Source organism: Pan troglodytes, chromosome 22 (genome assembly GCF_028858775.2).
Source record: "Pan troglodytes isolate AG18354 chromosome 22, NHGRI_mPanTro3-v2.0_pri, whole genome shotgun sequence".
Taxonomy (NCBI): Eukaryota; Metazoa; Chordata; class Mammalia; order Primates; family Hominidae; genus Pan; species Pan troglodytes.
In genome coordinates this window covers 13,542,514-13,614,602 of record NC_072420.2, presented here as the reverse complement: position 1 = coordinate 13,614,602, position 72,089 = coordinate 13,542,514, and positions in this window count along the sequence as shown.

Here is a 72,089-nt window from a genome sequence, read left to right as displayed (position 1 = left end):
TTTGGAAGCACTCTCTTTGTAAAGTCTGCAAGTGGATATTTGGACCTCTTTGAAGGCCTTCGTTGGAAACGGGATTTCTTCATAAAATGCTAGACAGAAGAATTCTCAGTAACTTCTTTGTGTGTGTGTATTCAACCCACAGAGCTGAACCTTCCTTTAGGCAGAGCAGATTTGCAACACTCGTTTTGTGGAATTTACATGTGGAGATTTCAAGCGAATTGAGGTCAATGACAGAAAAGGAAATATCTTCGTTTAAAAACTAGACAGAATCATTCTCAGAAACTACTTTGTGATGTGTGCATCCACCTGACAGAGTTTAACCTTTCTTTTCATAGAGCAGTTCGAAAACGCTCTGTTTGTAAAGTCTGCACCTGGATATTTGGACTTCTTTTAACCCTTCGTTGGAAACGGGATTTCTTTATATAATGCAAGACAGAAGAATTCTCAGTGACTTCTTTGTGTTGTGTGTATGCAGCTCACAGAGTTGAACCTTTCTTTAGACAGAGCAGGTTTGAAACTCTCTTTTTGTGGATTTTGCAATTGCAGATTTCAAGCGATTTGAGGCCAATGGTTGAAAAGGAAATATCTTCGTATAAAAACTAGACGGAATCATTCTCTGAAACAACTTAATGATTTGTGCGTTCAGCTCACAGAGTTTAACCTTCCTTTTCATAGAGGAGTTAGGAAACAGTCTGTTTGTGAAGTCTGGTAGCGGATATTTGGACCTCTTTGAGGCCTTCGTTGGAAACGGGATTCCTTCATATAATACTAGACAGAAGAATTCTCAGTAACTTCTTAGTGTTGTGTGTATTCAGCTCACAGAGAGGAACCTATCTTCAGAGAGAGCAGATTTGAAACTCTCTATTTGTGGAATTTGCAATTGGAGATTTCAAGCGATTTGAGGCCAATGGAAGAAAGGGAAATATCTCCGTTTAAAAACTAGACAGAATCATTCTCAGAAACTACTTTGTGATTTGTGCATCCGCCTGACAGAGTTTAACCTTTCTTTTCATAGAGCAGTTTGAAAACACTCTGTTTGTAAAGTCTGCAAGTGGATATTTGGACCTGTACGAGGCCTTCGTTGGAAACGGGATTTCTTCATATAATGCAAGACAGAGGAATTCTCAGTAACTTCTCTGTGTTGTGTGTATGCAGCTCACAGAATTGAACCTTTCTTTAGACAGAGCAGATTTGAAACTCTCTTTTTGTGGATTTTGCAATTGGAGATTTCAAGCGATTTGAGGCCAAAGGTTGAAAAGGAAATATCTTCTTTTAAAAACTAGACGGAATCATTCTCTGAAACAACTTAATGATTTGTGCATTCAGCTCACAGAGTTTAACCTTCCTTTTCATACAGCAGTTAGGAAACACTCTGTTTGTAAAATCTGGAAGCGGACATTTGGACCTCTTTGAGGCCTTCGTTGGAAACGGGATTCCTTCATATAATGCTAGACAGAAGAATTCTCAGTAACTTCTTAGTGTTGTGTGTATTCAACTCAAAGAGTGGAGCATTTCTTTAGAGAGAGCAGATTTGAAACTCTCTTTTTGTGGATTTTGCAATTGGAGATTTCAAGCGATTTGAGGCCAGTGTTTGAAGAGGAAATACCTTCGTATAAAAACTAGACGGAATCATTCTCTGAAACAACTTAATGATTTGTGCGTTCAGCTCACAGAGTTTAACCTTCCTTTTCATAGAGCGGTTAGGAAACACTCTGTTTGTAAAGTCTGGAAGCGGATATTTGGACCTGTACGAGGCCTTCGTTGGAAACGGGATTTCTTCATATAATGCAAGACAGAAGAATTCTCAGTAACTTCCTTGTGTGTGTGTATTCAACTCACAGAGTTGAACCTTTCTTTAGAGAGAGTAGATTTGAAACTCTCTTTTCGTGGAAATTACATGTGGAGATTTCAAGCGATTTGAGGCCAATGACGGAAAAGGAAATATCTTCGTTTAAAAACTAGACAGAATCATTTTCAGAAACTAGTTTGTGATGTGTGCCTTCAGCAGACAGAGTTTAACGTTTCTTTTCACAGAGCAGTTTGGAAGCACTCTCTTTGTAAAGTCTGCAAGTGGATATTTGGACCTCTTTGAAGGCCTTCGTTGGAAACGGGATTTCTTCATAAAATGCTAGACAGAAGAATTCTCAGTAACTTCTTTGTGTGTGTGTATTCAACCCACAGAGCTGAACCTTCCTTTAGGCAGAGCAGATTTGCAACACTCGTTTTGTGGAATTTACATGTGGAGATTTCAAGCGAATTGAGGTCAATGACAGAAAAGGAAATATCTTCGTTTAAAAACTAGACAGAATCATTCTCAGAAACTACTTTGTGATGTGTGCATCCACCTGACAGAGTTTAACCTTTCTTTTCATAGAGCAGTTCGAAAACACTCTGTTTGTAAAGTCTGCAACTGGATATTTGGACTTCTTTTAACCCTTCGTTGGAAACGGGATTTCTTTATATAATGCAAGACAGAAGAATTCTCAGTGACTTCTTTGTGTTGTGTGTATGCAGCTCACAGAGTTGAACCTTTCTTTAGACAGAGCAGGTTTGAAACTCTCTTTTTGTGGATTTTGCAATTGCAGATTTCAAGCGATTTGAGGCCAATGGTTGAAAAGGAAATATCTTCGTATAAAAACTAGACGGAATCATTCTCTGAAACAACTTAATGATTTGTGCGTTCAGCTCACAGAGTTTAACCTTCCTTTTCATAGAGCAGTTAGGAAACAGTCTGTTTGTGAAGTCTGGTAGCGGATATTTGGACCTCTTTGAGGCCTTCGTTGGAAACGGGATTCCTTCATATAATACTAGACAGAAGAATTCTCAGTAACTTCTTAGTGTTGTGTGTATTCAGCTCACAGAGTGGAACCTGTCTTCAGAGAGAGCAGATTTGAAACTCTCTATTTGTGGAATTTGCAATTGGAGATTTCAAGCGATTTGAGGCCAATGGAAGAAAGGGAAATATCTCCGTTTAAAAACTAGACAGAATCATTCTCAGAAACTACTTTGTGATTTGTGCATCCACCTGACAGAGTTTAACCTTTCTTTTCATAGAGCAGTTTGAAAACACTCTGTTTGTAAAGTCTGCAAGTGGATATTTGGACCTGTACGAGGCCTTCGTTGGAAACGGGATTTCTTCATATAATGCAAGACAGAGGAATTCTCAGTAACTTCTCTGTGTTGTGTGTATGCAGCTCACAGAATTGAACCTTTCTTTAGACAGAGCAGATTTGAAACTCTCTTTTTGTGGATTTTGCAATTGGAGATTTCAAGCGATTTGAGGCCAAAGGTTGAAAAGGAAATATCTTCTTTTAAAAACTAGACGGAATCATTCTCTGAAACAACTTAATGATTTGTGCATTCAGCTCACAGAGTTTAACCTTCCTTTTCATACAGCAGTTAGGAAACACTCTGTTTGCAAAATCTGGAAGCGGACATTTGGACCTCTTTGAGGCCTTCGTTGGAAACGGGATTCCTTCATATAATGCTAGACAGAAGAATTCTCAGTAACTTCTTAGTGTTGTGTGTATTCAACTCAAAGAGTGGAGCATTTCTTTAGAGAGAGCAGATTTGAAACTCTCTTTTTGTGGATTTTGCAATTGGAGATTTCAAGCGATTTGAGGCCAGTGTTTGAAGAGGAAATACCTTCGTATAAAAACTAGACGGAATCATTCTCTGAAACAACTTAATGATTTGTGCGTTCAGCTCACAGAGTTTAACCTTCCTTTTCATAGAGCGGTTAGGAAACACTCTGTTTGTAAAGTCTGGAAGCGGATATTTGGACCTCTACGAGGCCTTCGTTGGAAACGGGATTTCTTCATATAATGCAAGACCAAAGAATTCTCAGTAACTTCCTTGTGTGTGTGTATTCAACTCACAGAGTTGAACCTTTCTTTAGAGAGAGTAGATTTGAAACTCTCTTTTTGTGGAAATTACATGTGGAGATTTCAAGCGATTTGAGGCCAATGACGGAAAAGGAAATATCTTCGTTTAAAAACTAGACAGAATCATTTTCAGAAACTAGTTTGTGATGTGTGCCTTCAGCAGACAGAGTTTAACGTTTCTTTTCACAGAGCAGTTTGGAAGCACTCTCTTTGTAAAGTCTGCAAGTGGATATTTGGACCTCTTTGAAGGCCTTCGTTGGAAACGGGATTTCTTCATAAAATGCTAGACAGAAGAATTCTCAGTAACTTCTTTGTGTGTGTGTATTCAACCCACAGAGCTGAACCTTCCTTTAGGCAGAGCAGATTTGCAACACTCGTTTTGTGGAATTTACATGTGGAGATTTCAAGCGAATTGAGGTCAATGACAGAAAAGGAAATATCTTCGTTTAAAAACTAGACAGAATCATTCTCAGAAACTACTTTGTGATGTGTGCATCCACCTGACAGAGTTTAACCTTTCTTTTCATAGAGCAGTTCGAAAACGCTCTGTTTGTAAAGTCTGCACCTGGATATTTGGACTTCTTTTAACCCTTCGTTGGAAACGGGATTTCTTTATATAATGCAAGACAGAAGAATTCTCAGTGACTTCTTTGTGTTGTGTGTATGCAGCTCACAGAGTTGAACCTTTCTTTAGACAGAGCAGGTTTGAAACTCTCTTTTTGTGGATTTTGCAATTGCAGATTTCAAGCGATTTGAGGCCAATGGTTGAAAAGGAAATATCTTCGTATAAAAACTAGACGGAATCATTCTCTGAAACAACTTAATGATTTGTGCGTTCAGCTCACAGAGTTTAACCTTCCTTTTCATAGAGGAGTTAGGAAACAGTCTGTTTGTGAAGTCTGGTAGCGGATATTTGGACCTCTTTGAGGCCTTCGTTGGAAACGGGATTCCTTCATATAATACTAGACAGAAGAATTCTCAGTAACTTCTTAGTGTTGTGTGTATTCAGCTCACAGAGAGGAACCTATCTTCAGAGAGAGCAGATTTGAAACTCTCTATTTGTGGAATTTGCAATTGGAGATTTCAAGCGATTTGAGGCCAATGGAAGAAAGGGAAATATCTCCGTTTAAAAACTAGACAGAATCATTCTCAGAAACTACTTTGTGATTTGTGCATCCGCCTGACAGAGTTTAACCTTTCTTTTCATAGAGCAGTTTGAAAACACTCTGTTTGTAAAGTCTGCAAGTGGATATTTGGACCTGTACGAGGCCTTCGTTGGAAACGGGATTTCTTCATATAATGCAAGACAGAGGAATTCTCAGTAACTTCTCTGTGTTGTGTGTATGCAGCTCACAGAATTGAACCTTTCTTTAGACAGAGCAGATTTGAAACTCTCTTTTTGTGGATTTTGCAATTGGAGATTTCAAGCGATTTGAGGCCAAAGGTTGAAAAGGAAATATCTTCTTTTAAAAACTAGACGGAATCATTCTCTGAAACAACTTAATGATTTGTGCATTCAGCTCACAGAGTTTAACCTTCCTTTTCATACAGCAGTTAGGAAACACTCTGTTTGCAAAATCTGGAAGCGGACATTTGGACCTCTTTGAGGCCTTCGTTGGAAACGGGATTCCTTCATATAATGCTAGACAGAAGAATTCTCAGTAACTTCTTAGTGTTGTGTGTATTCAACTCAAAGAGTGGAGCATTTCTTTAGAGAGAGCAGATTTGAAACTCTCTTTTTGTGGATTTTGCAATTGGAGATTTCAAGCGATTTGAGGCCAGTGTTTGAAGAGGAAATACCTTCGTATAAAAACTAGACGGAATCATTCTCTGAAACAGCTTAATGATTTGTGCGTTCAGCTCACAGAGTTTAACCTTCCTTTTCATAGAGCGGTTAGGAAACACTCTGTTTGTAAAGTCTGGAAGCGGATATTTGGACCTCTACGAGGCCTTCGTTGGAAACGGGATTTCTTCATATAATGCAAGACCAAAGAATTCTCAGTAACTTCCTTGTGTGTGTGTATTCAACTCACAGAGTTGAACCTTTCTTTAGAGAGAGTAGATTTGAAACTCTCTTTTTGTGGAAATTACATGTGGAGATTTCAAGCGATTTGAGGCCAATGACGGAAAAGGAAATATCTTCGTTTAAAAACTAGACAGAATCATTTTCAGAAACTAGTTTGTGATGTGTGCCTTCAGCAGACAGAGTTTAACGTTTCTTTTCACAGAGCAGTTTGGAAGCACTCTCTTTGTAAAGTCTGCAAGTGGATATTTGGACCTCTTTGAAGGCCTTCGTTGGAAACGGGATTTCTTCATAAAATGCTAGACAGAAGAATTCTCAGTAACTTCTTTGTGTGTGTGTATTCAACCCACAGAGCTGAACCTTCCTTTAGGCAGAGCAGATTTGCAACACTCGTTTTGTGGAATTTACATGTGGAGATTTCAAGCGAATTGAGGTCAATGACAGAAAAGGAAATATCTTCGTTTAAAAACTAGACAGAATCATTCTCAGAAACTACTTTGTGATGTGTGCATCCACCTGACAGAGTTTAACCTTTCTTTTCATAGAGCAGTTCGAAAACGCTCTGTTTGTAAAGTCTGCACCTGGATATTTGGACTTCTTTTAACCCTTCGTTGGAAACGGGATTTCTTTATATAATGCAAGACAGAAGAATTCTCAGTGACTTCTTTGTGTTGTGTGTATGCAGCTCACAGAGTTGAACCTTTCTTTAGACAGAGCAGGTTTGAAACTCTCTTTTTGTGGATTTTGCAATTGCAGATTTCAAGCGATTTGAGGCCAATGGTTGAAAAGGAAATATCTTCGTATAAAAACTAGACGGAATCATTCTCTGAAACAACTTAATGATTTGTGCGTTCAGCTCACAGAGTTTAACCTTCCTTTTCATAGAGGAGTTAGGAAACAGTCTGTTTGTGAAGTCTGGTAGCGGATATTTGGACCTCTTTGAGGCCTTCGTTGGAAACGGGATTCCTTCATATAATACTAGACAGAAGAATTCTCAGTAACTTCTTAGTGTTGTGTGTATTCAGCTCACAGAGAGGAACCTATCTTCAGAGAGAGCAGATTTGAAACTCTCTATTTGTGGAATTTGCAATTGGAGATTTCAAGCGATTTGAGGCCAATGGAAGAAAGGGAAATATCTCCGTTTAAAAACTAGACAGAATCATTCTCAGAAACTACTTTGTGATTTGTGCATCCGCCTGACAGAGTTTAACCTTTCTTTTCATAGAGCAGTTTGAAAACACTCTGTTTGTAAAGTCTGCAAGTGGATATTTGGACCTGTACGAGGCCTTCGTTGGAAACGGGATTTCTTCATATAATGCAAGACAGAGGAATTCTCAGTAACTTCTCTGTGTTGTGTGTATGCAGCTCACAGAATTGAACCTTTCTTTAGACAGAGCAGATTTGAAACTCTCTTTTTGTGGATTTTGCAATTGGAGATTTCAAGCGATTTGAGGCCAAAGGTTGAAAAGGAAATATCTTCTTTTAAAAACTAGACGGAATCATTCTCTGAAACAACTTAATGATTTGTGCATTCAGCTCACAGAGTTTAACCTTCCTTTTCATACAGCAGTTAGGAAACACTCTGTTTGTAAAATCTGGAAGCGGACATTTGGACCTCTTTGAGGCCTTCGTTGGAAACGGGATTCCTTCATATAATGCTAGACAGAAGAATTCTCAGTAACTTCTTAGTGTTGTGTGTATTCAACTCAAAGAGTGGAGCATTTCTTTAGAGAGAGCAGATTTGAAACTCTCTTTTTGTGGATTTTGCAATTGGAGATTTCAAGCGATTTGAGGCCAGTGTTTGAAGAGGAAATACCTTCGTATAAAAACTAGACGGAATCATTCTCTGAAACAACTTAATGATTTGTGCGTTCAGCTCACAGAGTTTAACCTTCCTTTTCATAGAGCGGTTAGGAAACACTCTGTTTGTAAAGTCTGGAAGCGGATATTTGGACCTGTACGAGGCCTTCGTTGGAAACGGGATTTCTTCATATAATGCAAGACCAAAGAATTCTCAGTAACTTCCTTGTGTGTGTGTATTCAACTCACAGAGTTGAACCTTTCTTTAGAGAGAGTAGATTTGAAACTCTCTTTTTGTGGAAATTACATGTGGAGATTTCAAGCGATTTGAGGCCAATGACGGAAAAGGAAATATCTTCGTTTAAAAACTAGACAGAATCATTTTCAGAAACTAGTTTGTGATGTGTGCCTTCAGCAGACAGAGTTTAACGTTTCTTTTCACAGAGCAGTTTGGAAGCACTCTCTTTGTAAAGTCTGCAAGTGGATATTTGGACCTCTTTGAAGGCCTTCGTTGGAAACGGGATTTCTTCATAAAATGCTAGACAGAAGAATTCTCAGTAACTTCTTTGTGTGTGTGTATTCAACCCACAGAGCTGAACCTTCCTTTAGGCAGAGCAGATTTGCAACACTCGTTTTGTGGAATTTACATGTGGAGATTTCAAGCGAATTGAGGTCAATGACAGAAAAGGAAATATCTTCGTTTAAAAACTAGACAGAATCATTCTCAGAAACTACTTTGTGATGTGTGCATCCACCTGACAGAGTTTAACCTTTCTTTTCATAGAGCAGTTCGAAAACGCTCTGTTTGTAAAGTCTGCACCTGGATATTTGGACTTCTTTTAACCCTTCGTTGGAAACGGGATTTCTTTATATAATGCAAGACAGAAGAATTCTCAGTGACTTCTTTGTGTTGTGTGTATGCAGCTCACAGAGTTGAACCTTTCTTTAGACAGAGCAGGTTTGAAACTCTCTTTTTGTGGATTTTGCAATTGCAGATTTCAAGCGATTTGAGGCCAATGGTTGAAAAGGAAATATCTTCGTATAAAAACTAGACGGAATCATTCTCTGAAACAACTTAATGATTTGTGCGTTCAGCTCACAGAGTTTAACCTTCCTTTTCATAGAGGAGTTAGGAAACAGTCTGTTTGTGAAGTCTGGTAGCGGATATTTGGACCTCTTTGAGGCCTTCGTTGGAAACGGGATTCCTTCATATAATACTAGACAGAAGAATTCTCAGTAACTTCTTAGTGTTGTGTGTATTCAGCTCACAGAGAGGAACCTATCTTCAGAGAGAGCAGATTTGAAACTCTCTATTTGTGGAATTTGCAATTGGAGATTTCAAGCGATTTGAGGCCAATGGAAGAAAGGGAAATATCTCCGTTTAAAAACTAGACAGAATCATTCTCAGAAACTACTTTGTGATTTGTGCATCCGCCTGACAGAGTTTAACCTTTCTTTTCATAGAGCAGTTTGAAAACACTCTGTTTGTAAAGTCTGCAAGTGGATATTTGGACCTGTACGAGGCCTTCGTTGGAAACGGGATTTCTTCATATAATGCAAGACAGAGGAATTCTCAGTAACTTCTCTGTGTTGTGTGTATGCAGCTCACAGAATTGAACCTTTCTTTAGACAGAGCAGATTTGAAACTCTCTTTTTGTGGATTTTGCAATTGGAGATTTCAAGCGATTTGAGGCCAAAGGTTGAAAAGGAAATATCTTCTTTTAAAAACTAGACGGAATCATTCTCTGAAACAACTTAATGATTTGTGCATTCAGCTCACAGAGTTTAACCTTCCTTTTCATACAGCAGTTAGGAAACACTCTGTTTGCAAAATCTGGAAGCGGACATTTGGACCTCTTTGAGGCCTTCGTTGGAAACGGGATTCCTTCATATAATGCTAGACAGAAGAATTCTCAGTAACTTCTTAGTGTTGTGTGTATTCAACTCAAAGAGTGGAGCATTTCTTTAGAGAGAGCAGATTTGAAACTCTCTTTTTGTGGATTTTGCAATTGGAGATTTCAAGCGATTTGAGGCCAGTGTTTGAAGAGGAAATACCTTCGTATAAAAACTAGACGGAATCATTCTCTGAAACAGCTTAATGATTTGTGCGTTCAGCTCACAGAGTTTAACCTTCCTTTTCATAGAGCGGTTAGGAAACACTCTGTTTGTAAAGTCTGGAAGCGGATATTTGGACCTCTACGAGGCCTTCGTTGGAAACGGGATTTCTTCATATAATGCAAGACCAAAGAATTCTCAGTAACTTCCTTGTGTGTGTGTATTCAACTCACAGAGTTGAACCTTTCTTTAGAGAGAGTAGATTTGAAACTCTCTTTTTGTGGAAATTACATGTGGAGATTTCAAGCGATTTGAGGCCAATGACGGAAAAGGAAATATCTTCGTTTAAAAACTAGACAGAATCATTTTCAGAAACTAGTTTGTGATGTGTGCCTTCAGCAGACAGAGTTTAACGTTTCTTTTCACAGAGCAGTTTGGAAGCACTCTCTTTGTAAAGTCTGCAAGTGGATATTTGGACCTCTTTGAAGGCCTTCGTTGGAAACGGGATTTCTTCATAAAATGCTAGACAGAAGAATTCTCAGTAACTTCTTTGTGTGTGTGTATTCAACCCACAGAGCTGAACCTTCCTTTAGGCAGAGCAGATTTGCAACACTCGTTTTGTGGAATTTACATGTGGAGATTTCAAGCGAATTGAGGTCAATGACAGAAAAGGAAATATCTTCGTTTAAAAACTAGACAGAATCATTCTCAGAAACTACTTTGTGATGTGTGCATCCACCTGACAGAGTTTAACCTTTCTTTTCATAGAGCAGTTCGAAAACGCTCTGTTTGTAAAGTCTGCACCTGGATATTTGGACTTCTTTTAACCCTTCGTTGGAAACGGGATTTCTTTATATAATGCAAGACAGAAGAATTCTCAGTGACTTCTTTGTGTTGTGTGTATGCAGCTCACAGAGTTGAACCTTTCTTTAGACAGAGCAGGTTTGAAACTCTCTTTTTGTGGATTTTGCAATTGCAGATTTCAAGCGATTTGAGGCCAATGGTTGAAAAGGAAATATCTTCGTATAAAAACTAGACGGAATCATTCTCTGAAACAACTTAATGATTTGTGCGTTCAGCTCACAGAGTTTAACCTTCCTTTTCATAGAGGAGTTAGGAAACAGTCTGTTTGTGAAGTCTGGTAGCGGATATTTGGACCTCTTTGAGGCCTTCGTTGGAAACGGGATTCCTTCATATAATACTAGACAGAAGAATTCTCAGTAACTTCTTAGTGTTGTGTGTATTCAGCTCACAGAGAGGAACCTATCTTCAGAGAGAGCAGATTTGAAACTCTCTATTTGTGGAATTTGCAATTGGAGATTTCAAGCGATTTGAGGCCAATGGAAGAAAGGGAAATATCTCCGTTTAAAAACTAGACAGAATCATTCTCAGAAACTACTTTGTGATTTGTGCATCCGCCTGACAGAGTTTAACCTTTCTTTTCATAGAGCAGTTTGAAAACACTCTGTTTGTAAAGTCTGCAAGTGGATATTTGGACCTGTACGAGGCCTTCGTTGGAAACGGGATTTCTTCATATAATGCAAGACAGAGGAATTCTCAGTAACTTCTCTGTGTTGTGTGTATGCAGCTCACAGAATTGAACCTTTCTTTAGACAGAGCAGATTTGAAACTCTCTTTTTGTGGATTTTGCAATTGGAGATTTCAAGCGATTTGAGGCCAAAGGTTGAAAAGGAAATATCTTCTTTTAAAAACTAGACGGAATCATTCTCTGAAACAACTTAATGATTTGTGCATTCAGCTCACAGAGTTTAACCTTCCTTTTCATACAGCAGTTAGGAAACACTCTGTTTGTAAAATCTGGAAGCGGACATTTGGACCTCTTTGAGGCCTTCGTTGGAAACGGGATTCCTTCATATAATGCTAGACAGAAGAATTCTCAGTAACTTCTTAGTGTTGTGTGTATTCAACTCAAAGAGTGGAGCATTTCTTTAGAGAGAGCAGATTTGAAACTCTCTTTTTGTGGATTTTGCAATTGGAGATTTCAAGCGATTTGAGGCCAGTGTTTGAAGAGGAAATACCTTCGTATAAAAACTAGACGGAATCATTCTCTGAAACAACTTAATGATTTGTGCGTTCAGCTCACAGAGTTTAACCTTCCTTTTCATAGAGCGGTTAGGAAACACTCTGTTTGTAAAGTCTGGAAGCGGATATTTGGACCTCTACGAGGCCTTCGTTGGAAACGGGATTTCTTCATATAATGCAAGACAGAAGAATTCTCAGTAACTTCCTTGTGTGTGTGTATTCAACTCACAGAGTTGAACCTTTCTTTAGAGAGAGTAGATTTGAAACTCTCTTTTCGTGGAAATTACATGTGGAGATTTCAAGCGATTTGAGGCCAATGACGGAAAAGGAAATATCTTCGTTTAAAAACTAGACAGAATCATTTTCAGAAACTAGTTTGTGATGTGTGCCTTCAGCAGACAGAGTTTAACGTTTCTTTTCACAGAGCAGTTTGGAAGCACTCTCTTTGTAAAGTCTGCAAGTGGATATTTGGACCTCTTTGAAGGCCTTCGTTGGAAACGGGATTTCTTCATAAAATGCTAGACAGAAGAATTCTCAGTAACTTCTTTGTGTGTGTGTATTCAACCCACAGAGCTGAACCTTCCTTTAGGCAGAGCAGATTTGCAACACTCGTTTTGTGGAATTTACATGTGGAGATTTCAAGCGAATTGAGGTCAATGACAGAAAAGGAAATATCTTCGTTTAAAAACTAGACAGAATCATTCTCAGAAACTACTTTGTGATGTGTGCATCCACCTGACAGAGTTTAACCTTTCTTTTCATAGAGCAGTTCGAAAACACTCTGTTTGTAAAGTCTGCACCTGGATATTTGGACTTCTTTTAACCCTTCGTTGGAAACGGGATTTCTTTATATAATGCAAGACAGAAGAATTCTCAGTGACTTCTTTGTGTTGTGTGTATGCAGCTCACAGAGTTGAACCTTTCTTTAGACAGAGCAGGTTTGAAACTCTCTTTTTGTGGATTTTGCAATTGCAGATTTCAAGCGATTTGAGGCCAATGGTGGAAAAGGAAATATCTTCGTATAAAAACTAGACGGAATCATTCTCTGAAACAACTTAATGATTTGTGCGTTCAGCTCACAGAGTTTAACCTTCCTTTTCATAGAGCAGTTAGGAAACACTCTGTTTGTGAAGTCTGGTAGCGGATAGTTGGACCTCTTTGAGGCCTTCGTTGGAAACGGGATTCCTTCATATAATACTAGACAGAGGAATTCTCAGTAACTTCTTAGTGTTGTGTGTATTCAGCTCACGGAGTGGAACCTATCTTCAGAGAGAGCAGATTTGAAACTCTCTTTTTGTGGAATTTGCAATTGGAGATTTCAAGCGATTTGAGGCCAATGGAAGAAAGGGAAATATCTCCGTTTCAAAACTAGACAGAATCATTCTCAGAAACTACTTTGTGATTTGTGCATCCACCTGACAGAGTTTAACCTTTCTTTTCATAGAGCAGTTTGAAAACACTCGGTTTGTAAAGTCTGCTAGTGGATATTTGGACCTGTACGAGGCCTTCGTTGGAAACGGGATTTCTTCATATAATGCAAGACAGAGGAGTTCTCAGTAACTTCTTTGTGTTGTGTGTATGCAGCTCACAGAATTGAACCTTTCTTTAGACAGAGCAGATTTGAAACTCTCTTTTTGTGGATTTTGCAATTGGAGATTTCAAGCGATTTGAGGCCAAAGGTTGAAAAGGAAATATCTTCTTTTAAAAACCAGACGGAATCATTCTCTGAAACAACTTAATGATTTGTGCATTCAGCTCACAGAGTTTAACCTTCCTTTTCATACAGCAGTTAGGAAACACTCTGTTTGTAAAATCTGGAAGCGGACATTTGGACCTCTTTGAGGCCTTCGTTGGAAACGGGATTCCTTCATATAATGCTAGACAGAAGAATTCTCAGTAACTTCTTAGTGTTGTGTGTATTCAACTCAAAGAGTGGAGCATTTCTTTAGAGAGAGCAGATTTGAAACTCTCTTTTTGTGGATTTTGCAATTGGAGATTTCAAGCGATTTGAGGCCAGTGTTTGAAGAGGAAATACCTTCGTATAAAAACTAGACGGAATCATTCTCTGAAACAACTTAATGATTTGTGCGTTCAGCTCACAGAGTTTAACCTTCCTTTTCATAGAGCGGTTAGGAAACACTCTGTTTGTAAAGTCTGGAAGCGGATATTTGGACCTGTACGAGGCCTTCGTTGGAAACGGGATTTCTTCATATAATGCAAGACCGAAGAATTCTCAGTAACTTCCTTGTGTGTGTGTATTCAACTCACAGAGTTGAACCTTTCTTTAGAGAGAGTAGATTTGAAACTCTCTTTTTGTGGAAATTACATGTGGAGATTTCAAGCGATTTGAGGCCAATGACGGAAAAGGAAATATCTTCGTTTAAAAACTAGACAGAATCATTTTCAGAAACTAGTTTGTGATGTGTGCCTTCAGCAGACAGAGTTTAACGTTTCTTTTCACAGAGCAGTTTGGAAGCACTCTCTTTGTAAAGTCTGCAAGTGGATATTTGGACCTCTTTGAAGGCCTTCGTTGGAAACGGGATTTCTTCATAAAATGCTAGACAGAAGAATTCTCAGTAACTTCTTTGTGTGTGTGTATTCAACCCACAGAGCTGAACCTTCCTTTAGGCAGAGCAGATTTGCAACACTCGTTTTGTGGAATTTACATGTGGAGATTTCAAGCGAATTGAGGTCAATGACAGAAAAGGAAATATCTTCGTTTAAAAACTAGACAGAATCATTCTCAGAAACTACTTTGTGATGTGTGCATCCACCTGACAGAGTTTAACCTTTCTTTTCATAGAGCAGTTCGAAAACACTCTGTTTGTAAAGTCTGCAACTGGATATTTGGACTTCTTTTCACCCTTCGTTGGAAACGGGATTTCTTTATATAATGCAAGACAGAAGAATTCTCAGTGACTTCTTTGTGTTGTGTGTATGCAGCTCACAGAGTTGAACCTTTCTTTAGACAGAGCAGGTTTGAAACTCTCTTTTTGTGGATTTTGCAATTGCAGATTTCAAGCGATTTGAGGCCAATGGTGGAAAAGGAAATATCTTCGTATAAAAACTAGACGGAATCATTCTCTGAAACAACTTAATGATTTGTGCGTTCAGCTCACAGAGTTTAACCTTCCTTTTCATAGAGCAGTTAGGAAACACTCTGTTTGTGAAGTCTGGTAGCGGATACTTGGACCTCTTTGAGGCCTTCGTTGGAAACGGGATTCCTTCATATAATACTAGACAGAGGAATTCTCAGTAACTTCTTAGTGTTGTGTGTATTCAGCTCACGGAGTGGAACCTATCTTCAGAGAGAGCAGATTTGAAACTCTCTTTTTGTGGAATTTGCAATTGGAGATTTCAAGCGATTTGAGGCCAATGGAAGAAAGGGAAATATCTCCGTTTCAAAACTAGACAGAATCATTCTCAGAAACTACTTTGTGATTTGTGCATCCACCTGACAGAGTTTAACCTTTCTTTTCATAGAGCAGTTTGAAAACACTCGGTTTGTAAAGTCTGCTAGTGGATATTTGGACCTGTACGAGGCCTTCGTTGGAAACGGGATTTCTTCATATAATGCAAGACAGAGGAGTTCTCAGTAACTTCTTTGTGTTGTGTGTATGCAGCTCACAGAATTGAACCTTTCTTTAGACAGAGCAGATTTGAAACTCTCTTTTTGTGGATTTTGCAATTGGAGATTTCAAGCGATTTGAGGCCAAAGGTTGAAAAGGAAATATCTTCTTTTAAAAACCAGACGGAATCATTCTCTGAAACAACTTAATGATTTGTGCATTCAGCTCACAGAGTTTAACCTTCCTTTTCATACAGCAGTTAGGAAACACTCTGTTTGTAAAATCTGGAAGCGGACATTTGGACCTCTTTGAGGCCTTCGTTGGAAACGGGATTCCTTCATATAATGCTAGACAGAAGAATTCTCAGTAACTTCTTAGTGTTGTGTGTATTCAACTCAAAGAGTGGAGCATTTCTTTAGAGAGAGCAGATTTGAAACTCTCTTTTTGTGGATTTTGCAATTGGAGATTTCAAGCGATTTGAGGCCAGTGTTTGAAGAGGAAATACCTTCGTATAAAAACTAGACGGAATCATTCTCTGAAACAACTTAATGATTTGTGCGTTCAGCTCACAGAGTTTAACCTTCCTTTTCATAGAGCGGTTAGGAAACACTCTGTTTGTAAAGTCTGGAAGCGGATATTTGGACCTGTACGAGGCCTTCGTTGGAAACGGGATTTCTTCATATAATGCAAGACCGAAGAATTCTCAGTAACTTCCTTGTGTGTGTGTATTCAACTCACAGAGTTGAACCTTTCTTTAGAGAGAGTAGATTTGAAACTCTCTTTTTGTGGAAATTACATGTGGAGATTTCAAGCGATTTGAGGCCAATGACGGAAAAGGAAATATCTTCGTTTAAAAACTAGACAGAATCATTTTCAGAAACTAGTTTGTGATGTGTGCCTTCAGCAGACAGAGTTTAACGTTTCTTTTCACAGAGCAGTTTGGAAGCACTCTCTTTGTAAAGTCTGCAAGTGGATATTTGGACCTCTTTGAAGGCCTTCGTTGGAAACGGGATTTCTTCATAAAATGCTAGACAGAAGAATTCTCAGTAACTTCTTTGTGTGTGTGTATTCAACCCACAGAGCTGAACCTTCCTTTAGGCAGAGCAGATTTGCAACACTCGTTTTGTGGAATTTACATGTGGAGATTTCAAGCGAATTGAGGTCAATGACAGAAAAGGAAATATCTTCGTTTAAAAACTAGACAGAATCATTCTCAGAAACTACTTTGTGATGTGTGCATCCACCTGACAGAGTTTAACCTTTCTTTTCATAGAGCAGTTCGAAAACACTCTGTTTGTAAAGTCTGCAACTGGATATTTGGACTTCTTTTCACCCTTCGTTGGAAACGGGATTTCTTTATATAATGCAAGACAGAAGAATTCTCAGTGACTTCTTTGTGTTGTGTGTATGCAGCTCACAGAGTTGAACCTTTCTTTAGACAGAGCAGGTTTGAAACTCTCTTTTTGTGGATTTTGCAATTGCAGATTTCAAGCGATTTGAGGCCAATGGTGGAAAAGGAAATATCTTCGTATAAAAACTAGACGGAATCATTCTCTGAAACAACTTAATGATTTGTGCGTTCAGCTCACAGAGTTTAACCTTCCTTTTCATAGAGCAGTTAGGAAACACTCTGTTTGTGAAGTCTGGTAGCGGATACTTGGACCTCTTTGAGGCCTTCGTTGGAAACGGGATTCCTTCATATAATACTAGACAGAGGAATTCTCAGTAACTTCTTAGTGTTGTGTGTATTCAGCTCACGGAGTGGAACCTATCTTCAGAGAGAGCAGATTTGAAACTCTCTTTTTGTGGAATTTGCAATTGGAGATTTCAAGCGATTTGAGGCCAATGGAAGAAAGGGAAATATCTCCGTTTCAAAACTAGACAGAATCATTCTCAGAAACTACTTTGTGATTTGTGCATCCACCTGACAGAGTTTAACCTTTCTTTTCATAGAGCAGTTTGAAAACACTCGGTTTGTAAAGTCTGCAAGTGGATATTTGGACCTGTACGAGGCCTTCGTTGGAAACGGGATTTCTTCATATAATGCAAGACAGAGGAGTTCTCGGTAACTTCTCTGTGTTGTGTGTATGCAGCTCACAGAATTGAACCTTTCTTTAGACAGAGCAGATTTGAAACTCTCTTTTTGTGGATTTTGCAATTGGAGATTTCAAGCGATTTGAGGCCAAAGGTTGAAAAGGAAATATCTTCTTTTAAAAACCAGACGGAATCATTCTCTGAAACAACTTAATGATTTGTGCATTCAGCTCACAGAGTTTAACCTTCCTTTTCATACAGCAGTTAGGAAACACTCTGTTTGTAAAATCTGGAAGCGGACATTTGGACCTCTTTGAGGCCTTCGTTGGAAACGGGATTCCTTCATATAATGCTAGACAGAAGAATTCTCAGTAACTTCTTAGTGTTGTGTGTATTCAACTCAAAGAGTGGAGCATTTCTTTAGAGAGAGCAGATTTGAAACTCTCTTTTTGTGGATTTTGCAATTGGAGATTTCAAGCGATTTGAGGCCAGTGTTTGAAGAGGAAATACCTTCCTATAAAAACTAGACGGAATCATTCTCTGAAACAACTTAATGATTTGTGCGTTCAGCTCACAGAGTTTAACCTTCCTTTTCATAGAGCGGTTAGGAAACACTCTGTTTGTAAAGTCTGGAAGCGGATATTTGGACCTGTACGAGGCCTTCGTTGGAAACGGGATTTCTTCATATAATGCAAGACCGAAGAATTCTCAGTAACTTCTTTGTGTGTGTGTATTCAACCCACAGAGCTGAACCTTCCTTTAGGCAGAGCAGATTTGCAACACTCGTTTTGTGGAATTTACATGTGGAGATTTCAAGCGAATTGAGGTCAATGACAGAAAAGGAAATATCTTCGTTTAAAAACTAGACAGAATCATTCTCAGAAACTACTTTGTGATGTGTGCATCCACCTGACAGAGTTTAACCTTTCTTTTCATAGAGCAGTTCGAAAACACTCTGTTTGTAAAGTCTGCAACTGGATATTTGGACTTCTTTTAACCCTTCGTTGGAAACGGGATTTCTTTATATAATGCAAGACAGAAGAATTCTCAGTGACTTCTTTGTGTTGTGTGTATGCAGCTCACAGAGTTGAACCTTTCTTTAGACAGAGCAGGTTTGAAACTCTCTTTTTGTGGATTTTGCAATTGCAGATTTCAAGCGATTTGAGGCCAATGGTGGAAAAGGAAATATCTTCGTATAAAAACTAGACGGAATCATTCTCTGAAACAACTTAATGATTTGTGCGTTCAGCTCACAGAGTTTAACCTTCCTTTTCATAGAGCAGTTAGGAAACACTCTGTTTGTGAAGTCTGGTAGCGGATACTTGGACCTCTTTGAGGCCTTCGTTGGAAACGGGATTCCTTCATATAATACTAGACAGAGGAATTCTCAGTAACTTCTTAGTGTTGTGTGTATTCAGCTCACGGAGTGGAACCTATCTTCAGAGAGAGCAGATTTGAAACTCTCTTTTTGTGGAATTTGCAATTGGAGATTTCAAGCGATTTGAGGCCAATGGAAGAAAGGGAAATATCTCCGTTTCAAAACTAGACAGAATCATTCTCAGAAACTACTTTGTGATTTGTGCATCCACCTGACAGAGTTTAACCTTTCTTTTCATAGAGCAGTTTGAAAACACTCGGTTTGTAAAGTCTGCTAGTGGATATTTGGACCTGTACGAGGCCTTCGTTGGAAACGGGATTTCTTCATATAATGCAAGACAGAGGAGTTCTCAGTAACTTCTTTTTGTTGTGTGTATGCAGCTCACAGAATTGAACCTTTCTTTAGACAGAGCAGATTTGAAACTCTCTTTTTGTGGATTTTGCAATTGGAGATTTCAAGCGATTTGAGGCCAAAGGTTGAAAAGGAAATATCTTCTTTTAAAAACCAGACGGAATCATTCTCTGAAACAACTTAATGATTTGTGCATTCAGCTCACAGAGTTTAACCTTCCTTTTCATACAGCAGTTAGGAAACACTCTGTTTGTAAAATCTGGAAGCGGACATTTGGACCTCTTTGAGGCCTTCGTTGGAAACGGGATTCCTTCATATAATGCTAGACAGAAGAATTCTCAGTAGCTTCTTAGTGTTGTGTGTATTCAACTCAAAGAGTGGAGCATTTCTTTAGAGAGAGCAGATTTGAAACTCTCTTTTTGTGGATTTTGCAATTGGAGATTTCAAGCGATTTGAGGCCAGTGTTTGAAGAGGAAATACCTTCCTATAAAAACTAGACGGAATCATTCTCTGAAACAACTTAATGATTTGTGCGTTCAGCTCACAGAGTTTAACCTTCCTTTTCATAGAGCGGTTAGGAAACACTCTGTTTGTAAAGTCTGGAAGCGGATATTTGGACCTGTACGAGGCCTTCGTTGGAAACGGGATTTCTTCATATAATGCAAGACCGAAGAATTCTCAGTAACTTCCTTGTGTGTGTGTATTCAACTCACAGAGTTGAACCTTTCTTTAGAGAGAGTAGATTTGAAACTCTCTTTTTGTGGAAATTACATGTGGAGATTTCAAGCGATTTGAGGCCAATGACGGAAAAGGAAATATCTTCGTTTAAAAACTAGACAGAATCATTTTCAGAAACTAGTTTGTGATGTGTGCCTTCAGCAGACAGAGTTTAACGTTTCTTTTCACAGAGCAGTTTGGAAGCACTCTCTTTGTAAAGTCTGCAAGTGGATATTTGGACCTCTTTGAAGGCCTTCGTTGGAAACGGGATTTCTTCATAAAATGCTAGACAGAAGAATTCTCAGTAACTTCTTTGTGTGTGTGTATTCAACCCACAGAGCTGAACCTTCCTTTAGGCAGAGCAGATTTGCAACACTCGTTTTGTGGAATTTACATGTGGAGATTTCAAGCGAATTGAGGTCAATGACAGAAAAGGAAATATCTTCGTTTAAAAACTAGACAGAATCATTCTCAGAAACTACTTTGTGATGTGTGCATCCACCTGACAGAGTTTAACCTTTCTTTTCATAGAGCAGTTCGAAAACACTCTGTTTGTAAAGTCTGCAACTGGATATTTGGACTTCTTTTCACCCTTCGTTGGAAACGGGATTTCTTTATATAATGCAAGACAGAAGAATTCTCAGTGACTTCTTTGTGTTGTGTGTATGCAGCTCACAGAGTTGAACCTTTCTTTAGACAGAGCAGGTTTGAAACTCTCTTTTTGTGGATTTTGCAATTGCAGATTTCAAGCGATTTGAGGCCAATGGTGGAAAAGGAAATATCTTCGTATAAAAACTAGACGGAATCATTCTCTGAAACAACTTAATGATTTGTGCGTTCAGCTCACAGAGTTTAACCTTCCTTTTCATAGAGCAGTTAGGAAACACTCTGTTTGTGAAGTCTGGTAGCGGATACTTGGACCTCTTTGAGGCCTTCGTTGGAAACGGGATTCCTTCATATAATACTAGACAGAGGAATTCTCAGTAACTTCTTAGTGTTGTGTGTATTCAGCTCACGGAGTGGAACCTATCTTCAGAGAGAGCAGATTTGAAACTCTCTTTTTGTGGAATTTGCAATTGGAGATTTCAAGCGATTTGAGGCCAATGGAAGAAAGGGAAATATCTCCGTTTCAAAACTAGACAGAATCATTCTCAGAAACTACTTTGTGATTTGTGCATCCACCTGACAGAGTTTAACCTTTCTTTTCATAGAGCAGTTTGAAAACACTCGGTTTGTAAAGTCTGCAAGTGGATATTTGGACCTGTACGAGGCCTTCGTTGGAAACGGGATTTCTTCATATAATGCAAGACAGAGGAGTTCTCGGTAACTTCTTTGTGTTGTGTGTATGCAGCTCACAGAATTGAACCTTTCTTTAGACAGAGCAGATTTGAAACTCTCTTTTTGTGGATTTTGCAATTGGAGATTTCAAGCGATTTGAGGCCAAAGGTTGAAAAGGAAATATCTTCTTTTAAAAACCAGACGGAATCATTCTCTGAAACAACTTAATGATTTGTGCATTCAGCTCACAGAGTTTAACCTTCCTTTTCATACAGCAGTTAGGAAACACTCTGTTTGTAAAATCTGGAAGCGGACATTTGGACCTCTTTGAGGCCTTCGTTGGAAACGGGATTCCTTCATATAATGCTAGACAGAAGAATTCTCAGTAACTTCTTAGTGTTGTGTGTATTCAACTCAAAGAGTGGAGCATTTCTTTAGAGAGAGCAGATTTGAAACTCTCTTTTTGTGGATTTTGCAATTGGAGATTTCAAGCGATTTGAGGCCAGTGTTTGAAGAGGAAATACCTTCGTATAAAAACTAGACGGAATCATTCTCTGAAACAACTTAATGATTTGTGCGTTCAGCTCACAGAGTTTAACCTTCCTTTTCATAGAGCGGTTAGGAAACACTCTGTTTGTAAAGTCTGGAAGCGGATATTTGGACCTGTACGAGGCCTTCGTTGGAAACGGGATTTCTTCATATAATGCAAGACCGAAGAATTCTCAGTAACTTCCTTGTGTGTGTGTATTCAACTCACAGAGTTGAACCTTTCTTTAGAGAGAGTAGATTTGAAACTCTCTTTTTGTGGAAATTACATGTGGAGATTTCAAGCGATTTGAGGCCAATGACGGAAAAGGAAATATCTTCGTTTAAAAACTAGACAGAATCATTTTCAGAAACTAGTTTGTGATGTGTGCCTTCAGCAGACAGAGTTTAACGTTTCTTTTCACAGAGCAGTTTGGAAGCACTCTCTTTGTAAAGTCTGCAAGTGGATATTTGGACCTCTTTGAAGGCCTTCGTTGGAAACGGGATTTCTTCATAAAATGCTAGACAGAAGAATTCTCAGTAACTTCTTTGTGTGTGTGTATTCAACCCACAGAGCTGAACCTTCCTTTAGGCAGAGCAGATTTGCAACACTCGTTTTGTGGAATTTACATGTGGAGATTTCAAGCGAATTGAGGTCAATGACAGAAAAGGAAATATCTTCGTTTAAAAACTAGACAGAATCATTCTCAGAAACTACTTTGTGATGTGTGCATCCACCTGACAGAGTTTAACCTTTCTTTTCATAGAGCAGTTCGAAAACACTCTGTTTGTAAAGTCTGCAACTGGATATTTGGACTTCTTTTAACCCTTCGTTGGAAACGGGATTTCTTTATATAATGCAAGACAGAAGAATTCTCAGTGACTTCTTTGTGTTGTGTGTATGCAGCTCACAGAGTTGAACCTTTCTTTAGACAGAGCAGGTTTGAAACTCTCTTTTTGTGGATTTTGCAATTGCAGATTTCAAGCGATTTGAGGCCAATGGTGGAAAAGGAAATATCTTCGTATAAAAACTAGACGGAATCATTCTCTGAAACAACTTAATGATTTGTGCGTTCAGCTCACAGAGTTTAACCTTCCTTTTCATAGAGCAGTTAGGAAACACTCTGTTTGTGAAGTCTGGTAGCGGATACGTGGACCTCTTTGAGGCCTTCGTTGGAAACGGGATTCCTTCATATAATACTAGACAGAGGAATTCTCAGTAACTTCTTAGTGTTGTGTGTATTCAGCTCACGGAGTGGAACCTATCTTCAGAGAGAGCAGATTTGAAACTCTCTTTTTGTGGAATTTGCAATTGGAGATTTCAAGCGATTTGAGGCCAATGGAAGAAAGGGAAATATCTCCGTTTCAAAACTAGACAGAATCATTCTCAGAAACTACTTTGTGATTTGTGCATCCACCTGACAGAGTTTAACCTTTCTTTTCATAGAGCAGTTTGAAAACACTCTGTTTGTAAAGTCTGCAAGTGGATATTTGGACCTGTACGAGGCCTTCGTTGGAAACGGGATTTCTTCATATAATGCAAGACAGAGGAGTTCTCAGTAACTTCTTTGTGTTGTGTGTATGCAGCTCACAGAATTGAACCTTTCTTTAGACAGAGCAGATTTGAAACTCTCTTTTTGTGGATTTTGCAATTGGAGATTTCAAGCGATTTGAGGCCAAAGGTTGAAAAGGAAATATCTTCTTTTAAAAACCAGACGGAATCATTCTCTGAAACAACTTAATGATTTGTGCATTCAGCTCACAGAGTTTAACCTTCCTTTTCATACAGCAGTTAGGAAACACTCTGTTTGTAAAATCTGGAAGCGGACATTTGGACCTCTTTGAGGCCTTCCTTGGAAACGGGATTCCTTCATATAATGCTAGACAGAAGAATTCTCAGTAACTTCTTAGTGTTGTGTGTATTCAACTCAAAGAGTGGAGCATTTCTTTAGAGAGAGCAGATTTGAAACTCTCTTTTTGTGGATTTTGCAATTGGAGATTTCAAGCGATTTGAGGCCAGTGTTTGAAGAGGAAATACCTTCGTATAAAAACTAGACGGAATCATTCTCTGAAACAACTTAATGATTTGTGCGTTCAGCTCACAGAGTTTAACCTTCCTTTTCATAGAGCGGTTAGGAAACACTCTGTTTGTAAAGTCTGGAAGCGGATATTTGGACCTGTACGAGGCCTTCGTTGGAAACGGGATTTCTTCATATAATGCAACACCGAAGAATTCTCAGTAACTTCCTTGTGTGTGTGTATTCAACTCACAGAGTTGAACCTTTCTTTAGAGAGAGTAGATTTGAAACTCTCTTTTTGTGGAAATTACATGTGGAGATTTCAAGCGATTTGAGGCCAATGACGGAAAAGGAAATATCTTCGTTTAAAAACTAGACAGAATCATTTTCAGAAACTAGTTTGTGATGTGTGCCTTCAGCAGACAGAGTTTAACGTTTCTTTTCACAGAGCAGTTTGGAAGCACTCTCTTTGTAAAGTCTGCAAGTGGATATTTGGACCTCTTTGAAGGCTTTCGTTGGAAACGGGATTTCTTCATAAAATGCTAGACAGAAGAATTCTCAGTAACTTCTTTGTGTGTGTGTATTCAATCCACAGAGCTGAACCTTCCTTTAGGCAGAGCAGATTTGCAACACTCGTTTTGTGGAATTTACATGTGGAGATTTCAAGCGAATTGAGGTCAATGACAGAAAAGGAAATATCTTCGTTTAAAAACTAGACAGAATCATTCTCAGAAACTACTTTGTGATGTGTGCATCCACCTGACAGAGTTTAACCTTTCTTTTCATAGAGCAGTTCGAAAACACTCTGTTTGTAAAGTCTGCAACTGGATATTTGGACTTCTTTTAACCCTTCGTTGGAAATGGGATTTCTTTATATAATGCAAGACAGAAGAATTCTCAGTGACTTCTTTGTGTTGTGTGTATGCAGCTCACAGAGTTGAACCTTTCTTTAAACAGAGCAGGTTTGAAACTCTCTTTTTGTGGATTTTGCAATTGCAGATTTCAAGCGATTTGAGGCCAATGGTGGAAAAGGAAATATCTTCGTATAAAAACTAGACGGAATCATTCTCTGAAACAACTTAATGATTTGTGCATTCAGCTCACAGAGTTTAACCTTCCTTTTCATAGAGCAGTTAGGAAATACTCTGTTTGTGAAGTCTGGTAGCGGATACTTGGACCTCTTTGAGGCCTTCGTTGGAAACGGGATTCCTTCATATAATACTAGACAGAGGAATTCTCAGTAACTTCTTAGTGTTGTGTGTATTCAGCTCACGGAGTGGAACCTATCTTCAGAGAGAGCAGATTTGACACTCTCTTTTTGTGGAATTTGCAATTGGAGATTTCAAGCGATTTGAGGCCAATGGAAGAAAGGGAAATATCTCCGTTTCAAAACTAGACAGAATCATTCTCAGAAACTACTTTGTGATTTGTGCATCCACCTGACAGAGTTTAACCTTTCTTTTCATAGAGCAGTTTGAAAACACTCGGTTTGTGAAGTCTGCAAGTGGATATTTGGACCTGTACGAGGCCTTCGTTGGAAACGGGATTTCTTCATATAATGCAAGACAGAGGAGTTCTCAGTAACTTCTTTGTGTTGTGTGTATGCAGCTCACAGAATTGAACCTTTCTTTAGACAGAGCAGATTTGAAACTCTCTTTTTGTGGATTTTGCAATTGGAGATTTCAAGCGATTTGAGGCCAAAGGTTGAAAAGGAAATATCTTCTTTTAAAAACCAGACGGAATCATTCTCTGAAACAACTTAATGATTTGTGCATTCAGCTCACAGAGTTTAACCTTCCTTTTCATACAGCAGTTAGGAAACACTCTGTTTGTAAAATCTGGAAGCGGACATTTGGACCTCTTTGAGGCCTTCGTTGGAAACGGGATTCCTTCATATAATGCTAGACAGAAGAATTCTCAGTAACTTCTTAGTGTTGTGTGTATTCAACTCAAAGAGTGGAGCATTTCTTTAGAGAGAGCAGATTTGAAACTCTCTTTTTGTGGATTTTGCAATTGGAGATTTCAAGCGATTTGAGGCCAGTGTTTGAAGAGGAAATACCTTCGTATAAAAACTAGACGGAATCATTCTCTGAAACAACTTAATGATTTGTGCGTTCAGCTCACAGAGTTTAACCTTCCTTTTCATAGAGCGGTTAGGAAACACTCTGTTTGTAAAGTCTGGAAGCGGATATTTGGACCTGTACGAGGCCTTCGTTGGAAACGGGATTTCTTCATATAATGCAAGACCGAAGAATTCTCAGTAACTTCCTTGTGTGTGTGTATTCAACTCACAGAGTTGAACCTTTCTTTAGAGAGAGTAGATTTGAAACTCTCTTTTTGTGGAAATTACATGTGGAGATTTCAAGCGATTTGAGGCCAATGACGGAAAAGGAAATATCTTCGTTTAAAAACTAGACAGAATCATTTTCAGAAACTAGTTTGTGATGTGTGCCTTCAGCAGACAGAGTTTAACGTTTCTTTTCACAGAGCAGTTTGGAAGCACTCTCTTTGTAAAGTCTGCAAGTGGATATTTGGACCTCTTTGAAGGCCTTCGTTGGAAACGGGATTTCTTCATAAAATGCTAGACAGAAGAATTCTCAGTAACTTCTTTGTGTGTGTGTATTCAACCCACAGAGCTGAACCTTCCTTTAGGCAGAGCAGATTTGCAACACTCGTTTTGTGGAATTTACATGTGGAGATTTCAAGCGAATTGAGGTCAATGACAGAAAAGGAAATATCTTCGTTTAAAAACTAGACAGAATCATTCTCAGAAACTACTTTGTGATGTGTGCATCCACCTGACAGAGTTTAACCTTTCTTTTCATAGAGCAGTTCGAAAACACTCTGTTTGTAAAGTCTGCAACTGGATATTTGGACTTCTTTTAACCCTTCGTTGGAAACGGGATTTCTTTATATAATGCAAGACATAAGAATTCTCAGTGACTTCTTTGTGTTGTGTGTATGCAGCTCACAGAGTTGAACCTTTCTTTAGACAGAGCAGGTTTGAAACTCTCTTTTTGTGGATTTTGCAATTGCAGATTTCAAGCGATTTGAGGCCAATGGTGGAAAAGGAAATATCTTCGTATAAAAACTAGACGGAATCATTCTCTGAAACAACTTAATGATTTGTGCGTTCAGCTCACAGAGTTTAACCTTCCTTTTCATAGAGCAGTTAGGAAACACTCTGTTTGTGAAGTCTGGTAGCGGATATTTGGACCTCTTTGAGGCCTTCGTTGGAAACGGGATTCCTTCATATAATACTAGACAGAGGAATTCTCAGTAACTTCTTAGTGTTGTGTGTATTCAGCTCACGGAGTGGAACCTATCTTCAGAGAGAGCAGATTTGAAACTCTCTTTTTGTGGAATTTGCAATTGGAGATTTCAAGCGATTTGAGGCCAATGGAAGAAAGGGAAATATCTCCGTTTCAAAACTAGACAGAATCATTCTCAGAAACTACTTTGTGATTTGTGCATCCACCTGACAGAGTTTAACCTTTCTTTTCATAGAGCAGTTTGAAAACACTCTGTTTGTAAAGTCTGCTAGTGGATATTTGGACCTGTACGAGGCCTTCGTTGGAAACGGGATTTCTTCATATAATGCAAGACAGAGGAGTTCTCAGTAACTTCTTTGTGTTGTGTGTATGCAGCTCACAGAATTGAACCTTTCTTTAGACAGAGCAGATTTGAAACTCTCTTTTTGTGGATTTTGCAATTGGAGATTTCAAGCGATTTGAGGCCAAAGGTTGAAAAGGAAATATCTTCTTTTAAAAACCAGACGGAATCATTCTCTGAAACAACTTAATGATTTGTGCATTCAGCTCACAGAGTTTAACCTTCCTTTTCATACAGCAGTTAGGAAACACTCTGTTTGTAAAATCTGGAAGCGGACATTTGGACCTCTTTGAGGCCTTCGTTGGAAACGGGATTCCTTCATATAATGCTAGACAGAAGAATTCTCAGTAACTTCTTAGTGTTGTGTGTATTCAACTCAAAGAGTGGAGCATTTCTTTAGAGAGAGCAGATTTGAAACTCTCTTTTTGTGGATTTTGCAATTGGAGATTTCAAGCGATTTGAGGCCAGTGTTTGAAGAGGAAATACCTTCGTATAAAAACTAGACGGAATCATTCTCTGAAACAACTTAATGATTTGTGCGTTCATCTCACAGTGTTTAACCTTCCTTTTCGTAGAGCGGTTAGGAAACACTCTGTTTGTAAAGTCTGGAAGCGGATATTTGGACCTGTACGAGGCCTTCGTTGGAAACGGGATTTCTTCATATAATGCAAGACCGAAGAATTCTCAGTAACTTCCTTGTGTGTGTGTATTCAACTCACAGAGTTGAACCTTTCTTTAGAGAGAGTAGATTTGAAACTCTCTTTTTGTGGAAATTACATGTGGAGATTTCAAGCGATTTGAGGCCAATGACGGAAAAGGAAATATCTTCGTTTAAAAACTAGACAGAATCATTTTCAGAAACTAGTTTGTGATGTGTGCCTTCAGCAGACAGAGTTTAACGTTTCTTTTCACAGAGCAGTTTGGAAGCACTCTCTTTGTAAAGTCTGCAAGTGGATATTTGGACCTCTTTGAAGGCCTTCGTTGGAAACGGGATTTCTTCATAAAATGCTAGACAGAAGAATTCTCAGTAACTTCTTTGTGTGTGTGTATTCAACCCACAGAGCTGAACCTTCCTTTAGGCAGAGCAGATTTGCAACACTCGTTTTGTGGAATTTACATGTGGAGATTTCAAGCGAATTGAGGTCAATGACAGAAAAGGAAATATCTTCGTTTAAAAACTAGACAGAATCATTCTCAGAAACTACTTTGTGATGTGTGCATCCACCTGACAGAGTTTAACCTTTCTTTTCATAGAGCAGTTCGAAAACACTCTGTTTGTAAAGTCTGCAACTGGATATTTGGACTTCTTTTAACCCTTCGTTGGAAATGGGATTTCTTTATATAATGCAAGACAGAAGAATTCTCAGTGACTTCTTTGTGTTGTGTGTATGCAGCTCACAGAGTTGAACCTTTCTTTAAACAGAGCAGGTTTGAAACTCTCTTTTTGTGGATTTTGCAATTGCAGATTTCAAGCGATTTGAGGCCAATGGTGGAAAAGGAAATATCTTCGTATAAAAACTAGACGGAATCATTCTCTGAAACAACTTAATGATTTGTGCATTCAGCTCACAGAGTTTAACCTTCCTTTTCATAGAGCAGTTAGGAAATACTCTGTTTGTGAAGTCTGGTAGCGGATACTTGGACCTCTTTGAGGCCTTCGTTGGAAACGGGATTCCTTCATATAATACTAGACAGAGGAATTCTCAGTAACTTCTTAGTGTTGTGTGTATTCAGCTCACGGAGTGGAACCTATCTTCAGAGAGAGCAGATTTGACACTCTCTTTTTGTGGAATTTGCAATTGGAGATTTCAAGCGATTTGAGGCCAATGGAAGAAAGGGAAATATCTCCGTTTCAAAACTAGACAGAATCATTCTCAGAAACTACTTTGTGATTTGTGCATCCACCTGACAGAGTTTAACCTTTCTTTTCATAGAGCAGTTTGAAAACACTCGGTTTGTGAAGTCTGCAAGTGGATATTTGGACCTGTACGAGGCCTTCGTTGGAAACGGGATTTCTTCATATAATGCAAGACAGAGGAGTTCTCAGTAACTTCTTTGTGTTGTGTGTATGCAGCTCACAGAATTGAACCTTTCTTTAGACAGAGCAGATTTGAAACTCTCTTTTTGTGGATTTTGCAATTGGAGATTTCAAGCGATTTGAGGCCAAAGGTTGAAAAGGAAATATCTTCTTTTAAAAACCAGACGGAATCATTCTCTGAAACAACTTAATGATTTGTGCATTCAGCTCACAGAGTTTAACCTTCCTTTTCATACAGCAGTTAGGAAACACTCTGTTTGTAAAATCTGGAAGCGGACATTTGGACCTCTTTGAGGCCTTCGTTGGAAACGGGATTCCTTCATATAATGCTAGACAGAAGAATTCTCAGTAACTTCTTAGTGTTGTGTGTATTCAACTCAAAGAGTGGAGCATTTCTTTAGAGAGAGCAGATTTGAAACTCTCTTTTTGTGGATTTTGCAATTGGAGATTTCAAGCGATTTGAGGCCAGTGTTTGAAGAGGAAATACCTTCGTATAAAAACTAGACGGAATCATTCTCTGAAACAACTTAATGATTTGTGCGTTCAGCTCACAGAGTTTAACCTTCCTTTTCATAGAGCGGTTAGGAAACACTCTGTTTGTAAAGTCTGGAAGCGGATATTTGGACCTGTACGAGGCCTTCGTTGGAAACGGGATTTCTTCATATAATGCAAGACCGAAGAATTCTCAGTAACTTCCTTGTGTGTGTGTATTCAACTCACAGAGTTGAACCTTTCTTTAGAGAGAGTAGATTTGAAACTCTCTTTTTGTGGAAATTACATGTGGAGATTTCAAGCGATTTGAGGCCAATGACGGAAAAGGAAATATCTTCGTTTAAAAACTAGACAGAATCATTTTCAGAAACTAGTTTGTGATGTGTGCCTTCAGCAGACAGAGTTTAACGTTTCTTTTCACAGAGCAGTTTGGAAGCACTCTCTTTGTAAAGTCTGCAAGTGGATATTTGGACCTCTTTGAAGGCCTTCGTTGGAAACGGGATTTCTTCATAAAATGCTAGACAGAAGAATTCTCAGTAACTTCTTTGTGTGTGTGTATTCAACCCACAGAGCTGAACCTTCCTTTAGGCAGAGCAGATTTGCAACACTCGTTTTGTGGAATTTACATGTGGAGATTTCAAGCGAATTGAGGTCAATGACAGAAAAGGAAATATCTTCGTTTAAAAACTAGACAGAATCATTCTCAGAAACTACTTTGTGATGTGTGCATCCACCTGACAGAGTTTAACCTTTCTTTTCATAGAGCAGTTCGAAAACACTCTGTTTGTAAAGTCTGCAACTGGATATTTGGACTTCTTTTAACCCTTCGTTGGAAACGGGATTTCTTTATATAATGCAAGACAGAAGAATTCTCAGTGACTTCTTTGTGTTGTGTGTATGCAGCTCACAGAGTTGAACCTTTCTTTAGACAGAGCAGGTTTGAAACTCTCCTTTGTGGATTTTGCAATTGCAGATTTCAAGCGATTTGAGGCCAATGGTGGAAAAGGAAATATCTTCGTATAAAAACTAGACGGAATCATTCTCTGAAACAACTTAATGATTTGTGCGTTCAGCTCACAGAGTTTAACCTTCCTTTTCATAGAGCAGTTAGGAAACACTCTGTTTGTGAAGTCTGGTAGCGGATACGTGGACCTCTTTGAGGCCTTCGTTGGAAACGGGATTCCTTCATATAATACTAGACAGAGGAATTCTCAGTAACTTCTTAGTGTTGTGTGTATTCAGCTCACGGAGTGGAACCTATCTTCAGAGAGAGCAGATTTGAAACTCTCTTTTTGTGGAATTTGCAATTGGAGATTTCAAGCGATTTGAGGCCAATGGAAGAAAGGGAAATATCTCCGTTTCAAAACTAGACAGAATCATTCTCAGAAACTACTTTGTGATTTGTGCATCCACCTGACAGAGTTTAACCTTTCTTTTCATAGAGCAGTTTGAAAACACTCTGTTTGTAAAGTCTGCTAGTGGATATTTGGACCTGTACGAGGCCTTCGTTGGAAACGGGATTTCTTCATATAATGCAAGACAGAGGAGTTCTCAGTAACTTCTTTGTGTTGTGTGTATGCAGCTCACAGAATTGAACCTTTCTTTAGACAGAGCAGATTTGAAACTCTCTTTTTGTGGATTTTGCAATTGGAGATTTCAAGCGATTTGAGGCCAAAGGTTGAAAAGGAAATATCTTCTTTTAAAAACCAGACGGAATCATTCTCTGAAACAACTTAATGATTTGTGCATTCAGCTCACAGAGTTTAACCTTCCTTTTCATACAGCAGTTAGGAAACACTCTGTTTGTAAAATCTGGAAGCGGACATTTGGACCTCTTTGAGGCCTTCGTTGGAAACGGGATTCCTTCATATAATGCTAGACAGAAGAATTCTCAGTAACTTCTTAGTGTTGTGTGTATTCAACTCAAAGAGTGGAGCATTTCTTTAGAGAGAGCAGATTTGAAACTCTCTTTTTGTGGATTTTGCAATTGCAGATTTCAAGCGATTTGAGGCCAATGGTGGAAAAGGAAATATCTTCGTATAAAAACTAGACGGAATCATTCTCTGAAACAACTTAATGATTTGTGCGTTCAGCTCACAGAGTTTAACCTTCCTTTTCATAGAGCAGTTAGGAAACACTCTGTTTGTGAAGTCTGGTAGCGGATACTTGGACCTCTTTGAGGCCTTCGTTGGAAACGGGATTCCTTCATATAATACTAGACAGAGGAATTCTCAGTAACTTCTTAGTGTTGTGTGTATTCAACTCAAAGAGTGGAGCATTTCTTTAGAGAGAGCAGATTTGAAACTCTCTTTTTGTGGATTTTGCAATTGGAGATTTCAAGCGATTTGAGGCCAGTGTTTGAAGAGGAAATACCTTCGTATAAAAACTAGACGGAATCATTCTCTGAAACAACTTAATGATTTGTGCTTTCATCTCACAGTGTTTAACCTTCCTTTTCATAGAGCGGTTAGGAAACACTCTGTTTGTAAAGTCTGGAAGCGGATATTTGGACCTGTACGAGGCCTTCGTTGGAAACGGGATTTCTTCATATAATGCAAGACAGAAGAATTCTCAGTAACTTCCTTGTGTGTGTGTATTCAACTCACAGAGTTGAACCTTTCTTTAGAGAGAGTAGATTTGAAACTCTCTTTTTGTGGAAATTACATGTGGAGATTTCAAGCGATTTGAGTCCAATGACGGAAAAGGAAATATCTTCGTTTAAAAACTAGACAGAATCATTTTCAGAAACTAGTTTGTGATGTGTGCCTTCAGCAGACAGAGTTTAACGTTTCTTTTCACAGAGCAGTTTGGAAGCACTCTCTTTGTAAAGTCTGCAAGTGGATATTTGGACCTCTTTGAAGGCCTTCGTTGGAAACGGGATTTCTTCATAAAATGCTAGACAGAAGAATTCTCAGTAACTTCTTTGTGTGTGTGTATTCAACCCACAGAGCTGAACCTTCCTTTAGGCAGAGCAGATTTGCAACACTCGTTTTGTGGAATTTACATGTGGAGATTTCAAGCGAATTGAGGTCAATGACAGAAAAGGAAATATCTTCGTTTAAAAACTAGACAGAATCATTCTCAGAAACTACTTTGTGATGTGTGCATCCACCTGACAGAGTTTAACCTTTCTTTTCATAGAGCAGTTCGAAAACACTCTGTTTGTAAAGTCTGCAACTGGATATTTGGACTTCTTTTAACCCTTCGTTGGAAACGGGATTTCTTTATATAATGCAAGACAGAAGAATTCTCAGTGACTTCTTTGTGTTGTGTGTATGCAGCTCACAGAGTTGAACCTTTCTTTAGACAGAGCAGGTTTGAAACTCTCCTTTGTGGATTTTGCAATTGCAGATTTCAAGCGATTTGAGGCCAATGGTGGAAAAGGAAATATCTTCGTATAAAAACTAGACGGAATCATTCTCTGAAACAACTTAATGATTTGTGCGTTCAGCTCACAGAGTTTAACCTTCCTTTTCATAGAGCAGTTAGGAAACACTCTGTTTGTGAAGTCTGGTAGCGGATACGTGGACCTCTTTGAGGCCTTCGTTGGAAACGGGATTCCTTCATATAATACTAGACAGAGGAATTCTCAGTAACTTCTTAGTGTTGTGTGTATTCAGCTCACGGAGTGGAACCTATCTTCAGAGAGAGCAGATTTGAAACTCTCTTTTTGTGGAATTTGCAATTGGAGATTTCAAGCGATTTGAGGCCAATGGAAGAAAGGGAAATATCTCCGTTTCAAAACTAGACAGAATCATTCTCAGAAACTACTTTGTGATTTGTGCATCCACCTGACAGAGTTTAACCTTTCTTTTCATAGAGCAGTTTGAAAACACTCTGTTTGTAAAGTCTGCTAGTGGATATTTGGACCTGTACGAGGCCTTCGTTGGAAACGGGATTTCTTCATATAATGCAAGACAGAGGAGTTCTCAGTAACTTCTTTGTGTTGTGTGTATGCAGCTCACAGAATTGAACCTTTCTTTAGACAGAGCAGATTTGAAACTCTCTTTTTGTGGATTTTGCAATTGGAGATTTCAAGCGATTTGAGGCCAAAGGTTGAAAAGGAAATATCTTCTTTTAAAAACCAGACGGAATCATTCTCTGAAACAACTTAATGATTTGTGCATTCAGCTCACAGAGTTTAACCTTCCTTTTCATACAGCAGTTAGGAAACACTCTGTTTGTAAAATCTGGAAGCGGACATTTGGACCTCTTTGAGGCCTTCGTTGGAAACGGGATTCCTTCATATAATGCTAGACAGAAGAATTCTCAGTAACTTCTTAGTGTTGTGTGTATTCAACTCAAAGAGTGGAGCATTTCTTTAGAGAGAGCAGATTTGAAACTCTCTTTTTGTGGATTTTGCAATTGGAGATTTCAAGCGATTTGAGGCCAGTGTTTGAAGAGGAAATACCTTCGTATAAAAACTAGACGGAATCATTCTCTGAAACAACTTAATGATTTGTGCGTTCATCTCACAGTGTTTAACCTTCCTTTTCGTAGAGCGGTTAGGAAACACTCTGTTTGTAAAGTCTGGAAGCGGATATTTGGACCTGTACGAGGCCTTCGTTGGAAACGGGATTTCTTCATATAATGCAAGACCGAAGAATTCTCAGTAACTTCCTTGTGTGTGTGTATTCAACTCACAGAGTTGAACCTTTCTTTAGAGAGAGTAGATTTGAAACTCTCTTTTTGTGGAAATTACATGTGGAGATTTCAAGCGATTTGAGGCCAATGACGGAAAAGGAAATATCTTCGTTTAAAAACTAGACAGAATCATTTTCAGAAACTAGTTTGTGATGTGTGCCTTCAGCAGACAGAGTTTAACGTTTCTTTTCACAGAGCAGTTTGGAAGCACTCTCTTTGTAAAGTCTGCAAGTGGATATTTGGACCTCTTTGAAGGCCTTCGTTGGAAACGGGATTTCTTCATAAAATGCTAGACAGAAGAATTCTCAGTAACTTCTTTGTGTGTGTGTATTCAACCCACAGAGCTGAACCTTCCTTTAGGCAGAGCAGATTTGCAACACTCGTTTTGTGGAATTTACATGTGGAGATTTCAAGCGAATTGAGGTCAATGACAGAAAAGGAAATATCTTCGTTTAAAAACTAGACAGAATCATTCTCAGAAACTACTTTGTGATGTGTGCATCCACCTGACAGAGTTTAACCTTTCTTTTCATAGAGCAGTTCGAAAACACTCTGTTTGTAAAGTCTGCAACTGGATATTTGGACTTCTTTTAACCCTTCGTTGGAAACGGGATTTCTTTATATAATGCAAGACAGAAGAATTCTCAGTGACTTCTTTGTGTTGTGTGTATGCAGCTCACAGAGTTGAACCTTTCTTTAGACAGAGCAGGTTTGAAACTCTCCTTTGTGGATTTTGCAATTGCAGATTTCAAGCGATTTGAGGCCAATGGTGGAAAAGGAAATATCTTCGTATAAAAACTAGACGGAATCATTCTCTGAAACAACTTAATGATTTGTGCGTTCAGCTCACAGAGTTTAACCTTCCTTTTCATAGAGCAGTTAGGAAACACTCTGTTTGTGAAGTCTGGTAGCGGATACGTGGACCTCTTTGAGGCCTTCGTTGGAAACGGGATTCCTTCATATAATACTAGACAGAGGAATTCTCAGTAACTTCTTAGTGTTGTGTGTATTCAGCTCACGGAGTGGAACCTATCTTCAGAGAGAGCAGATTTGAAACTCTCTTTTTGTGGAATTTGCAATTGGAGATTTCAAGCGATTTGAGGCCAATGGAAGAAAGGGAAATATCTCCGTTTCAAAACTAGACAGAATCATTCTCAGAAACTACTTTGTGATTTGTGCATCCACCTGACAGAGTTTAACCTTTCTTTTCATAGAGCAGTTTGAAAACACTCTGTTTGTAAAGTCTGCTAGTGGATATTTGGACCTGTACGAGGCCTTCGTTGGAAACGGGATTTCTTCATATAATGCAAGACAGAGGAGTTCTCAGTAACTTCTTTGTGTTGTGTGTATGCAGCTCACAGAATTGAACCTTTCTTTAGACAGAGCAGATTTGAAACTCTCTTTTTGTGGATTTTGCAATTGGAGATTTCAAGCGATTTGAGGCCAAAGGTTGAAAAGGAAATATCTTCTTTTAAAAACCAGACGGAATCATTCTCTGAAACAACTTAATGATTTGTGCATTCAGCTCACAGAGTTTAACCTTCCTTTTCATACAGCAGTTAGGAAACACTCTGTTTGTAAAATCTGGAAGCGGACATTTGGACCTCTTTGAGGCCTTCGTTGGAAACGGGATTCCTTCATATAATGCTAGACAGAAGAATTCTCAGTAACTTCTTAGTGTTGTGTGTATTCAACTCAAAGAGTGGAGCATTTCTTTAGAGAGAGCAGATTTGAAACTCTCTTTTTGTGGATTTTGCAATTGCAGATTTCAAGCGATTTGAGGCCAATGGTGGAAAAGGAAATATCTTCGTATAAAAACTAGACGGAATCATTCTCTGAAACAACTTAATGATTTGTGCGTTCAGCTCACAGAGTTTAACCTTCCTTTTCATAGAGCAGTTAGGAAACACTCTGTTTGTGAAGTCTGGTAGCGGATACTTGGACCTCTTTGAGGCCTTCGTTGGAAACGGGATTCCTTCATATAATACTAGACAGAGGAATTCTCAGTAACTTCTTAGTGTTGTGTGTATTCAACTCAAAGAGTGGAGCATTTCTTTAGAGAGAGCAGATTTGAAACTCTCTTTTTGTGGATTTTGCAATTGGAGATTTCAAGCGATTTGAGGCCAGTGTTTGAAGAGGAAATACCTTCGTATAAAAACTAGACGGAATCATTCTCTGAAACAACTTAATGATTTGTGCTTTCATCTCACAGTGTTTAACCTTCCTTTTCATAGAGCGGTTAGGAAACACTCTGTTTGTAAAGTCTGGAAGCGGATATTTGGACCTGTACGAGGCCTTCGTTGGAAACGGGATTTCTTCATATAATGCAAGACAGAAGAATTCTCAGTAACTTCCTTGTGTGTGTGTATTCAACTCACAGAGTTGAACCTTTCTTTAGAGAGAGTAGATTTGAAACTCTCTTTTTGTGGAAATTACATGTGGAGATTTCAAGCGATTTGAGTCCAATGACGGAAAAGGAAATATCTTCGTTTAAAAACTAGACAGAATCATTTTCAGAAACTAGTTTGTGATGTGTGCCTTCAGCAGACAGAGTTTAACGTTTCTTTTCACAGAGCAGTTTGGAAGCACTCTCTTTGTAAAGTCTGCAAGTGGATATTTGGACCTCTTTGAAGGCCTTCGTTGGAAACGGGATTTCTTCATAAAATGCTAGACAGAAGAATTCTCAGTAACTTCTTTGTGTGTGTGTATTCAACCCACAGAGCTGAACCTTCCTTTAGGCAGAGCAGATTTGCAACACTCGTTTTGTGGAATTTACATGTGGAGATTTCAAGCGAATTGAGGTCAATGACAGAAAAGGAAATATCTTCGTTTAAAAACTAGACAGAATCATTCTCAGAAACTACTTTGTGATGTGTGCATCCACCTGACAGAGTTTAACCTTTCTTTTCATAGAGCAGTTCGAAAACACTCTGTTTGTAAAGTCTGCAACTGGATATTTGGACTTCTTTTAACCCTTCGTTGGAAACGGGATTTCTTTATATAATGCAAGACAGAAGAATTCTCAGTGACTTCTTTGTGTTGTGTGTATGCAGCTCACAGAGTTGAACCTTTCTTTAGACAGAGCAGGTTTGAAACTCTCCTTTGTGGATTTTGCAATTGCAGATTTCAAGCGATTTGAGGCCAATGGTGGAAAAGGAAATATCTTCGTATAAAAACTAGACGGAATCATTCTCTGAAACAACTTAATGATTTGTGCGTTCAGCTCACAGAGTTTAACCTTCCTTTTCATAGAGCAGTTAGGAAACACTCTGTTTGTGAAGTCTGGTAGCGGATACGTGGACCTCTTTGAGGCCTTCGTTGGAAACGGGATTCCTTCATATAATACTAGACAGAGGAATTCTCAGTAACTTCTTAGTGTTGTGTGTATTCAGCTCACGGAGTGGAACCTATCTTCAGAGAGAGCAGATTTGAAACTCTCTTTTTGTGGAATTTGCAATTGGAGATTTCAAGCGATTTGAGGCCAATGGAAGAAAGGGAAATATCTCCGTTTCAAAACTAGACAGAATCATTCTCAGAAACTACTTTGTGATTTGTGCATCCACCTGACAGAGTTTAACCTTTCTTTTCATAGAGCAGTTTGAAAACACTCTGTTTGTAAAGTCTGCTAGTGGATATTTGGACCTGTACGAGGCCTTCGTTGGAAACGGGATTTCTTCATATAATGCAAGACAGAGGAGTTCTCAGTAACTTCTTTGTGTTGTGTGTATGCAGCTCACAGAATTGAACCTTTCTTTAGACAGAGCAGATTTGAAACTCTCTTTTTGTGGATTTTGCAATTGGAGATTTCAAGCGATTTGAGGCCAAAGGTTGAAAAGGAAATATCTTCTTTTAAAAACCAGACGGAATCATTCTCTGAAACAACTTAATGATTTGTGCATTCAGCTCACAGAGTTTAACCTTCCTTTTCATACAGCAGTTAGGAAACACTCTGTTTGTAAAATCTGGAAGCGGACATTTGGACCTCTTTGAGGCCTTCGTTGGAAACGGGATTCCTTCATATAATGCTAGACAGAAGAATTCTCAGTAACTTCTTAGTGTTGTGTGTATTCAACTCAAAGAGTGGAGCATTTCTTTAGAGAGAGCAGATTTGAAACTCTCTTTTTGTGGATTTTGCAATTGGAGATTTCAAGCGATTTGAGGCCAGTGTTTGAAGAGGAAATACCTTCGTATAAAAACTAGACGGAATCATTCTCTGAAACAACTTAATGATTTGTGCGTTCATCTCACAGTGTTTAACCTTCCTTTTCGTAGAGCGGTTAGGAAACACTCTGTTTGTAAAGTCTGGAAGCGGATATTTGGACCTGTACGAGGCCTTCGTTGGAAACGGGATTTCTTCATATAATGCAAGACCGAAGAATTCTCAGTAACTTCCTTGTGTGTGTGTATTCAACTCACAGAGTTGAACCTTTCTTTAGAGAGAGTAGATTTGAAACTCTCTTTTTGTGGAAATTACATGTGGAGATTTCAAGCGATTTGAGGCCAATGACGGAAAAGGAAATATCTTCGTTTAAAAACTAGACAGAATCATTTTCAGAAACTAGTTTGTGATGTGTGCCTTCAGCAGACAGAGTTTAACGTTTCTTTTCACAGAGCAGTTTGGAAGCACTCTCTTTGTAAAGTCTGCAAGTGGATATTTGGACCTCTTTGAAGGCCTTCGTTGGAAACGGGATTTCTTCATAAAATGCTAGACAGAAGAATTCTCAGTAACTTCTTTGTGTGTGTGTATTCAACCCACAGAGCTGAACCTTCCTTTAGGCAGAGCAGATTTGCAACACTCGTTTTGTGGAATTTACATGTGGAGATTTCAAGCGAATTGAGGTCAATGACAGAAAAGGAAATATCTTCGTTTAAAAACTAGACAGAATCATTCTCAGAAACTACTTTGTGATGTGTGCATCCACCTGACAGAGTTTAACCTTTCTTTTCATAGAGCAGTTCGAAAACACTCTGTTTGTAAAGTCTGCAACTGGATATTTGGACTTCTTTTAACCCTTCGTTGGAAACGTTATTTCTTTATATAATGCAAGACAGAAGAATTCTCAGTGACTTCTTTGTGTTGTGTGTATGCAGCTCACAGAGTTGAACCTTTCTTTAGACAGAGCAGGTTTGAAACTCTCTTTTTGTGGAATTTGCAATTGGAGATTTCAAGCGATTTGAGGCCAATGGAAGAAAGGGAAATATCTCCGTTTCAAAACTAGACAGAATCATTCTCAGAAACTACTTTGTGATTTGTGCATCCACCTGACAGAGTTTAACCTTTCTTTTCATAGAGCAGTTTGAAAACACTCTGTTTGTAAAGTCTGCTAGTGGATATTTGGACCTGTACGAGGCCTTCGTTGGAAACGGGATTTCTTCATATAATGCAAGACAGAGGAGTTCTCAGTAACTTCTTTGTGTTGTGTGTATGCAGCTCACAGAATTGAACCTTTCTTTAGACAGAGCAGATTTGAAACTCTCTTTTTGTGGATTTTGCAATTGGAGATTTCAAGCGATTTGAGGCCAAAGGTTGAAAAGGAAATATCTTCTTTTAAAAACCAGACGGAATCATTCTCTGAAACAACTTAATGATTTGTGCATTCAGCTCACAGAGTTTAACCTTCCTTTTCATACAGCAGTTAGGAAACACTCTGTTTGTAAAATCTGGAAGCGGACATTTGGACCTCTTTGAGGCCTTCGTTGGAAACGGGATTCCTTCATATAATGCTAGACAGAAGAATTCTCAGTAACTTCTTAGTGTTGTGTGTATTCAACTCAAAGAGTGGAGCATTTCTTTAGAGAGAGCAGATTTGAAACTCTCTTTTTGTGGATTTTGCAATTGGAGATTTCAAGCGATTTGAGGCCAGTGTTTGAAGAGGAAATACCTTCGTATAAAAACTAGACGGAATCATTCTCTGAAACAACTTAATGATTTGTGCGTTCATCTCACAGTGTTTAACCTTCCTTTTCGTAGAGTGGTTAGGAAACACTCTGTTTGTAAAGTCTGGAAGCGGATATTTGGACCTGTACGAGGCCTTCGTTGGAAACGGGATTTCTTCATATAATGCAAGACCGAAGAATTCTCAGTAACTTCCTTGTGTGTGTGTATTCAACTCACAGAGTTGAACCTTTCTTTAGAGAGAGTAGATTTGAAACTCTCTTTTTGTGGAAATTACATGTGGAGATTTCAAGCGATTTGAGGCCAATGACGGAAAAGGAAATATCTTCGTTTAAAAACTAGACAGAATCATTTTCAGAAACTAGTTTGTGATGTGTGCCTTCAGCAGACAGAGTTTAACGTTTCTTTTCACAGAGCAGTTTGGAAGCACTCTCTTTGTAAAGTCTGCAAGTGGATATTTGGACCTCTTTGAAGGCCTTCGTTGGAAACGGGATTTCTTCATAAAATGCTAGACAGAAGAATTCTCAGTAACTTCTTTGTGTGTGTGTATTCAACCCACAGAGCTGAACCTTCCTTTAGGCAGAGCAGATTTGCAACACTCGTTTTGTGGAATTTACATGTGGAGATTTCAAGCGAATTGAGGTCAATGACAGAAAAGGAAATATCTTCGTTTAAAAACTAGACAGAATCATTCTCAGAAACTACTTTGTGATGTGTGCATCCACCTGACAGAGTTTAACCTTTCTTTTCATAGAGCAGTTCGAAAACACTCTGTTTGTAAAGTCTGCAACTGGATATTTGGACTTCTTTTAACCCTTCGTTGGAAACGTTATTTCTTTATATAATGCAAGACAGAAGAATTCTCAGTGACTTCTTTGTGTTGTGTGTATGCAGCTCACAGAGTTGAACCTTTCTTTAGACAGAGCAGGTTTGAAACTCTCTTTTTGTGGATTTTGCAATTGCAGATTTCAAGCGATTTGAGGCCAATGGTGGAAAAGGAAATATCTTCGTATAAAAACTAGACGGAATCATTCTCTGAAACAACTTAATGATTTGTGCGTTCAGCTCACAGAGTTTAACCTTCCTTTTCATAGAGCAGTTAGGAAACACTCTGTTTGTGAAGTCTGGTAGCGGATACATGGACCTCTTTGAGGCCTTCGTTGGAAACGGGATTCCTTCATATAATACTAGACAGAGGAATTCTCAGTAACTTCTTAGTGTTGTGTGTATTCAGCTCACGGAGTGGAACCTATCTTCAGAGAGAGCAGATTTGAAACTCTCTTTTTGTGGAATTTGCAATTGGAGATTTCAAGCGATTTGAGGCCAATGGAAGAAAGGGAAATATCTCCGTTTCAAAACTAGACAGAATCATTCTCAGAAACTACTTTGTGATTTGTGCATCCACCTGACAGAGTTTAACCTTTCTTTTCATAGAGCAGTTTGAAAACACTCTGTTTGTAAAGTCTGCAAGTGGATATTTGGACCTGTACGAGGCCTTCGTTGGAAACGGGATTTCTTCATATAATGCAAGACAGAGGAGTTCTCAGTAACTTCTTTGTGTTGTGTGTATGCAGCTCACAGAATTGAACCTTTCTTTAGACAGAGCAGATTTGAAACTCTCTTTTTGTGGATTTTGCAATTGGAGATTTCAAGCGATTTGAGGCCAAAGGTTGAAAAGGAAATATCTTCTTTTAAAAACCAGACGGAATCATTCTCTGAAACAACTTAATGATTTGTGCATTCAGCTCACAGAGTTTAACCTTCCTTTTCATACAGCAGTTAGGAAACACTCTGTTTGTAAAATCTGGAAGCGGACATTTGGACCTCTTTGAGGCCTTCGTTGGAAACGGGATTCCTTCATATAATGCTAGACAGAAGAATTCTCAGTAACTTCTTAGTGTTGTGTGTATTCCACTCAAAGAGTGGAGCATTTCTTTAGAGAGAGCAGATTTGAAACTCTCTTTTTGTGGATTTTGCAATTGGAGATTTCAAGCGATTTGAGGCCAGTGTTTGAAGAGGAAATACCTTCCTATAAAAACTAGACGGAATCATTCTCTGAAACAACTTAATGATTTGTGCGTTCAGCTCACAGAGTTTAACCTTCCTTTTCATTGAGCGGTTAGGAAACACTCTGTTTGTAAAGTCTGGAAGCGGATATTTGGACCTGTACGAGGCCTTCGTTGGAAACGGGATTTCTTCATATAATGCAAGACCGAAGAATTCTCAGTAACTTCCTTGTATGTGTGTATTCAACTCACAGAGTTGAACCTTTCTTTAGAGAGAGTAGATTTGAAACTCTCTTTTTGTGGAAATTACATGTGGAGATTTCAAGCGATTTGAGGCCAATGACGGAAAAGGAAATATCTTCGTTTAAAAACTAGACAGAATCATTTTCAGAAACTAGTTTGTGATGTGTGCCTTCAGCAGACAGAGTTTAACGTTTCTTTTCACAGAGCAGTTTGGAAGCACTCTCTTTGTAAAGTCTGCAAGTGGATATTTGGACCTCTTTGAAGGCCTTCGTTGGAAACGGGATTTCTTCATAAAATGCTAGACAGAAGAATTCTCAGTAACTTCTTTGTGTGTGTGTATTCAACCCACAGAGCTGAACCTTCCTTTAGGCAGAGCAGATTTGCAACACTCGTTTTGTGGAATTTACATGTGGAGATTTCAAGCGAATTGAGGTCAATGACAGAAAAGGAAATATCTTCGTTTAAAAACTAGACAGAATCATTCTCAGAAACTACTTTGTGATGTGTGCATCCACCTGACAGAGTTTAACCTTTCTTTTCATAGAGCAGTTCGAAAACACTCTGTTTGTAAAGTCTGCAACTGGATATTTGGACTTCTTTTCACCCTTCGTTGGAAACGGGATTTCTTTATATAATGCAAGACAGAAGAATTCTCAGTGACTTCTTTGTGTTGTGTGTATGCAGCTCACAGAGTTGAACCTTTCTTTAGACAGAGCAGGTTTGAAACTCTCTTTTTGTGGATTTTGCAATTGCAGATTTCAAGCGATTTGAGGCCAATGGTGGAAAAGGAAATATCTTCGTATAAAAACTAGACGGAATCATTCTCTGAAACAACTTAATGATTTGTGCGTTCAGCTCACAGAGTTTAACCTTCCTTTTCATAGAGCAGTTAGGAAACACTCTGTTTGTGAAGTCTGGTAGCGGATACTTGGACCTCTTTGAGGCCTTCGTTGGAAACGGGATTCCTTCATATAATACTAGACAGAGGAATTCTCAGTAACTTCTTAGTGTTGTGTGTATTCAGCTCACGGAGTGGAACCTATCTTCAGAGAGAGCAGATTTGAAACTCTCTTTTTGTGGAATTTGCAATTGGAGATTTCAAGCGATTTGAGGCCAATGGAAGAAAGGGAAATATCTCCGTTTCAAAACTAGACAGAATCATTCTCAGAAACTACTTTGTGATTTGTGCATCCACCTGACAGAGTTTAACCTTTCTTTTCATAGAGCAGTTTGAAAACACTCGGTTTGTAAAGTCTGCAAGTGGATATTTGGACCTGTACGAGGCCTTCGTTGGAAACGGGATTTCTTCATATAATGCAAGACAGAGGAGTTCTCAGTAACTTCTTTGTGTTGTGTGTATGCAGCTCACAGAATTGAACCTTTCTTTAGACAGAGCAGATTTGAAACTCTCTTTTTGTGGATTTTGCAATTGGAGATTTCAAGCGATTTGAGGCCAAAGGTTGAAAAGGAAATATCTTCTTTTAAAAACCAGACGGAATCATTCTCTGAAACAACTTAATGATTTGTGCATTCAGCTCACAGAGTTTAACCTTCCTTTTCATACAGCAGTTAGGAAACACTCTGTTTGTAAAATCTGGAAGCGGACATTTGGACCTCTTTGAGGCCTTCGTTGGAAACGGGATTCCTTCATATAATGCTAGACAGAAGAATTCTCAGTAACTTCTTAGTGTTGTGTGTATTCAACTCAAAGAGTGGAGCATTTCTTTAGAGAGAGCAGATTTGAAACTCTCTTTTTGTGGATTTTGCAATTGGAGATTTCAAGCGATTTGAGGCCAGTGTTTGAAGAGGAAATACCTTCATATAAAAACTAGACGGAATCATTCTCTGAAACAACTTAATGATTTGTGCGTTCATCTCACAGTGTTTAACCTTCCTTTTCATAGAGCGGTTAGGAAACACTCTGTTTGTAAAGTCTGGAAGCGGATATTTGGACCTGTACGAGGCCTTCGTTGGAAACGGGATTTCTTCATATAATGCAAGACCGAAGAATTCTCAGTAACTTCCTTGTGTGTGTGTATTCAACTCACAGAGTTGAACCTTTCTTTAGAGAGAGTAGATTTGAAACTCTCTTTTTGTGGAAATTACATGTGGAGATTTCAAGCGATTTGAGGCCAATGACGGAAAAGGAAATATCTTCGTTTAAAAACTAGACAGAATCATTTTCAGAAACTAGTTTGTGATGTGTGCCTTCAGCAGACAGAGTTTAACGTTTCTTTTCACAGAGCAGTTTGGAAGCACTCTCTTTGTAAAGTCTGCAAGTGGATATTTGGACCTCTTTGAAGGCCTTCGTTGGAAACGGGATTTCTTCATAAAATGCTAGACAGAAGAATTCTCAGTAACTTCTTTGTGTGTGTGTATTCAACCCACAGAGCTGAACCTTCCTTTAGGCAGAGCAGATTTGCAACACTCGTTTTGTGGAATTTACATGTGGAGATTTCAAGCGAATTGAGGTCAATGACAGAAAAGGAAATATCTTCGTTTAAAAACTAGACAGAATCATTCTCAGAAACTACTTTGTGATGTGTGCATCCACCTGACAGAGTTTAACCTTTCTTTTCATAGAGCAGTTCGAAAACACTCTGTTTGTAAAGTCTGCAACTGGATATTTGGACTTCTTTTAACCCTTCGTTGGAAACGGGATTTCTTTATATAATGCAAGACAGAAGAATTCTCAGTGACTTCTTTGTGTTGTGTGTATGCAGCTCACAGAGTTGAACCTTTCTTTAGACAGAGCAGGTTTGAAACTCTCTTTTTGTGGATTTTGCAATTGCAGATTTCAAGCGATTTGAGGCCAATGGTGGAAAAGGAAATATCTTCGTATAAAAACTAGACGGAATCATTCTCTGAAACAACTTAATGATTTGTGCGTTCAGCTCACAGAGTTTAACCTTCCTTTTCATAGAGCAGTTAGGAAACACTCTGTTTGTGAAGTCTGGTAGCGGACATTTGGACCTCTTTGAGGCCTTCGTTGGAAACGGGATTCCTTCATATAATGCTAGACAGAAGAATTCTCAGTAACTTCTTAGTGTTGTGTGTATTCAACTCAAAGAGTGGAGCATTTCTTTAGAGAGAGCAGATTTGAAACTCTCTTTTTGTGGATTTTGCAATTGGAGATTTCAAGCGATTTGAGGCCAGTGTTTGAAGAGGAAATACCTTCATATAAAAACTAGACGGAATCATTCTCTGAAACAACTTAATGATTTGTGCGTTCATCTCACAGTGTTTAACCTTCCTTTTCATAGAGCGGTTAGGAAACACTCTGTTTGTAAAGTCTGGAAGCGGATATTTGGACCTGTACGAGGCCTTCGTTGGAAACGGGATTTCTTCATATAATGCAAGACCGAAGAATTCTCAGTAACTTCCTTGTGTGTGTGTATTCAACTCACAGAGTTGAACCTTTCTTTAGAGAGAGTAGATTTGAAACTCTCTTTTTGTGGAAATTACATGTGGAGATTTCAAGCGATTTGAGGCCAATGACGGAAAAGGAAATATCTTCGTTTAAAAACTAGACAGAATCATTTTCAGAAACTAGTTTGTGATGTGTGCCTTCAGCAGACAGAGTTTAACGTTTCTTTTCACAGAGCAGTTTGGAAGCACTCTCTTTGTAAAGTCTGCAAGTGGATATTTGGACCTCTTTGAAGGCCTTCATTGGAAACGGGATTTCTTCATAAAATGCTAGACAGAAGAATTCTCAGTAACTTCTTTGTGTGTGTGTATTCAACCCACAGAGCTGAACCTTCCTTTAGGCAGAGCAGATTTGCAACACTCGTTTTGTGGAATTTACATGTGGAGATTTCAAGCGAATTGAGGTCAATGACAGAAAAGGAAATATCTTCGTTTAAAAACTAGACAGAATCATTCTCAGAAACTACTTTGTGATGTGTGCATCCACCTGACAGAGTTTAACCTTTCTTTTCATAGAGCAGTTCGAAAACACTCTGTTTGTAAAGTCTGCAACTGGATATTTGGACTTCTTTTCACCCTTCGTTGGAAACGGGATTTCTTTATATAATGCAAGACAGAAGAATTCTCAGTGACTTCTTTGTGTTGTGTGTATGCAGCTCACAGAGTTGAACCTTTCTTTAGACAGAGCAGGTTTGAAACTCTCTTTTTGTGGATTTTGCAATTGCAGATTTCAAGCGATTTGAGGCCAATGGTGGAAAAGGAAATATCTTCGTATAAAAACTAGACGGAATCATTCTCTGAAACAACTTAATGATTTGTGCATTCAGCTCACAGAGTTTAACCTTCCTTTTCATAGAGCAGTTAGGAAACACTCTGTTTGTGAAGTCTGGTAGCGGATACTTGGACCTCTTTGAGGCCTTCGTTGGAAACGGGATTCCTTCATATAATACTAGACAGAGGAATTCTCAGTAACTTCTTAGTGTTGTGTGTATTCAGCTCACGGAGTGGAACCTATCTTCAGAGAGAGCAGATTTGAAACTCTCTTTTTGTGGAATTTGCAATTGGAGATTTCAAGCGATTTGAGGCCAATGGAAGAAAGGGAAATATCTCCGTTTCAAAACTAGACAGAATCATTCTCAGAAACTACTTTGTGATTTGTGCATCCACCTGACAGAGTTTAACCTTTCTTTTCATAGAGCAGTTTGAAAACACTCGGTTTGTAAAGTCTGCAAGTGGATATTTGGACCTGTACGAGGCCTTCGTTGGAAACGGGATTTCTTCATATAATGCAAGACAGAGGAGTTCTCAGTAACTTCTTTGTGTTGTGTGTATGCAGCTCACAGAATTGAACCTTTCTTTAGACAGAGCAGATTTGAAACTCTCTTTTTGTGGATTTTGCAATTGGAGATTTCAAGCGATTTGAGGCCAAAGGTTGAAAAGGAAATATCTTCTTTTAAAAACCAGACGGAATCATTCTCTGAAACAACTTAATGATTTGTGCATTCAGCTCACAGAGTTTAACCTTCCTTTTCATACAGCAGTTAGGAAACACTCTGTTTGTAAAATCTGGAAGCGGACATTTGGACCTCTTTGAGGCCTTCGTTGGAAATGGGATTCCTTCATATAATGCTAGACAGAAGAATTCTCAGTAACTTCTTAGTGTTGTGTGTATTCAACTCAAAGAGTGGAGCATTTCTTTAGAGAGAGCAGATTTGAAACTCTCTTTTTGTGGATTTTGCAATTGGAGATTTCAAGCGATTTGAGGCCAGTGTTTGAAGAGGAAATACCTTCGTATAAAAACTAGACGGAATCATTCTCTGAAACAACTTAATGATTTGTGCGTTCAGCTCACAGAGTTTAACCTTCCTTTTCATAGAGCGGTTAGGAAACACTCTGTTTGTAAAGTCTGGAAGCGGATATTTGGACCTGTACGAGGCCTTCGTTGGAAACGGGATTTCTTCATATAATGCAAGACCGAAGAATTCTCAGTAACTTCCTTGTGTGTGTGTATTCAACTCACAGAGTTGAACCTTTCTTTAGAGAGAGTAGATTTGAAACTCTCTTTTTGTGGAAATTACATGTGGAGATTTCAAGCGATTTGAGGCCAATGACGGAAAAGGAAATATCTTCGTTTAAAAACTAGACAGAATCATTTTCAGAAACTAGTTTGTGATGTGTGCCTTCAGCAGACAGAGTTTAACGTTTCTTTTCACAGAGCAGTTTGGAAGCACTCTCTTTGTAAAGTCTGCAAGTGGATATTTGGACCTCTTTGAAGGCCTTCGTTGGAAACGGGATTTCTTCATAAAATGCTAGACAGAAGAATTCTCAGTAACTTCTTTGTGTGTGTGTATTCAACCCACAGAGCTGAACCTTCCTTTAGGCAGAGCAGATTTGCAACACTCGTTTTGTGGAATTTACATGTGGAGATTTCAAGCGAATTGAGGTCAATGACAGAAAAGGAAATATCTTCGTTTAAAAACTAGACAGAATCATTCTCAGAAACTACTTTGTGATGTGTGCATCCACCTGACAGAGTTTAACCTTTCTTTTCATAGAGCAGTTCGAAAACACTCTGTTTGTAAAGTCTGCAACTGGATATTTGGACTTCTTTTCACCCTTCGTTGGAAACGGGATTTCTTTATATAATGCAAGACAGAAGAATTCTCAGTGACTTCTTTGTGTTGTGTGTATGCAGCTCACAGAGTTGAACCTTTCTTTAGACAGAGCAGGTTTGAAACTCTCTTTTTGTGGATTTTGCAATTGCAGATTTCAAGCGATTTGAGGCCAATGGTGGAAAAGGAAATATCTTCGTATAAAAACTAGACGGAATCATTCTCTGAAACAACTTAATGATTTGTGCGTTCAGCTCACAGAGTTTAACCTTCCTTTTCATAGAGCAGTTAGGAAACACTCTGTTTGTGAAGTCTGGTAGCGGATATTTGGACCTCTTTGAGGCCTTCGTTGGAAACGGTATTCCTTCATATAATACTAGACAGAAGAATTCTCAGTAACTTCTTAGTGTTGTGTGTACTCAGCTCACGGAGTGGAACCTATCTTCAGAGAGAGCAGATTTGAAACTCTCTTTTTGTGGAATTTGCAATTGGAGATTTCAAGCGATTTGAGGCCAATGGAAGAAAGGGAAATATCTCCGTTTAAAAACTAGACAGAATCATTCTCAGAAACTACTTTGTGATTTGTGCATCCACCTGACAGAGTTTAACCTTTCTTTTCATAGAGCAGTTTGAAAACACTCGGTTTGTAAAGTCTGCAAGTGGATATTTGGACCTGTACGAGGCCTTCGTTGGAAACGGGATTTCTTCATATAATGCAAGACAGAGGAGTTCTCAGTAACTTCTTTGTGTTGTGTGTATGCAGCTCACAGAATTGAACCTTTCTTTAGACAGAGCAGATTTGAAACTCTCTTTTTGTGGATTTTGCAATTGGAGATTTCAAGCGATTTGAGGCCAAAGGTTGAAAAGGAAATATCTTCTTTTAAAAACCAGACGGAATCATTCTCTGAAACAACTTAATGATTTGTGCATTCAGCTCACAGAGTTTAACCTTCCTTTTCATACAGCAGTTAGGAAACACTCTGTTTGTAAAATCTGGAAGCGGACATTTGGACCTCTTTGAGGCCTTCGTTGGAAACGGGATTCCTTCATATAATGCTAGACAGAAGAATTCTCAGTAACTTCTTAGTGTTGTGTGTATTCAACTCAGAGAGTGGAGCATTTCTTTAGAGAGAGCAGATTTGAAACTCTCTTTTTGTGGATTTTGCAATTGGAGATTTCAAGCGATTTGAGGCCAGTGTTTGAAGAGGAAATACCTTCGTATAAAAACTAGACGGAATCATTCTCTGAAACAACTTAATGATTTGTGCGTTCATCTCACAGTGTTTAACCTTCCTTTTCATAGAGCGGTTAGGAAACACTCTGTTTGTAAAGTCTGGAAGCGGATATTTGGACCTGTACGAGGCCTTCGTTGGAAACGGGATTTCTTCATATAATGCAAGACCGAAGAATTCTCAGTAACTTCCTTGTGTGTGTGTATTCAACTCACAGAGTTGAACCTTTCTTTAGAGAGAGTAGATTTGAAACTCTCTTTTTGTGGAAATTACATGTGGAGATTTCAAGCGATTTGAGGCCAATGACGGAAAAGGAAATATCTTCGTTTGAAAACTAGACAGAATCATTTTCAGAAACTAGTTTGTGATGTGTGCCTTCAGCAGACAGAGTTTAACGTTTCTTTTCACAGAGCAGTTTGGAAGCACTCTCTTTGTAAAGTCTGCAAGTGGATATTTGGACCTCTTTGAAGGCCTTCGTTGGAAACGGGATTTCTTCATAAAATGCTAGACAGAAGAATTCTCAGTAACTTCTTTGTGTGTGTGTATTCAACCCACAGAGCTGAACCTTCCTTTAGGCAGAGCAGATTTGCAACACTCGTTTTGTGGAATTTACATGTGGAGATTTCAAGCGAATTGAGGTCAATGACAGAAAAGGAAATATCTTCGTTTAAAAACTAGACAGAATCATTCTCAGAAACTACTTTGTGATGTGTGCATCCACCTGACAGAGTTTAACCTTTCTTTTCATAGAGCAGTTCGAAAACACTCTGTTTGTAAAGTCTGCAACTGGATATTTGGACTTCTTTTCACCCTTCGTTGGAAACGGGATTTCTTTATATAATGCAAGACAGAAGAATTCTCAGTGACTTCTTTGTGTTGTGTGTATGCAGCTCACAGAGTTGAACCTTTCTTTAGACAGAGCAGGTTTGAAACTCTCTTTTTGTGGATTTTGCAATTGCAGATTTCAAGCGATTTGAGGCCAATGGTGGAAAAGGAAATATCTTCGTATAAAAACTAGACGGAATCATTCTCTGAAACAACTTAATGATTTGTGCCTTCAGCTCACAGAGTTTAACCTTCCTTTTCATAGAGCAGTTAGGAAACACTCTGTTTGTGAAGTCTGGTAGCGGATACTTGGACCTCTTTGAGGCCTTCGTTGGAAACGGGATTCCTTCATATAATACTAGACAGAGGAATTCTCAGTAACTTCTTAGTGTTGTGTGTATTCAGCTCACGGAGTGGAACCTATCTTCAGAGAGAGCAGATTTGAAACTCTCTTTTTGTGGAATTTTCAATTGGAGATTTCAAGCGATTTGAGGCCAATGGAAGAAAGGGAAATATCTCCGTTTCAAAACTAGACAGAATCATTCTCAGAAACTACTTTGTGATTTGTGCATCCACCTGACAGAGTTTAACCTTTCTTTTCATAGAGCAGTTTGAAAACACTCGGTTTGTAAAGTCTGCAAGTGGATATTTGGACCTGTACGAGGCCTTCATTGGAAACGGGATTTCTTCATATAATGCAAGACAGAGGAGTTCTCAGTAACTTCTTTGTGTTGTGTGTATGCAGCTCACAGAATTGAACCTTTCTTTAGACAGAGCAGATTTGAAACTCTCTTTTTGTGGATTTTGCAATTGGAGATTTCAAGCGATTTGAGGCCAAAGGTTGAAAAGGAAATATCTTCTTTTAAAAACCAGACGGAATCATTCTCTGAAACAACTTAATGATTTGTGCATTCAGCTCACAGAGTTTAACCTTCCTTTTCATACAGCAGTTAGGAAACACTCTGTTTGTAAAATCTGGAAGCGGACATTTGGACCTCTTTGAGGCCTTCGTTGGAAACGGGATTCCTTCATATAATGCTAGACAGAAGAATTCTCAGTAACTTCTTAGTGTTGTGTGTATTCAACTCAAAGAGTGGAGCATTTCTTTAGAGAGAGCAGATTTGAAACTCTCTTTTTGTGGATTTTGCAATTGGAGATTTCAAGCGATTTGAGGCCAGTGTTTGAAGAGGAAATACCTTCGTATAAAAACTAGACGGAATCATTCTCTGAAACAACTTAATGATTTGTGCGTTCAGCTCACAGAGTTTAACCTTCCTTTTCATAGAGCGGTTAGGAAACACTCTGTTTGTAAAGTCTGGAAGCGGATATTTGGACCTGTACGAGGCCTTCGTTGGAAACGGGATTTCTTCATATAATGCAAGACCGAAGAATTCTCAGTAACTTCCTTGTGTGTGTGTATTCAACTCACAGAGTTGAACCTTTCTTTAGAGAGAGTAGATTTGAAACTCTCTTTTTGTGGAAATTACATGTGGAGATTTCAAGCGATTTGAGGCCAATGACGGAAAAGGAAATATCTTCGTTTGAAAACTAGACAGAATCATTTTCAGAAACTAGTTTGTGATGTGTGCCTTCAGCAGACAGAGTTTAACGTTTCTTTTCACAGAGCAGTTTGGAAGCACTCTCTTTGTAAAGTCTGCAAGTGGATATTTGGACCTCTTTGAAGGCCTTCGTTGGAAACGGGATTTCTTCATAAAATGCTAGACAGAAGAATTCTCAGTAACTTCTTTGTGTGTGTGTATTCAACCCACAGAGCTGAACCTTCCTTTAGGCAGAGCAGATTTGCAACACTCGTTTTGTGGAATTTACATGTGGAGATTTCAAGCGAATTGAGGTCAATGACAGAAAAGGAAATATCTTCGTTTAAAAACTAGACAGAATCATTCTCAGAAACTACTTTGTGATGTGTGCATCCACCTGACAGAGTTTAACCTTTCTTTTCATAGAGCAGTTCGAAAACACTCTGTTTGTAAAGTCTGCAACTGGATATTTGGACTTCTTTTCACCCTTCGTTGGAAACGGGATTTCTTTATATAATGCAAGACAGAAGAATTCTCAGTGACTTCTTTGTGTTGTGTGTATGCAGCTCACAGAGTTGAACCTTTCTTTAGACAGAGCAGGTTTGAAACTCTCTTTTTGTGGATTTTGCAATTGCAGATTTCAAGCGATTTGAGGCCAATGGTGGAAAAGGAAATATCTTCGTATAAAAACTAGACGGAATCATTCTCTGAAACAACTTAATGATTTGTGCGTTCAGCTCACAGAGTTTAACCTTCCTTTTCATAGAGCAGTTAGGAAACACTCTGTTTGTGAAGTCTGGTAGCGGATACTTGGACCTCTTTGAGGCCTTCGTTGGAAACGGGATTCCTTCATATAATACTAGACAGAGGAATTCTCAGTAACTTCTTAGTGTTGTGTGTATTCAGCTCACGGAGTGGAACCTATCTTCAGAGAGAGCAGATTTGAAACTCTCTTTTTGTGGAATTTGCAATTGGAGATTTCAAGCGATTTGAGGCCAATGGAAGAAAGGGAAATATCTCCGTTTAAAAACTAGACAGAATCATTCTCAGAAACTACTTTGTGATTTGTGCATCCACCTGACAGAGTTTAACCTTTCTTTTCATAGAGCAGTTTGAAAACACTCGGTTTGTAAAGTCTGCAAGTGGATATTTGGACCTGTACGAGGCCTTCGTTGGAAACGGGATTTCTTCATATAATGCAAGACAGAGGAGTTCTCAGTAACTTCTTTGTGTTGTGTGTATGCAGCTCACAGAATTGAACCTTTCTTTAGACAGAGCAGATTTGAAACTCTCTTTTTGTGGATTTTGCAATTGGAGATTTCAAGCGATTTGAGGCCAAAGGTTGAAAAGGAAATATCTTCTTTTAAAAACCAGACGGAATCATTCTCTGAAACAACTTAATGATTTGTGCATTCAGCTCACAGAGTTTAACCTTCCTTTTCATACAGCAGTTAGGAAACACTCTGTTTGTAAAATCTGGAAGCGGACATTTGGACCTCTTTGAGGCCTTCGTTGGAAACGGGATTCCTTCATATAATGCTAGACAGAAGAATTCTCAGTAACTTCTTAGTGTTGTGTGTATTCAACTCAAAGAGTGGAGCATTTCTTTAGAGAGAGCAGATTTGAAACTCTCTTTTTGTGGATTTTGCAATTGGAGATTTCAAGCGATTTGAGGCCAGTGTTTGAAGAGGAAATACCTTCGTATAAAAACTAGACGGAATCATTCTCTGAAACAACTTAATGATTTGTGCGTTCAGCTCACAGAGTTTAACCTTCCTTTTCATAGAGCGGTTAGGAAACACTCTGTTTGTAAAGTCTGGAAGCGGATATTTGGACCTGTACGAGGCCTTCGTTGGAAACGGGATTTCTTCATATAATGCAAGACCGAAGAATTCTCAGTAACTTCCTTGTGTGTGTGTATTCAACTCACAGAGTTGAACCTTTCTTTAGAGAGAGTAGATTTGAAACTCTCTTTTTGTGGAAATTACATGTGGAGATTTCAAGCGATTTGAGGCCAATGACGGAAAAGGAAATATCTTCGTTTAAAAACTAGACAGAATCATTTTCAGAAACTAGTTTGTGATGTGTGCCTTCAGCAGACAGAGTTTAACGTTTCTTTTCACAGAGCAGTTTGGAAGCACTCTCTTTGTAAAGTCTGCAAGTGGATATTTGGACCTCTTTGAAGGCCTTCGTTGGAAACGGGATTTCTTCATAAAATGCTAGACAGAAGAATTCTCAGTAACTTCTTTGTGTGTGTGTATTCAACCCACAGAGCTGAACCTTCCTTTAGGCAGAGCAGATTTGCAACACTCGTTTTGTGGAATTTACATGTGGAGATTTCAAGCGAATTGAGGTCAATGACAGAAAAGGAAATATCTTCGTTTAAAAACTAGACAGAATCATTCTCAGAAACTACTTTGTGATGTGTGCATCCACCTGACAGAGTTTAACCTTTCTTTTCATAGAGCAGTTCGAAAACACTCTGTTTGTAAAGTCTGCAACTGGATATTTGGACTTCTTTTCACCCTTCGTTGGAAACGGGATTTCTTTATATAATGCAAGACAGAAGAATTCTCAGTGACTTCTTTGTGTTGTGTGTATGCAGCTCACAGAGTTGAACCTTTCTTTAGACAGAGCAGGTTTGAAACTCTCTTTTTGTGGATTTTGCAATTGCAGATTTCAAGCGATTTGAGGCCAATGGTGGAAAAGGAAATATCTTCGTATAAAAACTAGACGGAATCATTCTCTGAAACAACTTAATGATTTGTGCGTTCAGCTCACAGAGTTTAACCTTCCTTTTCATAGAGCAGTTAGGAAACACTCTGTTTGTGAAGTCTGGTAGCGGATACTTGGACCTCTTTGAGGCCTTCGTTGGAAACGGGATTCCTTCATATAATACTAGACAGAGGAATTCTCAGTAACTTCTTAGTGTTGTGTGTATTCAGCTCACGGAGTGGAACCTATCTTCAGAGAGAGCAGATTTGAAACTCTCTTTTTGTGGAATTTGCAATTGGAGATTTCAAGCGATTTGAGGCCAATGGAAGAAAGGGAAATATCTCCGTTTAAAAACTAGACAGAATCATTCTCAGAAACTACTTTGTGATTTGTGCATCCACCTGACAGAGTTTAACCTTTCTTTTCATAGAGCAGTTTGAAAACACTCGGTTTGTAAAGTCTGCAAGTGGATATTTGGACCTGTACGAGGCCTTCGTTGGAAACGGGATTTCTTCATATAATGCAAGACAGAGGAGTTCTCAGTAACTTCTTTGTGTTGTGTGTATGCAGCTCACAGAATTGAACCTTTCTTTAGACAGAGCAGATTTGAAACTCTCTTTTTGTGGATTTTGCAATTGGAGATTTCAAGCGATTTGAGGCCAAAGGTTGAAAAGGAAATATCTTCTTTTAAAAACCAGACGGAATCATTCTCTGAAACAACTTAATGATTTGTGCATTCAGCTCACAGAGTTTAACCTTCCTTTTCATACAGCAGTTAGGAAACACTCTGTTTGTAAAATCTGGAAGCGGACATTTGGACCTCTTTGAGGCCTTCGTTGGAAACGGGATTCCTTCATATAATGCTAGACAGAAGAATTCTCAGTAACTTCTTAGTGTTGTGTGTATTCAACTCAAAGAGTGGAGCATTTCTTTAGAGAGAGCAGATTTGAAACTCTCTTTTTGTGGATTTTGCAATTGGAGATTTCAAGCGATTTGAGGCCAGTGTTTGAAGAGGAAATACCTTCGTATAAAAACTAGACGGAATCATTCTCTGAAACAACTTAATGATTTGTGCGTTCAGCTCACAGAGTTTAACCTTCCTTTTCATAGAGCGGTTAGGAAACACTCTGTTTGTAAAGTCTGGAAGCGGATATTTGGACCTGTACGAGGCCTTCGTTGGAAACGGGATTTCTTCATATAATGCAAGACCGAAGAATTCTCAGTAACTTCCTTGTGTGTGTGTATTCAACTCACAGAGTTGAACCTTTCTTTAGAGAGAGTAGATTTGAAACTCTCTTTTTGTGGAAATTACATGTGGAGATTTCAAGCGATTTGAGGCCAATGACGGAAAAGGAAATATCTTCGTTTAAAAACTAGACAGAATCATTTTCAGAAACTAGTTTGTGATGTGTGCCTTCAGCAGACAGAGTTTAACGTTTCTTTTCACAGAGCAGTTTGGAAGCACTCTCTTTGTAAAGTCTGCAAGTGGATATTTGGACCTCTTTGAAGGCCTTCGTTGGAAACGGGATTTCTTCATAAAATGCTAGACAGAAGAATTCTCAGTAACTTCTTTGTGTGTGTGTATTCAACCCACAGAGCTGAACCTTCCTTTAGGCAGAGCAGATTTGCAACACTCGTTTTGTGGAATTTACATGTGGAGATTTCAAGCGAATTGAGGTCAATGACAGAAAAGGAAATATCTTCGTTTAAAAACTAGACAGAATCATTCTCAGAAACTACTTTGTGATGTGTGCATCCACCTGACAGAGTTTAACCTTTCTTTTCATAGAGCAGTTCGAAAACACTCTGTTTGTAAAGTCTGCAACTGGATATTTGGACTTCTTTTAACCCTTCGTTGGAAACGGGATTTCTTTATATAATGCAAGACAGAAGAATTCTCAGTGACTTCTTTGTGTTGTGTGTATGCAGCTCACAGAGTTGAACCTTTCTTTAGACAGAGCAGGTTTGAAACTCTCTTTTTGTGGATTTTGCAATTGCAGATTTCAAGCGATTTGAGGCCAATGGTGGAAAAGGAAATATCTTCGTATAAAAACTAGACGGAATCATTCTCTGAAACAACTTAATGATTTGTGCGTTCAGCTCACAGAGTTTAACCTTCCTTTTCATAGAGCAGTTAGGAAACACTCTGTTTGTGAAGTCTGGTAGCGGATACTTGGACCTCTTTGAGGCCTTCGTTGGAAACGGGATTCCTTCATATAATACTAGACAGAGGAATTCTCAGTAACTTCTTAGTGTTGTGTGTATTCAGCTCACGGAGTGGAACCTATCTTCAGAGAGAGCAGATTTGAAACTCTCTTTTTGTGGAATTTGCAATTGGAGATTTCAAGCGATTTGAGGCCAATGGAAGAAAGGGAAATATCTCCGTTTCAAAACTAGACAGAATCATTCTCAGAAACTACTTTGTGATTTGTGCATCCACCTGACAGAGTTTAACCTTTCTTTTCATAGAGCAGTTTGAAAACACTCTGTTTGTAAAGTCTGCTAGTGGATATTTGGACCTGTACGAGGCCTTCGTTGGAAACGGGATTTCTTCATATAATGCAAGACAGAGGAGTTCTCAGTAACTTCTTAGTGTTGTGTGTATTCAACTCAAAGAGTGGAGCATTTCTTTAGAGAGAGCAGATTTGAAACTCTCTTTTTGTGGATTTTGCAATTGGAGATTTCAAGCGATTTGAGGCCAGTGTTTGAAGAGGAAATACCTTCGTATAAAAACTAGACGGAATCATTCTCTGAAACAACTTAATGATTTGTGCGTTCATCTCACAGTGTTTAACCTTCCTTTTCATAGAGCGGTTAGGAAACACTCTGTTTGTAAAGTCTGGAAGCGGATATTTGGACCTGTACGAGGCCTTCGTTGGAAACGGGATTTCTTCATATAATGCAAGACCGAAGAATTCTCAGTAACTTCCTTGTGTGTGTGTATTCAACTCACAGAGTTGAACCTTTCTTTAGAGAGAGTAGATTTGAAACTCTCTTTTTGTGGAAATTACATGTGGAGATTTCAAGCGATTTGAGGCCAATGACGGAAAAGGAAATATCTTCGTTTAAAAACTAGACAGAATCATTTTCAGAAACTAGTTTGTGATGTGTGCCTTCAGCAGACAGAGTTTAACGTTTCTTTTCACAGAGCAGTTTGGAAGCACTCTCTTTGTAAAGTCTGCAAGTGGATATTTGGACCTCTTTGAAGGCCTTCGTTGGAAACGGGATTTCTTCATAAAATGCTAGACAGAAGAATTCTCAGTAACTTCTTTGTGTGTGTGTATTCAACCCACAGAGCTGAACCTTCCTTTAGGCAGAGCAGATTTGCAACACTCGTTTTGTGGAATTTACATGTGGAGATTTCAAGCGAATTGAGGTCAATGACAGAAAAGGAAATATCTTCGTTTAAAAACTAGACAGAATCATTCTCAGAAACTACTTTGTGATGTGTGCATCCACCTGACAGAGTTTAACCTTTCTTTTCATAGAGCAGTTCGAAAACACTCTGTTTGTAAAGTCTGCAACTGGATATTTGGACTTCTTTTCACCCTTCGTTGGAAACGGGATTTCTTTATATAATGCAAGACAGAAGAATTCTCAGTGACTTCTTTGTGTTGTGTGTATGCAGCTCACAGAGTTGAACCTTTCTTTAGACAGAGCAGGTTTGAAACTCTCTTTTTGTGGATTTTGCAATTGCAGATTTCAAGCGATTTGAGGCCAATGGTGGAAAAGGAAATATCTTCGTATAAAAACTAGACGGAATCATTCTCTGAAACAACTTAATGATTTGTGCGTTCAGCTCACAGAGTTTAACCTTCCTTTTCATAGAGCAGTTAGGAAACACTCTGTTTGTGAAGTCTGGTAGCGGATACTTGGACCTCTTTGAGGCCTTCGTTGGAAACGGGATTCCTTCATATAATACTAGACAGAGGAATTCTCAGTAACTTCTTAGTGTTGTGTGTATTCAGCTCACGGAGTGGAACCTATCTTCAGAGAGAGCAGATTTGAAACTCTCTTTTTGTGGAATTTGCAATTGGAGATTTCAAGCGATTTGAGGCCAATGGAAGAAAGGGAAATATCTCCGTTTCAAAACTAGACAGAATCATTCTCAGAAACTACTTTGTGATTTGTGCATCCACCTGACAGAGTTTAACCTTTCTTTTCATAGAGCAGTTTGAAAACACTCGGTTTGTAAAGTCTGCAAGTGGATATTTGGACCTGTACGAGGCCTTCGTTGGAAACGGGATTTCTTCATATAATGCAAGACAGAGGAGTTCTCAGTAACTTCTTTGTGTTGTGTGTATGCAGCTCACAGAATTGAACCTTTCTTTAGACAGAGCAGATTTGAAACTCTCTTTTTGTGGATTTTGCAATTGGAGATTTCAAGCGATTTGAGGCCAAAGGTTGAAAAGGAAATATCTTCTTTTAAAAACCAGACGGAATCATTCTCTGAAACAACTTAATGATTTGTGCATTCAGCTCACAGAGTTTAACCTTCCTTTTCATACAGCAGTTAGGAAACACTCTGTTTGTAAAATCTGGAAGCGGACATTTGGACCTCTTTGAGGCCTTCGTTGGAAATGGGATTCCTTCATATAATGCTAGACAGAAGAATTCTCAGTAACTTCTTAGTGTTGTGTGTATTCAACTCAAAGAGTGGAGCATTTCTTTAGAGAGAGCAGATTTGAAACTCTCTTTTTGTGGATTTTGCAATTGGAGATTTCAAGCGATTTGAGGCCAGTGTTTGAAGAGGAAATACCTTCGTATAAAAACTAGACGGAATCATTCTCTGACACAACTTAATGATTTGTGCGTTCAGCTCACAGAGTTTAACCTTCCTTTTCATAGAGCGGTTAGGAAACACTCTGTTTGTAAAGTCTGGAAGCGGATATTTGGACCTGTACGAGGCCTTCGTTGGAAACGGGATTTCTTCATATAATGCAAGACCGAAGAATTCTCAGTAACTTCCTTGTGTGTGTGTATTCAACTCACAGAGTTGAACCTTTCTTTAGAGAGAGTAGATTTGAAACTCTCTTTTTGTGGAAATTACATGTGGAGATTTCAAGCGATTTGAGGCCAATGACGGAAAAGGAAATATCTTCGTTTAAAAACTAGACAGAATCATTTTCAGAAACTAGTTTGTGATGTGTGCCTTCAGCAGACAGAGTTTAACGTTTCTTTTCACAGAGCAGTTTGGAAGCACTCTCTTTGTAAAGTCTGCAAGTGGATATTTGGACCTCTTTGAAGGCCTTCGTTGGAAACGGGATTTCTTCATAAAATGCTAGACAGAAGAATTCTCAGTAACTTCTTTGTGTGTGTGTATTCAACCCACAGAGCTGAACCTTCCTTTAGGCAGAGCAGATTTGCAACACTCGTTTTGTGGAATTTACATGTGGAGATTTCAAGCGAATTGAGGTCAATGACAGAAAAGGAAATATCTTCGTTTAAAAACTAGACAGAATCATTCTCAGAAACTACTTTGTGATGTGTGCATCCACCTGACAGAGTTTAACCTTTCTTTTCATAGAGCAGTTCGAAAACACTCTGTTTGTAAAGTCTGCAACTGGATATTTGGACTTCTTTTCACCCTTCGTTGGAAACGGGATTTCTTTATATAATGCAAGACAGAAGAATTCTCAGTGACTTCTTTGTGTTGTGTGTATGCAGCTCACAGAGTTGAACCTTTCTTTAGACAGAGCAGGTTTGAAACTCTCTTTTTGTGGATTTTGCAATTGCAGATTTCAAGCGATTTGAGGCCAATGGTGGAAAAGGAAATATCTTCGTATAAAAACTAGACGGAATCATTCTCTGAAACAACTTAATGATTTGTGCGTTCAGCTCACAGAGTTTAACCTTCCTTTTCATAGAGCAGTTAGGAAACACTCTGTTTGTGAAGTCTGGTAGCGGATATTTGGACCTCTTTGAGGCCTTCGTTGGAAACGGTATTCCTTCATATAATACTAGACAGAAGAATTCTCAGTAACTTCTTAGTGTTGTGTGTATTCAGCTCACGGAGTGGAACCTATCTTCAGAGAGAGCAGATTTGAAACTCTCTTTTTGTGGAATTTGCAATTGGAGATTTCAAGCGATTTGAGGCCAATGGAAGAAAGGGAAATATCTCCGTTTAAAAACTAGACAGAATCATTCTCAGAAACTACTTTGTGATTTGTGCATCCACCTGACAGAGTTTAACCTTTCTTTTCATAGAGCAGTTTGAAAACACTCGGTTTGTAAAGTCTGCAAGTGGATATTTGGACCTGTACGAGGCCTTCGTTGGAAACGGGATTTCTTCATATAATGCAAGACAGAGGAGTTCTCAGTAACTTCTTTGTGTTGTGTGTATGCAGCTCACAGAATTGAACCTTTCTTTAGACAGAGCAGATTTGAAACTCTCTTTTTGTGGATTTTGCAATTGGAGATTTCAAGCGATTTGAGGCCAAAGGTTGAAAAGGAAATATCTTCTTTTAAAAACCAGACGGAATCATTCTCTGAAACAACTTAATGATTTGTGCATTCAGCTCACAGAGTTTAACCTTCCTTTTCATACAGCAGTTAGGAAACACTCTGTTTGTAAAATCTGGAAGCGGACATTTGGACCTCTTTGAGGCCTTCGTTGGAAACGGGATTCCTTCATATAATGCTAGACAGAAGAATTCTCAGTAACTTCTTAGTGTTGTGTGTATTCAACTCAGAGAGTGGAGCATTTCTTTAGAGAGAGCAGATTTGAAACTCTCTTTTTGTGGATTTTGCAATTGGAGATTTCAAGCGATTTGAGGCCAGTGTTTGAAGAGGAAATACCTTCGTATAAAAACTAGACGGAATCATTCTCTGAAACAACTTAATGATTTGTGCGTTCATCTCACAGTGTTTAACCTTCCTTTTCATAGAGCGGTTAGGAAACACTCTGTTTGTAAAGTCTGGAAGCGGATATTTGGACCTGTACGAGGCCTTCGTTGGAAACGGGATTTCTTCATATAATGCAAGACCGAAGAATTCTCAGTAACTTCCTTGTGTGTGTGTATTCAACTCACAGAGTTGAACCTTTCTTTAGAGAGAGTAGATTTGAAACTCTCTTTTTGTGGAAATTACATGTGGAGATTTCAAGCGATTTGAGGCCAATGACGGAAAAGGAAATATCTTCGTTTAAAAACTAGACAGAATCATTTTCAGAAACTAGTTTGTGATGTGTGCCTTCAGCAGACAGAGTTTAACGTTTCTTTTCACAGAGCAGTTTGGAAGCACTCTCTTTGTAAAGTCTGCAAGTGGATATTTGGACCTCTTTGAAGGCCTTCGTTGGAAACGGGATTTCTTCATAAAATGCTAGACAGAAGAATTCTCAGTAACTTCTTTGTGTGTGTGTATTCAACCCACAGAGCTGAACCTTCCTTTAGGCAGAGCAGATTTGCAACACTCGTTTTGTGGAATTTACATGTGGAGATTTCAAGCGAATTGAGGTCAATGACAGAAAAGGAAATATCTTCGTTTAAAAACTAGACAGAATCATTCTCAGAAACTACTTTGTGATGTGTGCATCCACCTGACAGAGTTTAACCTTTCTTTTCATAGAGCAGTTCGAAAACACTCTGTTTGTAAAGTCTGCAACTGGATATTTGGACTTCTTTTCACCCTTCGTTGGAAACGGGATTTCTTTATATAATGCAAGACCGAAGAATTCTCAGTGACTTCTTTGTGTTGTGTGTATGCAGCTCACAGAGTTGAACCTTTCTTTAGACAGAGCAGGTTTGAAACTCTCTTTTTGTGGATTTTGCAATTGCAGATTTCAAGCGATTTGAGGCCAATGGTGGAAAAGGAAATATCTTCGTATAAAAACTAGACGGAATCATTCTCTGAAACAACTTAATGATTTGTGCCTTCAGCTCACAGAGTTTAACCTTCCTTTTCATAGAGCAGTTAGGAAACACTCTGTTTGTGAAGTCTGGTAGCGGATACTTGGACCTCTTTGAGGCCTTCGTTGGAAACGGGATTCCTTCATATAATACTTGACAGAGGAATTCTCAGTAACTTCTTAGTGTTGTGTGTATTCAGCTCACGGAGTGGAACCTATCTTCAGAGAGAGCAGATTTGAAACTCTCTTTTTGTGGAATTTGCAATTGGAGATTTCAAGCGATTTGAGGCCAATGGAAGAAAGGGAAATATCTCCGTTTCAAAACTAGACAGAATCATTCTCAGAAACTACTTTGTGATTTGTGCATCCACCTGACAGAGTTTAACCTTTCTTTTCATAGAGCAGTTTGAAAACACTCGGTTTGTAAAGTCTGCAAGTGGATATTTGGACCTGTACGAGGCCTTCGTTGGAAACGGGATTTCTTCATATAATGCAAGACAGAGGAGTTCTCAGTAACTTCTTTGTGTTGTGTGTATGCAGCTCACAGAATTGAACCTTTCTTTAGACAGAGCAGATTTGAAACTCTCTTTTTGTGGATTTTGCAATTGGAGATTTCAAGCGATTTGAGGCCAAAGGTTGAAAAGGAAATATCTTCTTTTAAAAACCAGACGGAATCATTCTCTGAAACAACTTAATGATTTGTGCATTCAGCTCACAGAGTTTAACCTTCCTTTTCATACAGCAGTTAGGAAACACTCTGTTTGTAAAATCTGGAAGCGGACATTTGGACCTCTTTGAGGCCTTCGTTGGAAACGGGATTCCTTCATATAATGCTAGACAGAAGAATTCTCAGTAACTTCTTAGTGTTGTGTGTATTCAACTCAAAGAGTGGAGCATTTCTTTAGAGAGAGCAGATTTGAAACTCTCTTTTTGTGGATTTTGCAATTGGAGATTTCAAGCGATTTGAGGCCAGTGTTTGAAGAGGAAATACCTTCGTATAAAAACTAGACGGAATCATTCTCTGAAACAACTTAATGATTTGTGCGTTCAGCTCACAGAGTTTAACCTTCCTTTTCATAGAGCGGTTAGGAAACACTCTGTTTGTAAAGTCTGGAAGCGGATATTTGGACCTGTACGAGGCCTTCGTTGGAAACGGGATTTCTTCATATAATGCAAGACCGAAGAATTCTCAGTAACTTCCTTGTGTGTGTGTATTCAACTCACAGAGTTGAACCTTTCTTTAGAGAGAGTAGATTTGAAACTCTCTTTTTGTGGAAATTACATGTGGAGATTTCAAGCGATTTGAGGCCAATGACGGAAAAGGAAATATCTTCGTTTAAAAACTAGACAGAATCATTTTCAGAAACTAGTTTGTGATGTGTGCCTTCAGCAGACAGAGTTTAACGTTTCTTTTCACAGAGCAGTTTGGAAGCACTCTCTTTGTAAAGTCTGCAAGTGGATATTTGGACCTCTTTGAAGGCCTTCGTTGGAAACGGGATTTCTTCATAAAATGCTAGACAGAAGAATTCTCAGTAACTTCTTTGTGTGTGTGTATTCAACCCACAGAGCTGAACCTTCCTTTAGGCAGAGCAGATTTGCAACACTCGTTTTGTGGAATTTACATGTGGAGATTTCAAGCGAATTGAGGTCAATGACAGAAAAGGAAATATCTTCGTTTAAAAACTAGACAGAATCATTCTCAGAAACTACTTTGTGATGTGTGCATCCACCTGACAGAGTTTAACCTTTCTTTTCATAGAGCAGTTCGAAAACACTCTGTTTGTAAAGTCTGCAACTGGATATTTGGACTTCTTTTCACCCTTCGTTGGAAACGGGATTTCTTTATATAATGCAAGACAGAAGAATTCTCAGTGACTTCTTTGTGTTGTGTGTATGCAGCTCACAGAGTTGAACCTTTCTTTAGACAGAGCAGGTTTGAAACTCTCTTTTTGTGGATTTTGCAATTGCAGATTTCAAGCGATTTGAGGCCAATGGTGGAAAAGGAAATATCTTCGTATAAAAACTAGACGGAATCATTCTCTGAAACAACTTAATGATTTGTGCGTTCAGCTCACAGAGTTTAACCTTCCTTTTCATAGAGCAGTTAGGAAACACTCTGTTTGTGAAGTCTGGTAGCGGATACTTGGACCTCTTTGAGGCCTTCGTTGGAAACGGGATTCCTTCATATAATACTAGACAGAGGAATTCTCAGTAACTTCTTAGTGTTGTGTGTATTCAGCTCACGGAGTGGAACCTATCTTCAGAGAGAGCAGATTTGAAACTCTCTTTTTGTGGAATTTGCAATTGGAGATTTCAAGCGATTTGAGGCCAATGGAAGAAAGGGAAATATCTCCGTTTAAAAACTAGACAGAATCATTCTCAGAAACTACTTTGTGATTTGTGCATCCACCTGACAGAGTTTAACCTTTCTTTTCATAGAGCAGTTTGAAAACACTCGGTTTGTAAAGTCTGCAAGTGGATATTTGGACCTGTACGAGGCCTTCGTTGGAAACGGGATTTCTTCATATAATGCAAGACAGAGGAGTTCTCAGTAACTTCTTTGTGTTGTGTGTATGCAGCTCACAGAATTGAACCTTTCTTTAGACAGAGCAGATTTGAAACTCTCTTTTTGTGGATTTTGCAATTGGAGATTTCAAGCGATTTGAGGCCAAAGGTTGAAAAGGAAATATCTTCTTTTAAAAACCAGACGGAATCATTCTCTGAAACAACTTAATGATTTGTGCATTCAGCTCACAGAGTTTAACCTTCCTTTTCATACAGCAGTTAGGAAACACTCTGTTTGTAAAATCTGGAAGCGGACATTTGGACCTCTTTGAGGCCTTCGTTGGAAACGGGATTCCTTCATATAATGCTAGACAGAAGAATTCTCAGTAACTTCTTAGTGTTGTGTGTATTCAACTCAAAGAGTGGAGCATTTCTTTAGAGAGAGCAGATTTGAAACTCTCTTTTTGTGGATTTTGCAATTGGAGATTTCAAGCGATTTGAGGCCAGTGTTTGAAGAGGAAATACCTTCGCATAAAAACTAGACGGAATCATTCTCTGAAACAACTTAATGATTTGTGCGTTCAGCTCACAGAGCTTAACCTTCCTTTTCATAGAGCGGTTGGGAAACACTCTGTTTGTAAAGTCTGGAAGCGGATATTTGGACCTGTACGAGGCCTTCGTTGGAAACGGGATTTCTTCATATAATGCAAGACCGAAGAATTCTCAGTAACTTCCTTGTGTGTGTGTATTCAACTCACAGAGTTGAACCTTTCTTTAGAGAGAGAAGATTTGACACTCTCTTTTTGTGGAAATTACATGTGGAGATTTCAAGCGATTTGAGGCCAATGACGGAAAAGGAAATATCTTCGTTTGAAAACTAGACAGAATCATTTTCAGAAACTAGTTTGTGATGTGTGCCTTCAGCAGACAGAGTTTAACGTTTCTTTTCACAGAGCAGTTTGGAAGCACTCTCTTTGTAAAGTCTGCAAGTGGATATTTGGACCTCTTTGAAGGCCTTCGTTGGAAACGGGATTTCTTCATAAAATGCTAGACAGAAGAATTCTCAGTAACTTCTTTGTGTGTGTGTATTCAACCCACAGAGCTGAACCTTCCTTTAGGCAGAGCAGATTTGCAACACTCGTTTTGTGGAATTTACATGTGGAGATTTCAAGCGAATTGAGGTCAATGACAGAAAAGGAAATATCTTCGTTTAAAAACTAGACAGAATCATTCTCAGAAACTACTTTGTGATGTGTGCATCCACCTGACAGAGTTTAACCTTTCTTTTCATAGAGCAGTTCGAAAACACTCTGTTTGTAAAGTCTGCAACTGGATATTTGGACTTCTTTTCACCCTTCGTTGGAAACGGGATTTCTTTATATAATGCAAGACAGAAGAATTCTCAGTGACTTCTTTGTGTTGTGTGTATGCAGCTCACAGAGTTGAACCTTTCTTTAGACAGAGCAGGTTTGAAACTCTCTTTTTGTGGATTTTGCAATTGCAGATTTCAAGCGATTTGAGGCCAATGGTGGAAAAGGAAATATCTTCGTATAAAAACTAGACGGAATCATTCTCTGAAACAACTTAATGATTTGTGCGTTCAGCTCACAGAGTTTAACCTTCCTTTTCATAGAGCAGTTAGGAAACACTCTGTTTGTGAAGTCTGGTAGCGGATACTTGGACCTCTTTGAGGCCTTCGTTGGAAACGGGATTCCTTCATATAATACTAGACAGAGGAATTCTCAGTAACTTCTTAGTGTTGTGTGTATTCAGCTCACGGAGTGGAACCTATCTTCAGAGAGAGCAGATTTGAAACTCTCTTTTTGTGGAATTTGCAATTGGAGATTTCAAGCGATTTGAGGCCAATGGAAGAAAGGGAAATATCTCCGTTTCAAAACTAGACAGAATCATTCTCAGAAACTACTTTGTGATTTGTGCATCCACCTGACAGAGTTTAACCTTTCTTTTCATAGAGCAGTTTGAAAACACTCGGTTTGTAAAGTCTGCAAGTGGATATTTGGACCTGTACGAGGCCTTCGTTGGAAACGGGATTTCTTCATATAATGCAAGACAGAGGAGTTCTCAGTAACTTCTTTGTGTTGTGTGTATGCAGCTCACAGAATTGAACCTTTCTTTAGACAGAGCAGATTTGAAACTCTCTTTTTGTGGATTTTGCAATTGGAGATTTCAAGCGATTTGAGGCCAAAGGTTGAAAAGGAAATATCTTCTTTTAAAAACCAGACGGAATCATTCTCTGAAACAACTTAATGATTTGTGCATTCAGCTCACAGAGTTTAACCTTCCTTTTCATACAGCAGTTAGGAAACACTCTGTTTGTAAAATCTGGAAGCGGACATTTGGACCTCTTTGAGGCCTTCGTTGGAAATGGGATTCCTTCATATAATGCTAGACAGAAGAATTCTCAGTAACTTCTTAGTGTTGTGTGTATTCAACTCAAAGAGTGGAGCATTTCTTTAGAGAGAGCAGATTTGAAACTCTCTTTTTGTGGATTTTGCAATTGGAGATTTCAAGCGATTTGAGGCCAGTGTTTGAAGAGGAAATACCTTCGTATAAAAACTAGACGGAATCATTCTCTGACACAACTTAATGATTTGTGCGTTCAGCTCACAGAGTTTAACCTTCCTTTTCATAGAGCGGTTAGGAAACACTCTGTTTGTAAAGTCTGGAAGCGGATATTTGGACCTGTACGAGGCCTTCGTTGGAAACGGGATTTCTTCATATAATGCAAGACCGAAGAATTCTCAGTAACTTCCTTGTGTGTGTGTATTCAACTCACAGAGTTGAACCTTTCTTTAGAGAGAGTAGATTTGAAACTCTCTTTTTGTGGAAATTACATGTGGAGATTTCAAGCGATTTGAGGCCAATGACGGAAAAGGAAATATCTTCGTTTAAAAACTAGACAGAATCATTTTCAGAAACTAGTTTGTGATGTGTGCCTTCAGCAGACAGAGTTTAACGTTTCTTTTCACAGAGCAGTTTGGAAGCACTCTCTTTGTAAAGTCTGCAAGTGGATATTTGGACCTCTTTGAAGGCCTTCGTTGGAAACGGGATTTCTTCATAAGATGCTAGACAGAAGAATTCTCAGTAACTTCTTTGTGTGTGTGTATTCAACCCACAGAGCTGAACCTTCCTTTAGGCAGAGCAGATTTGCAACACTCGTTTTGTGGAATTTACATGTGGAGATTTCAAGCGAATTGAGGTCAATGACAGAAAAGGAAATATCTTCGTTTAAAAACTAGACAGAATCATTCTCAGAAACTACTTTGTGATGTGTGCATCCACCTGACAGAGTTTAACCTTTCTTTTCATAGAGCAGTTCGAAAACACTCTGTTTGTAAAGTCTGCAACTGGATATTTGGACTTCTTTTAACCCTTCGTTGGAAACGGGATTTCTTTATATAATGCAAGACAGAAGAATTCTCAGTGACTTCTTTGTGTTGTGTGTATGCAGCTCACAGAGTTGAACCTTTCTTTAGACAGAGCAGGTTTGAAACTCTCTTTTTGTGGATTTTGCAATTGCAGATTTCAAGCGATTTGAGGCCAATGGTGGAAAAGGAAATATCTTCGTATAAAAACTAGACGGAATCATTCTCTGAAACAACTTAATGATTTGTGCGTTCAGCTCACAGAGTTTAACCTTCCTTTTCATAGAGCAGTTAGGAAACACTCTGTTTGTGAAGTCTGGTAGCGGATATTTGGACCTCTTTGAGGCCTTCGTTGGAAACGGTATTCCTTCATATAATACTAGACAGAAGAATTCTCAGTAACTTCTTAGTGTTGTGTGTACTCAGCTCACGGAGTGGAACCTATCTTCAGAGAGAGCAGATTTGAAACTCTCTTTTTGTGGAATTTGCAATTGGAGATTTCAAGCGATTTGAGGCCAATGGAAGAAAGGGAAATATCTCCGTTTCAAAACTAGACAGAATCATTCTCAGAAACTACTTTGTGATTTGTGCATCCACCTGACAGAGTTTAACCTTTCTTTTCATAGAGCAGTTTGAAAACACTCGGTTTGTAAAGTCTGCAAGTGGATATTTGGACCTGTACGAGGCCTTCGTTGGAAACGGGATTTCTTCATATAATGCAAGACAGAGGAGTTCTCAGTAACTTCTTTGTGTTGTGTGTATGCAGCTCACAGAATTGAACCTTTCTTTAGACAGAGCAGATTTGAAACTCTCTTTTTGTGGATTTTGCAATTGGAGATTTCAAGCGATTTGAGGCCAAAGGTTGAAAAGGAAATATCTTCTTTTAAAAACCAGACGGAATCATTCTCTGAAACAACTTAATGATTTGTGCATTCAGCTCACAGAGTTTAACCTTCCTTTTCATACAGCAGTTAGGAAACACTCTGTTTGTAAAATCTGGAAGCGGACATTTGGACCTCTTTGAGGCCTTCGTTGGAAACGGGATTCCTTCATATAATGCTAGACAGAAGAATTCTCAGTAACTTCTTAGTGTTGTGTGTATTCAACTCAGAGAGTGGAGCATTTCTTTAGAGAGAGCAGATTTGAAACTCTCTTTTTGTGGATTTTGCAATTGGAGATTTCAAGCGATTTGAGGCCAGTGTTTGAAGAGGAAATACCTTCGTATAAAAACTAGACGGAATCATTCTCTGAAACAACTTAATGATTTGTGCGTTCATCTCACAGTGTTTAACCTTCCTTTTCATAGAGCGGTTAGGAAACACTCTGTTTGTAAAGTCTGGAAGCGGATATTTGGACCTGTACGAGGCCTTCGTTGGAAACGGGATTTCTTCATATAATGCAAGACCGAAGAATTCTCAGTAACTTCCTTGTGTGTGTGTATTCAACTCACAGAGTTGAACCTTTCTTTAGAGAGAGTAGATTTGAAACTCTCTTTTTGTGGAAATTACATGTGGAGATTTCAAGCGATTTGAGGCCAATGACGGAAAAGGAAATATCTTCGTTTAAAAACTAGACAGAATCATTTTCAGAAACTAGTTTGTGATGTGTGCCTTCAGCAGACAGAGTTTAACGTTTCTTTTCACAGAGCAGTTTGGAAGCACTCTCTTTGTAAAGTCTGCAAGTGGATATTTGGACCTCTTTGAAGGCCTTCGTTGGAAACGGGATTTCTTCATAAAATGCTAGACAGAAGAATTCTCAGTAACTTCTTTGTGTGTGTGTATTCAACCCACAGAGCTGAACCTTCCTTTAGGCAGAGCAGATTTGCAACACTCGTTTTGTGGAATTTACATGTGGAGATTTCAAGCGAATTGAGGTCAATGACAGAAAAGGAAATATCTTCGTTTAAAAACTAGACAGAATCATTCTCAGAAACTACTTTGTGATGTGTGCATCCACCTGACAGAGTTTAACCTTTCTTTTCATAGAGCAGTTCGAAAACACTCTGTTTGTAAAGTCTGCAACTGGATATTTGGACTTCTTTTCACCCTTCGTTGGAAACGGGATTTCTTTATATAATGCAAGACCGAAGAATTCTCAGTGACTTCTTTGTGTTGTGTGTATGCAGCTCACAGAGTTGAACCTTTCTTTAGACAGAGCAGGTTTGAAACTCTCTTTTTGTGGATTTTGCAATTGCAGATTTCAAGCGATTTGAGGCCAATGGTGGAAAAGGAAATATCTTCGTATAAAAACTAGACGGAATCATTCTCTGAAACAACTTAATGATTTGTGCCTTCAGCTCACAGAGTTTAACCTTCCTTTTCATAGAGCAGTTAGGAAACACTCTGTTTGTGAAGTCTGGTAGCGGATACTTGGACCTCTTTGAGGCCTTCGTTGGAAACGGGATTCCTTCATATAATACTAGACAGAGGAATTCTCAGTAACTTCTTAGTGTTGTGTGTATTCAGCTCACGGAGTGGAACCTATCTTCAGAGAGAGCAGATTTGAAACTCTCTTTTTGTGGAATTTGCAATTGGAGATTTCAAGCGATTTGAGGCCAATGGAAGAAAGGGAAATATCTCCGTTTCAAAACTAGACAGAATCATTCTCAGAAACTACTTTGTGATTTGTGCATCCACCTGACAGAGTTTAACCTTTCTTTTCATAGAGCAGTTTGAAAACACTCGGTTTGTAAAGTCTGCAAGTGGATATTTGGACCTGTACGAGGCCTTCGTTGGAAACGGGATTTCTTCATATAATGCAAGACAGAGGAGTTCTCAGTAACTTCTTTGTGTTGTGTGTATGCAGCTCACAGAATTGAACCTTTCTTTAGACAGAGCAGATTTGAAACTCTCTTTTTGTGGATTTTGCAATTGGAGATTTCAAGCGATTTGAGGCCAAAGGTTGAAAAGGAAATATCTTCTTTTAAAAACCAGACGGAATCATTCTCTGAAACAACTTAATGATTTGTGCATTCAGCTCACAGAGTTTAACCTTCCTTTTCATACAGCAGTTAGGAAACACTCTGTTTGTAAAATCTGGAAGCGGACATTTGGACCTCTTTGAGGCCTTCGTTGGAAACGGGATTCCTTCATATAATGCTAGACAGAAGAATTCTCAGTAACTTCTTAGTGTTGTGTGTATTCAACTCAAAGAGTGGAGCATTTCTTTAGAGAGAGCAGATTTGAAACTCTCTTTTTGTGGATTTTGCAATTGGAGATTTCAAGCGATTTGAGGCCAGTGTTTGAAGAGGAAATACCTTCGTATAAAAACTAGACGGAATCATTCTCTGAAACAACTTAATGATTTGTGCGTTCAGCTCACAGAGTTTAACCTTCCTTTTCATAGAGCGGTTAGGAAACACTCTGTTTGTAAAGTCTGGAAGCGGATATTTGGACCTG